The following is a 72,089-nucleotide window of genomic DNA, read 5'->3' on the forward strand; positions in this document are numbered from 1 at the left end:
GTAATCAGGTTCCCTTTATTCTCAGTGGAACTCAATGTATCACTAAATAGTGTCCAGAAAAGACAGAATATGGAGGCAGAGAGACAAACAGTGTGCCATGCAGTACACATTTATCGGCCAATCACAGTGATTGTATGACAAAGGTGGTTGCTAATTGGTTCCTACAGACTGCCTTGGTAACGAGACAGTCTCCTGCAGTGGGTTCTATACCATCAATATAGGTTTTTGGGCACACTTTTTGTGCGATAACATAGAACATGATTGATGTTTTTACTGTTTAATAACTATGATTAATAACTCATTGTTAACTGAAATAAACAATGTGAGAAGTGGCACATGGCAAATAGATAGAAAAATAGTGGCTCTCCAGCTCTCATGGGACTATGATTTCCTTGAGTTCAGCCAGTATCTTTAAGGAAGAGAAGCATGCATATGGTCATCTGAGATTATGAGCTTTGTAGTTCTACAACAGCCAGAGTACTGCTGTCTTTCTCAGGTAAGCATACAGCAGGGCAATGTCCTTTTCTAAACTTTGCTCATACCTCTTCTACTCTTTGTCTTCTCAAAAACTGTTTTATTTGTATTTTTCTCAAACACTATCTTGATTATTTTTGTATCCTATAAATTAAATCCCATAATGATCAAAATCACCTGATTCCAAAATCTCAATACACAAAATAACCTCTCTTTTTAATGTAAACAAATTGAGTAAATGAGACGAATAAAACCAACATTAGACAATATAGATTTAGAAACTTCACATTTATTTAGAAAAATTAAACAGAATAAGAAACATTTTGCAGTTTCCGGATAAGAACATTAGGAAGTTAAGAGACAACATGACAGTGAGAAATATGGCCAAAATAAGGGCTACATCTGGACTCACAAAGAGTCATCCTTCAGCACTCAGGAGAGGAAAACCCCCATTATGGAGGAAACCTCTGGGGAACCATGGCAAAAAGGACTGCCCTTCCCTCTGGGCTTAAGTAGGAAAATGTAAAATGCCCTTAATTGTTCTTCAATTAAAATTACCTTTAAATTTTACAGATAATGAAAAGTACAATACAGCAATTGACATACAGCTACAAGAGAAATAAAGGGGCCTATTCCCGCAGGAACTTACAATCTATGTTTTAACAGAATGGAATTATTTGACAAGTTTATGTTCCCTTACTTACCATCTGCAACCCCACCAAAAGAAACAATAATGGAAGAAATGTTGAGACCCTTTCCAAAAGATTTGTCTACACATGTTGCTGTTATAATCATTTACAACCTTGTGACATAACCACCAACTCACAAGGTCAGCAACCATGGAATGGATCTTTTGCAGAGGCACAAATGGTACATGTCAATCTAATCAGCTACAACCTCCTTGAGCTAGAACCCTCAAATTGCAAGGTAAGCATAAATAGAAAGGATGTTTGGCAGAGGCACTAGTCTTTAAAAAACTGGTACATGAGTCAATCCTCTAATTAATTAGAACATTGTTAGCTAGACTCCTGAATCTCAAGGTTAGCAAACAATGTTGATACCCTTGTCAGAGGCACCATACTTAAACATATGGTACGTTAGTTAATGCTCTAATTAAATAGACCCTACTTAGCTACACCAATAAATCTCAAGGTCTTAAAGCGGCAATAGTTTTACAAAAAAAAAAACAATCAAGAGCTGCTACTCATATCAGATTTATCCTACTGAAGTAAGACCTTCAAATCGCAAGGTTAGCAGCAATGGAATCAATCGTGACACCTTTTGATGAGGCATTTGTCTCTAATAAACTACATACAAGTTCTAATTTATCAATTAGAACCTAATTTGCTACAGCTATCAAATCTCAATGTTGGGAGCAATGGAATAACTTATGATACCCTTTGTGGAGGCACCAATCTCTAACAAACAGTACACAAGTTCATGCTCTAATTAATTAGAACCTCCTTAACTAGACCCCCAAAACTCAAGGATAGCAACGATGAAGTAGATATTGATAGCCTCTGAGAGACAACCTTCTCCACCAAAAATAGTATGCCTGTTGCTGCTCCTATCAGGTACAACAATCTGAGCTTGGACTCTCAAATTAAAAGGTAAGCATAAATGAAAGGACTCATGTCATGCTCCAAAAAATGGTACACAAGTAAGTGTTCTAGTCATTTACCAGCTCTTTAGCTAGAAACCCTTATTCTTAACGTCAGCAACAACTGAATGAAACTTGATGCCCTTTGAAAGGCAACAGTATTCTCAAAAATGGTACATTAGTTGCTGCAACTATGAGACACACATCTTGAGATTGCTTCTTAATGTCAGAAGCAATGGAACGACTCATGATACCCTTTGTGGAGGCATCAGTCTTTAACATAGGGTACACAAGTTAATGCTCTAATTAAAACCCACTAGCTAGTTGTCTAAATCTCAAGGATAGCAACAATGGAGTGGATTTTGATACCCTTTGAGAGGAAAAAGTATTCACAAAAATGTTACAAAGGTTGCTGCTCCTATCAGATACAATGTCCTAAACTAGGACCCTGAAATCGAAATGTCAGCAGCAATGGAACACAAGTTAATGCTCTAATTAATTAAAACCCACTAGCTAGTTGTCTAAATCTCAAGGATAGCAACAATGGAGTGGATTTTGATACCCTTTGAGAGGAAAAAGTATCCACAAAAATGTTACAAAGGTTGCTGCTCCTATCAGATACAATGTCCTAAACTAGGACCCTGAAATCTAAATGTCAGCAGCAATGGAATGACTGATGATACCCTTCATGGAGGCATCAGTTTCCAAAAACTGGTTCAGATGTTGCTGCTCTAATCATTCAAAACCTATTTAGCTAGAATGCCTAAATCTCAAGGCCAGCAGCAATTGAGTTGATCGGCATACCCTTTGCAGAGGCACTCGTCTCTTATAAATGGCACACGATATGCTGCTTTACTCAGACTAAACCTCCTGAGCTAGAATCCCAAACTGGAAGATCCGTGATAATAGAAACAATGTTGATAAAGACTTTTGCCTCTGCCAAGGTTAACAAGTGGTACATGACTTAATGATCTAATCAACTATACCCTCCTTAGCTAGCCCCCGAAATATAAAGGATAGCAACAATGGATTGGATAAATGGTACCTAATTTACTGATCTACTCATTTAGAACATATTTAGCTAGACTTCCTATCTCTCAAGGTCAGAAACAATAGAGTAGATCATGATACCTTTTGGTAAGGCACAAGTCTCTAATAAATGACACAAGAGTTGATTTACTACTCAGTCTGAACCTCCTGAGCTAAAATCCCCAAATTTGCAGATCAGTAACAATAGATACAATATTAATACCTTTGGCAGAGGCACCAGTCTTCAAAAAATGGTACATCAGTATGGGGGAGGATGGATGGTGACGTAGAACGCTGCACGCACCACGCTATGCGTGCTGTGTAATACGCCGGCAGCTGGTGCCGGCTTTCGGAGACACATGGCGACGCTCGGTTTTTACCGGGAGATGGTGTAGCTGCCTGCCGAGACGAGACGAAACCTCAACGGTTCTGAGCTTTTGGAATAACCCCAGGACCCAGCGGTTATTTATAACTGCGGATTCAGCCTGACTTAACCTGACTTAACCCGGGGGATCAACCTGGTATATGATACCTACCTGCATACTCTATGTATATCTCCTGCGTGCTGTTATCCGTTTGGAGTAAGAAGCAGGAGATATGGCGTCCTGATGGTTGAATAAGAAATCACAGACGCAGTGATACACGGACATATTATTCGCCCACGATTACAACTACGACTTCATCTAGTTTTTCACCGTCCGGTTTTCAACACAAGATAAGTGACGCTTTATTTTTCTGTATACATATATCTTTCTGTATACTGCTATTAACGGAGATTCAAAGAAACTTCTGGAGGTATCAACATATTGTCGTGTTATATTGCTGCACTACGCCATTAACTGGGGACTTATATACTTACAAACATTCAGAGGCCTAAACCCATGAGGTCTCTGGGAATTTCACTGAATACCACTGAATATATTCCTTTGAAATAGTTTGAATTTTTTTTTTTGTTTGTTTTTTTTTTTTTTTTTTGCTGCACTACGCACTACGCCATTAACTGGGGACTTATATACTTATAAACATTCAGAGGCTTAAATCCATCAGGTCTCTGGGAACTTCATTGAATACCATTGAATATATTCCTTTGAAATAGATTGATTTTTTTCTTTTTTTCTCTCCTTTTTTTTTTGGACTCAAATGAATTAATAAGAACTCATGTGAATACCATTGAATATATTCCTTTTTTTTTTTTTGCTGCACTACGCACTACGCCATTAACTGGGGACTTATATACTTACAAACATTCAGAGGCTTAAACCCATCAGGTCTCTGGGAAGTTCATTGAGTACCATTGAATATATTCCTTTGAAATAGTTTTAATTTTTTTTTTTTTTTCTTTTTTTTTTTTTTGGACTCAAATGAATTATTAAGATCTCATGTGAATTACCTAAGTAAAAGAGGAGAACTTTAGGAGAACTTTAGGAGATTAAGGAAACATATGAGGAGGGGGCTAACAAACTAAGGAGAAAAAAAGGAGGAAAAAGTGAGAGAGGAAGGAGGAAAAAACAGCAGAAGGAAAAGAAGGGAAAGGAAGAAAAGAAGAGATGAGGGAGGGAAGGAAAAGGAAGGAAAAGAGAAGGCAAGAAAAAAGGAAAATAAAGTAAACAGGAAAGGAGGAAGAAGGAAGGAAGAAAAAGAGAAGGGGAGAAAAGAAAAAAGAAATTAAAATAAAAAAAAAAAATAAAAAAAAAAATAAGGAGAGTAGAGAGAGGAGAGAGAAACATCACATAAGAAACTAACGGGCACAAACGGCTCCAGTGCATTAGCACTTAAAATATTAAGATGCCGCCAAAAATGGACAAAGACAGAGAAAGGGATAGAGAAAAGGACAGAAGAATGAGCCATGAAAAATCTAAAGTCCTAACTACATACTACTCTCCCAAACCGATTCTCACTACACCTACACCTAAACATCTCTCAAAAGATTCCTCGGATATATCAGTGGATTCCTCTCTGGATACTCACCCCGAATTGGTACAAATTGAACTAACTAATCCAATTAAGATTAATGATATAAGCGATTTATATTCTAAACTCACTATAGAAATGAAAACTAATACAATCTCTCTGAAGCAAGATATTGCATTAATTTCAGAAAAACTTATCTCACAATCAAATCTAATCCAGGCATTGCAGGATGAACTTGAGAACCTCAGAATGGAGAACAGTGATCTCAGGTCTAATTATCAAGCTATAGAAACGAAATTAACACTCTTGGAAGACAGATCAAGACGGAAAAACTTGCGGATAAGGGGGATACCTGAAGAAATTAGTAATCTGGAGACTTATCTAAATGATCTTATATCAACCTTTATTAAAGAAGATAATTTAGGTCATTTATTGCTGGACAACTTTCATAGACTTCCTAAACCAAAAGACCTAAACACTAGTACTCCAAGGGATGTTATAGTTTGTTTCAACAACCTTTATATTAAGAATCTTTTTTTAACACAATTTAATAAAAATTTTGCACAAAGTCGGCAATATAAAGACCTGAAATTTCTTCCTGATTTTTCAATGGCAACACGAAAGTTCAGAAGACAATTTTATGAAGGCACTCCGAGACCTGAGCATCAAGTATAAATGGGGATCACCCTTTAAGCTGATCATACAGAACGAGGGAGAAACACTAGTAATTAATAAACCTCCAGAACTTGAGGACATTTTATCTACATTCTCTCATAGGAAAAATATTCTGGAGAGATGATGATAGCAGGGCAGCTATCCTATTATGAATTGAACTTTTTTATTTATTATTTACTTTAGTTATTTATTTATGTAATTATTATTATTATTATTTATTTTTTTATTTTTTTTTTTTTAGGACACTTGTCACTTTAAAATTATGTGTATCTGTACACTATAAGAAGATTTGCACATTTTTTATGGATATATTACTAATGTATTTGGAAACCATATAAGCTATACTGATTTTGAATAACTAATATCACGAACTGAGTTTTACAGGTAGATACATCTACCTAAATGTTAATAATATTTATTATTTTAATTTTCTTTATTTTCTATTTATTTGGAGAGTTAGCATTCTAGCACTATAATTTTGCGAATATTTATTATCTGTAGTCTTAATATATTACATTACAAATAATAATTTTGGGTAAAGGAATATTACTACACACTAGAAATATACACTGTAATAATTTATTTATTATTATTGATTAATTAATTCTATTAATAGTGAACTTATCACATAATAATGAAGTGGCAGTACATTAAATGCCTTTGGCACCTTATACCCGCTAAATCGTAATTAATTGCTACTTACAATAACATATTTTGCTTGACGTAGTAATCTATTTATTATTTAACTTTATTAAAAATGAAATCAATATATAATAATGAAACGGTAGCACATTAAATACCTCTAGTATTCTAGTTTTGCTCATTTGCACTTAATTATCACTTATAATAATTAAAAATAAGTTTGGGAAATATGTAAGTTTAATGCACTACTTGGCTAAATTTTTTTATATATTTTGTATCTTTATATTGCTTAAATAATATATTATTTATTTAATTTATATTTAAATGTGTAATAAATTATTTATTAGTATTACTGATTAACTAACCCTATTAATAATGAATTTATTATATAATAATGAAACTGTTTCATACTAAACCTCCTTAGCACTTAACACTTATCTACTTGCACTTAATTGTTTAAATGATATATTATATTATTTATCTACTTAATTTATATATAATTTTGTAATGATTTACTCATTATTATTACTGATTAAATTTATTAATAATGAATATATTATATAACAATGAATTGGCTACACACTAAATTTCTTTAGTATTCATATTTGCTTATTTACACTTAATTACTATTTACAATAAGGTATTATTTGATGAAATAACTTATTTATTATTATTACTATTGACGAATTAATTCTATTAATAATGATAGCACTTTATAATAATAAAATCGCGGCGCACTAAAGGCCTTGAGCACTTTACTTTTGCTCATCTGCACTTAATTATCTATTGATCAGTTTTATTAACAATGAAAGTATTATATAATAATCAAACGGCGGCACATTAAATGCCCCGACTTATTAGTGTTTAAATAATAAATTATATTATTTATTTACCTAATTTATATTTAACTTTGTAATACTTACCTGTTATTATTATGGATTGGTTAGTTTTATTTTATTAATAATGCATTTATTATATAACAATGAAATAGTTGCACATTGAATCCTTTTAGCACTTTACACCTGCTTATTTGCACTTAATTATTATCTTTAATGTATTTATTTGATGAAATAATTTACTTATTATTATTACTACTGATTAATTAATTTTATTAATAAGAAAGTATTATATAATAATAAATCGCGGCACATTAAAACGTTTTGAGCATTTTATCTTCGCTCATTTGCACCTATCACTTATAACATTTAAAATATAAGTTTGAGGAAATAATAATGAACTTACTATTTAGCAATGAAGTGGTAGCATATTAAACCTCTTTAGCATTTTATATTTGTTTACTTGAAGCGGGTCTATTGGTGCCTAGACATTATTTCATTTTTTTTTTTTTCTGTATATTAAAGGTCTCCTTATGTTGGCACCTACGCATGAACTCGCCCAATCTAATGATGGGGCAAAAGACGCATGAAAGATTTTCATGTGTAAATTGTATAAATGCTTTGTTTTTTGTTGTCTGTGTATGTTTTGACAGTAAACCAAAGTTGAGGAGGGAGGAAGAGGGCTTAATATTATTTAATATTTATGACACTTAAACTTGTTTCTATTAATTGCCAAGGTTTAAATTCCCCACATAAAAGAGGTTTCTTATACGATATGTTAATTAGAGAACACATAGACATATGTTTTGTGCAAGAAACACATTGGAAAAAAGGAGCTTCCCTTCATTGGACTTATAAGAAATATCCTGTTACTACTCACTCCAGTTTAACTGGGAAAAAAAAGAGGAGTTGCAATCTTGATAAATAAAAATTAAGTTTGAACAGATACATATGGAATTAGACCATGAAGCTAGATACATTATTCTCCTTTGTAAGTTGAATGATGTGACTTACACTTTAGTTAATATATATGCACCAAATATATCTACGGTTAGATTTTTGGATAAAACTTTTGAGAAAGTCCATGCTATTTCAAAAGGTTTCTTGGTAATTGGAGGAGATATGAATTGCATATTAGACGTTAAATTGGATAAGAGTTTTATGCACGGTACTTATCCAAACTTAAAGTTGAAATCCTTAGCTAACTAATTTTCTTTGTGTCTTGCTCGGAATAATTTGTTTGATATATGGAGAACGTATAATCCATCTGTGAAGGAGTTTACGCATTATTCTGTTAGGCATCACTCGTATTCCAGAATTGATATGTTTTTTTCAGACAACAAATCTTTAGAAATTTATGAGTCGCCTACTATAGGAAATTTGACCTGGTCTGACCATGCACCTATCTTTATAAAAATCAAAAACAATGAAGAGTTTAAAATAAAATCTAATTGGAGGCTTAATGAATCCCTTCTGCTTTCACGTGACTTCAAGGAACAGCTTAGGAATCTGGCTAAAAACTTTATTGAGACCAACGATAATGGCACAGTCTCGCTTGCTACTCTTTGGTGCGCTTTTAAATGCACCATGCGGGGCTACCTCATAAAACAGGGAGCACATATAAAGAAAATGAAAGGCGCGACTCTAACAGATTTATATATTAAGCTGGCACAGTTAGAAGCTAGTAATAAAATAAGACCTTCAAATCTCTTATACACAGACATAAAAGAAACTCAATGTAAGATTAAAGAGAGACTGACGGAGAACATTAATAAAAATCTCTTATTCCTTAAACAGGATTGGTATTACAGCAGTAACAGGGCCAGTAAGAATTTAACAAAAAAAATTAAAAATAAGTTAGCTAAAAGTAGAATTAATAAGATGGTATATAACGGTAAAACCTATTTATCTCCAAAATTAATTGGAGAAGCTTTCAAAGATTATTATAGTACATTATATAATTTACCCATAGTCAATAAGGATAAAATACAGATAAGTGCATTTCTTAACGCCTTAAATTTACCCAAATTATCTAAAGAAAAATTGGAAAACTTAAATCTACCTATTCAACTTTCTGAAATAAATATTATAATAAGAAATCTACCTAAATCCAAGGCTCCTGGCCCAGATGGATTTTCAGCTCCTTTTTATCAACTATTGGATCCTATAATATCTCCATTATTACTGAAAGTATTTAGAGAAATTCCATTAGGGAAAGAGTTCCCGTCGGAAATGTTACAGACCGCAATAATTCCTATCCCAAAGATTGGGAAAGATTTGAGTAAAGTTTCAAATTATCGCCCTATTTCTCTTATTAATCTTGACATTAAAATATTTTCAAAAATTCTAGCTAACAGATTAGCTGCTGTTATGCAGGACTTGATCCATTCAGACCAAACGGGCTTTATATTGGGTAGGAGTGGTGAAGATAACACCCGTAGGATATTAAATCTTATACATGAAATACACTTCAATAATACGCCGGCAGTCTTCTTAGCCTTAAATGCGGAGAAGGCTTTTGACCGGGTGAGTTGGCCTTTTCTGGAAGAAACTTTAAAAATGTTTGGCCTGAATGGACAATTTCTGGATAATATTATGGCACTGTATAAAAATCTGCAAGCAAAGATCTCAGCCTTCTTAGCCTTAGATGCAGAGAAGGCTTTTGACCGGGTGAGTTGGCCTTTTCTGGAAGAAACTTTAAAAATGTTTGGCCTGAATGGACAATTTCTGGATAATATTATGGCACTGTATAAAAATCTGCAAGCAAAGATCTCAGGTTCAAATTTAAATTCGACTATTTTTCCTATCAATAATGGGACAAGACAAGGATGCCCTTTAGCTCCACTATTGTATGCCCTCTCTATTGAACCCCTTGCGACGATAATACGCCGGTCGGAAAAAATCTCTGGAATAACAATAGGCCCATATGAACACAAAATCTCTTTATATGCAGATGATATTCTCCTCACTTTATCTTTACCTGAAATATCACTTTCAGAGACATTGGAAAGTATTAAGGAATATGCAGTATATTCTAACTATAAATTGAATTTAGACAAATCTCAGATCATTGATTTTAATATGGACTGCTCTAGATTTGAAGAAATTAAAAGTAACTTTGCCTTTTTATGGGAACAAAACCATATCGACTATCTAGGCATTAAGATATATCAGAATCTTAGAGATACTGTAATTAATAATTATACTATTCTTCTGGAAACTCTTAGAAATCAACTTACACAATGGAAAGGCTTAGAAATATCATGGTTAGGTAGACTAAATACATTAAAGTCGTATGTCCTTCCAAAATTAATTTACTTATTTAGAGATATTCCTTTAGCAGTTCCAGTAAAAATTCTAAATCAATTTGAAAAATTATTTTACTCATTTGCATGGTTGGGTAAAAAACCGAGGATTTCACGAATAATACTTACCAAAAGTCTCTCACAGACCAGTCTTAACTTCCCCAACTTACGTATTCTCCATCAAATTTGTCTTTTTGGTCATTTTTTGGCATGGGATACAAAACGAGAACTGAATCTTCCATGGTATGGATACGAGAGATGGAAGTGTCATAATTTAGATCCATATCTTTTGTACTGGTTTAATATAAAGGGAATAAACGACTTAGAGATTGTTAACCCAATCGTTTCGGATATCTTGACCAACATGATTAACTTTAAGAAAAAATTTGGTATAACTGAGTCTTCTTCGATATTTACTCCTTTAATAGCCTTGCAAAATTTAATAAAAGATATCGATTTAAGACCCTGGTTTTTACAAGGAGCGGTTACATTAGAGGACATCTGGTCTTCTACGGGCCTAGCTTCCTTTAAAGAAATACAAATTAAATATTCTTTCTTGAGCAAAGAAATTTTCCCATATTTAAGGATTAGAAACTTTATTAAATATAATCCGGTCAAACCTCTGGCAAATCTGGATAGGTTTTTGAATAGACATTATAAAAGAAATACAACTATGCGAATAATCAAATTGCTTGAACAAGAATCTATTCCAGATAAACCTAATACTATTTTAAAATGGGAAACGGATCTGGGAATTTCTTATCCACCTGATATTTGGGCCGCAGCTTGGATTAATACAAGAAAGGCGATACATTGTATAAATTTGCATGAACCATTCTTTAAACTCCTTCACAGATGGTATTACGTTCCGACATCTTTACATAAAATGTATGGATCCACTTCCAACAAATGTTGGAGATGTAAATTAGAATTAGGATCCATGCTACATATCTGGTGGGAATGTGACAAACTTTCCAATATGAAACGTAAGGTTGTTGAATTATTTAGGAACCTATTTGGGATCGACTTTATATTGCACCCTCAAACTTTTTTATTTCATATTGACATATCCTTGCAAAATAAATCAAATCGATATTTGGCCATTAACATTCTGGCCGCTATCAAAATCTGTATGGCAAGAAATTGGAAAATGGAACAAGGACCGTCATGGTCTCAAGTAATTACTCAGGTAAATTATCAATATAATATGGAAAAACAATTCTATAGGATACATAGTAATATCAATAACTATGAGGTTATCTGGCTTCCATGACAAAGATTGATTTCGGAGACCGACTTATTATAACTGAGACTCCTCTTTCCTCTCTTTTCTTCCTTCTCTTTTTTACCTTGGCAAATTATTATTATTTTTATTATTAGTAAATCAACGATATTCTCTCTTCCTCCCTCCCGCAGCTTTGTTTATAATATTAGACTATGATAATCTTAACTTACTGTCACTTGTATGTATGCTAGATATTTTATTCTGTAAAATTTTTACTCTTGAGACATAGTAATGGAAGATTCTGTTTTGTTATATGTTTGTACTGGTCAAATTTTATATGTAATAAAACCTAAAAAAAAAAAAAAATGGTACATGAGTCAATCTTCTAATTAATTAGAACATTGTTAGCCGGACTCCTGAATCTCAAGGTTAGCAAACAATGTTGATACCCTTGTCAGAGGCACCATACTTAAACATATGGTACGTTAGTTACTGCTCTAATTAATTAGACCCTACTTAGCTACACCAATAAATCTCAAGGTCTTTGAGAGGCAATAGTCTTACAAAAAAAAAACGATCAAGAGTTGCTACTCATATCAGATTTATCCTCCTGAAGTAAGACCTTCAAATCGCAAGGTTAGCAGCAATGGAATCAATCGTGACACCTTTTGATGAGGCATTTGTCTCTAATAAACTACATACAAGTTCTAATTTATTTATTTATTTATTAGAACCTAATTTGCTACAGCTATCAAATCTCAATGTTGGGAGCAATGGAATAACTTATGATACCCTGTGTGGAGGCACCAATCTCTAACAAACAGTACACAAGTTCATGCTCTAATTAATTAGAACCTCCTTAACTAGACCCCCAAAACTCAAGGATAGCAACGATGGAGTAGATATTGATAGCCTCTGAGAGGCTGAGAGGGAACCTTCTCCACCAAAAATAGTATGCCAGTTGCTGCTCCTATCAGGTACAACAACCTGAGCTTGGACTCTCAAATTAAAAGGTAAGCATAAATGGAAGGACTCATGTCATGCTCCAAAAAATGGTACACAAGTAAGTGTTCTAGTCATTTACCAGCTCTTTAGCTAGAAACCCTTAATCTTAACGTCAGCAACAACTGAATGAAACTTGATGCCCTTTGAAAGGCAACAGTATTCTCAAAAATGGTACATTAGTTGCTGCTCCTATGAGACACACATCTTGAGATTGCTTTTTAATGTCAGAAGCAATGGAACGACTCATGATACCCTTTGTGGAGGCATCAGTCTTTAACATAGGGTTAATGCTCTAATTAAAACCCACTAGCTAGTTGTCTAAATCTCAAGTATAGCAACAATGGAGTGGATTTTGATACCCTTTGAGAGGAAAAAGTATCCACAAAAATGTTACAAAGGTTGCTGCTCCTATCAGATACAATGTCCTAAACTAGGAGCCTGAAATTTAAATGTCAGCAGCGATGGAATTACTGATGATACCCTTTGTGGAGGCACCAATCTCTAACAAACAGTACACAAGTTCATCCTCTAACTAATTAGAACCTCCTTAACTAGACCCCCAAAACCCAAGGATAGCAACGATGAAGTAGATTTTGATAGCCTCTGAGAGGCAACCTTCTCCACCAAAAATAGTATGCCAGTTGCTGCTCCTATCAGATACAACATTCTGAGCTTGGACTCTCAAATTAAAACGTAAGCATAAATGGAAGGACTCATGCCATGCTCCAAAAAATGGTACACAAGTAAGTGTTCTAGTCAGTTACCAGCTCTTTAGCTAGAAACCCTTAATCTTAACATCAGCAACAACTGAATGAAACTTGATGCCCTTTGAAAGGCAACAGTATTCTCAAAAATGGTACAGTAGTTGCTGCTCCTATGAGACACACATCTTGAGATTGCTTCTTAATGTCAGAAGCAATGGAATGACTCATGATACCCTTTGTGGAGGCATCAGTCTTTAACATAGGGTACACAAGTTAATGTTCCAATTAAAACCCACTAGCTAGTTGTCTAAATCTCAAGGATAGCAACAATGGAGTGGATTTTGATACCCTTTGAGAGGAAAAAGTATCCACAAAAATGTTACAAAGGTTGCTGCTCCTATCAGATACAATGTCCTAAACTAGGACCCTGAAATCTAAATGTCAGCAGCAATGGAATGACTGATGATACCCTTTGTGGAGGAACCAATCTCTAACAAACAGTATACAAGTTCATCCTCTAACTAATTAGAACCTCCTTAACTAGACTCCCAAAACTTAAGGATACCAACGATGAAGTAGATATTGATAGCCTCTGAGAGGCAACCTTCTCCACCAATAATAGTATGCCAGTTGCTGCTCCTATCAGGTACAACATTCTGAGCTTGGACTCTCAAATTAAAACGTAAGCATAAATGGAAGGACTCATGTCATGCTCCAAAAAATGGTACACAAGTAAGTGTTCTAGTCATTTACCAGCTCTTTAGCTAGAAACTCTTAATCTTAACGTCAGCAACAACTGAATGAAACTTGATGCCCTTTGAAAGGCAACAGTATTCTCAAAAATGGTACATTAGTTGCTGCTCCTATGAGACACACATCTTGAGATTGCTTCTTAATGTCAGAAGCAATGGAACGACTCATGATACCCTTTGTGGAGGCATCAGTCTTTAACAGAGGGTACACAAGTTAATTCTCTAATTAAAACCCACTAGCTAGTTGTCTAAATCTCAAGGATAGCAACAATGGAGTGGATTTTGATACCCTTTGAGAGGAAAAAGTATCCACAAAAAGGTTACAAAGGTTGCTGCTCCTATCAGATACAATGTCCTAAACTAGGACCCTGAAATCTAAATGTCAGCAGCAATGGAATGACTGATGATACCCTTCATGGAGGCATCAGTTTCCAAAAACTGGTTCAGATGTTACTGCTCTAATCATTCAAAACCTATTTAGCTAGAATGCCTAAATCTCAAGGCCAGCAGCAATTGAGTTGATCGGGATACCCTTTGCAGAGGCACTCGTCTCTAATAAATGGCACACGATATGCTGCTTTACTCAGACTAAACCTCCTGAGCTAGAATCCCCACATTGGAAGATCAGTAATAATAGAAACAATGTTGATAAAGACTTTTGCCTCTGCCAAGGTTAACAAGTGGTACATGACTTAATGATCTAACCAACTATACCCTCCTTAGCTAGCCCCCGAAATATAAAGGATAGCAACAATGGATTGGATAAATGGTACCTTATTTGCTGATCTACTCATTTAGAACATATTTAGCTAGATTTCCTATCTCTCAAGGTCAGAAACAATAGAGTAGATCATGATACCTTTTGGTAAGGCACAAGTCTCTAATAAATGACACAAGAGTTGATTTACTACTCAGTCTGAACCTCCTGAGCTAAAATCCCCAAATTTGCAGATCAGTAACAATAGATACAATATTAATACCTTTGGCAGAGGCACCAGTCTTCAAAAAATGGTCCATGAGTCAATCTTCTAATTAATTAGAACATTGTTAGCTAGACTCCTGAATCTCAAGGTTAGCAAACAATGTTGATACCCTTGTCAGAGGCACCATACGTAAACATATGGTACGTTAGTTACTGCTCTAATTAATTAGACCCTACTTAGCTACACCAATAAATCTCAAGGTCTTTGAGAGGCAATAGCCTTACAAAAAAAAAAAAAAAATCAAGAGTTGCTACTCATATCAGATTTATCCTCCTGAAGTAAGACCTTCAAATCACAAGGTTAGCAGCAATGGAATCAGTCGTGACACCTTTTGATGAGGCATTTGTCTCTAATAAACTACATACAAGTTCTAATTTATCAATTAGAACCTAATTTGATACAGCTATCAAATCTCAATGTTGGGAGCAATGGAATAACTTATGATACCCTTTGTTGAGGCACCAATCTCTAACAAACAGTACACAAGTTCATGCTCTAATTAATTAGAACCTCCTTAACTAGACCCCCAAAATTCAAGGATAGCAACGATGGAGTAGATATTGATAGCCTCTGAGAGGCAACCTTCTCCACCAAAAATAGTATGCCAGTTGCTGCTCCTATCAGGTACAACAATCTGAGCTTGGACTCTCAAATTAAAAGGTAAGCATAAATGTAAGGACTCATGTCATGCTCCAAAAAATGGTACACAAGTAAGTGTTCTAGTCATTTACCAGCTCTTTAGCTAGAAACCCTTAATCTTAACATCAGCAACAACTGAATGAAACTCGATGCCCTTTGAAAGGCAACAGTATTCTCAAAAATGGTACATTAGTTGCTGCTCCTATGAGACACACATCTTGAGATTGCTTCTTAATGTCAGAAGCAATGGAACGACTCATGATACCCTTTGTGGAGGCATCAGTCTTTAACATAGGGTACACAAGTTAATGCTCTAATTAATTAAAACCCACTAGCTAGTTGTCTAAATCTCAAGGATAGCAACAATGGAGTGGATTTTGATACCCTTTGAGAGGAAAAAGTATCCACAAAAATGTTACAAAGGTTGCTGCTCCTATCAGATACAATGTCCTAAACTAGGACCCTGAAATCTAAATGTCAGCAGCAATGGGATGACTGATGATACCCTTTGTGGAGGCACCAATCTCTAACAAACAGTACACAAGTTCATGCTCTAATTAATTAGAACCTCCTTAACTAGACCCCCAAAACTCAAGGATAGCAAAGATGGAGTAGATATTGATAGCCTCTGAGAGGTACACAAGTTCATCCTCTAACTAATTAGAACCTCCTTAACTAGACCCCCAAAACTCAAGGATAACAACGAAGAAGTAGATATTGAAAGCCTCTGAGAGGCAACCTTCTCCACCAAAAATAGTATGCCTGTTGCTGCTCCTATCAGGTACAACATTTTGAGCTTGTACTCTCAAATTAAAACGTAAGCATAAATGGAAGGACTCATGTCATGCTCCAAAAAATGGTGCACAAGTAAGTGTTCTAGTCATTTACCATCTCTTTAGCTAGAAACCCTTAATCTTAATGTCAGCAACAACTGAATGAAACTTGATGCCCTTTGAAAGGCAACAGTATTCTCAAAAATGGTACAGTAGTTGCTGCTCCTATGAGACACACATCTTGAGATTGCTTCTTAATGTCAGAAGCAATGGAATGACTCAAGATACCCTTTGTGGAGGCATCAGTCTTTAACAGAGGGTACACAAGTTAATTCTCTAATTAAAACCCACTAGCTAGTTGTCTAAATCTCAAGGATAGCAACAATTGAGTGGATTTTGATACCCTTTGAGAGGAAAAAGTTTCCACAAAAATGTTACAAAGGTTGCTGCTCCTATCAGATACAATGTCCTAAACCAGGACCCTGAAATCTAAATGTCAGCAGCAATGGAATGACTGATGATACCCTTCATGGAGGCATCAGTTTCCAAAAACTGGTTCAGATGTTGCTGCTCTAATCATTCAAACCCTATTTAGCTAGAATGCCTAAATCTCAAGGCCAGCAGCAATTGAGTTGATCGGGATACCCTTTGCAGAGGCATTCGTCTCTAATAAATGGCACACGATATGCTGCTTTACTCAGACTAAACTTCCTGAGCTAGAATCCCCAAATTGGAAGATCAGTAATACTAGAAACAATGTTGATAAAGACTTTTGCCTCTGCCAAGGTTAACAAGTGGTACATGACTTAATGATCTAATCAACTATACCCTCCTTAGCTAGCCCCCGAAATATAAAGGATAGCAACAATGGATTGGATAAATGGTACCTAATTTGCTGATCTACTCATTTAGAACATATTTAGCTAGACTTCCTATCTCTCAAGGTCAGAAACAATAGAGTAGATCATGATACCTTTTGGTAAGGCACAAGTCTCTAATAAATGACACAAGAGTTGATTTACTACTCAGTCTGAACCTCCTGAGCTAAAATCCCCAAATTTGCAGATCAGTAACAATAGATACAATATTAATACCTTTGGCAGAGGCACCAGTCTTCAAAAAATGGTACGTGAGTCAATCCTCTAATTAATTAGAACATTGTTAGCTAGACACCTGAATCTCAAGGTTAGCAAACAATGTTGATACCCTTGTCAGAGGCACCATACTTAAACATATGGTACGTTAGTTAATGCTCTAATTAATTAGACCCTACTTAGCTACACCAATAAATCTCAAGGTCTTTGAGAGGCAACAGTCTTACAAAAAAAACAATCAAGAGTTGGTACTCATATCAGATTTATCCTCCTGAAGTAAGACCTTCAAATCGCAAGGTTAGCAGCAATGGAATCAATCATGACACCTTTTGATGAGGCATTTGTCTCTAATAAACTACATACAAGTTCTAATTTATCAATTAGAACCTAATTTGCTACAGCTATCAAATCTCAATGTTGGAAGCAATGGAAAAACGTATGATACCCTTTGTGGAGGCACCAATCTCTAACAAACAGTACACAAGTTAATGCTCTAATTAATTAGAACCTCCTTAACTAGACCCCCAAACCTCAAGCATAGCAACAATGTAGTGGAATGTTACATGAGTCGCTGGGCTAATCCATCAGAAGCTCTTTAGAAACCCCAAATTATGAAGAACAGAATGGATGTTTATACCCAGCATATGGCACAGGAGTAGTAGTATTATACAACTAAAACCTCTCTAACTACAACCCCCAAATCTAAAGGTCAGATTTTAAGTAGTAAACCTTCAAGATCTCACCCATATCCAATGATTTCTGTGCTGTGAAGACGAGTATCAGCTCCAAGGGTGTAGGTGTGAAGATCTGTCAGAGACTGTAGCAGCAGTTACTTGTGGTGACTTCTGTGACATCACAGCGTGATCTCTCTTTGACATTCTTGCTCCAGTCGCAAAGTATAGCATGTTGAACATATTATTAATCTGATAATTACAAAAACAAATAGTTATTTAGATATTTGTTAACAAGCACATTATTTCTATTGTCTATTAGGGTGGAGAAGGTTTTTGATCAATTTTGTAGCTGCATTAGTCTCCAAGAAATGGTACACTAATTGCTGCTCTAATCAATTAGGACCTCCTTTGCTAGAACACCCAAAGCTCATGGTCAGCAGAAATTAAAATGATCTTGGAACCCTTTGCAGAGTCACCAGTCTCCAGCAAATGGTACACGAGATGTGGTTCTAATCATGAGGACCCTCCTTAGCTAGAACCCCCAATTTTCAAGGTCAGCAACAATGGAATAGATCTAGATACAATTCCCAGTCTATAGCAAATGTTACATGAGTCGCTTGGCTAATCCATCAAAAGCTCTTCAGAAGTCCAAAATTATGAAGAAGAGAATGGATCTTCATACCCTTTGTTGAGACACGAGGCTTCAGCAAATGGCACAGGAGTAGTAGTACTATACAACTAAAACCTCTCTAACTACAACCCCCAAATCTAAAAGTCAGATTTTAAGTAATAAACCTCCAAGATCTCACCCATATCCAAGGATTTCTGTGCTGGGATGACGAGTATCAGCTCCAAGGGTGTAGGTGTGAAGATCTGTCAGAGACTGAGATGTGACTGAGCACAAACAGAATGTTGCAGCAGTTACTAGGGGTGACTTCTGTGACATCACAACGTGATCTCTCTTTGACTTTCTTGCTCCAGTCGCAAAGTATAGCATGTTGAACATTTTATTGATCTTATAATTACAAAAACAAAAAGTTATTTAGATATTTTTTAACAATCACATTATTTCTATTGTCTATTAGGGTGCAGTCCCTAAATACTGTATTTTTCTTTCTATCTTACATATTTCTGATATCTATCAAACTAAATCCTTTTATACATTCAATAAAAATGTACATTTTGTGAACTGTATCCACTATTCCCTCTTGTGGATTTAGAGCGCAACAAAATAAAGCCTATCAAAACTTCTTAGAATTTGGTACTGTTCCTTTATCACCCCTACATAAAAGGTGGAGGGCTGTTTGGGGGTCTCTGGTGGTCAAGGATGGTCAATCATTCAGGAGAGGTGCTAAAAGCTCATGGTTCACCCTAACCCAGGGCAAGCGGACCTAGTCACGTCTCGAAGTCACTAAAACAACTGTCTGCTTTTTACTTAGAGCAAATAAAATAATTGTATATAATGTTTTACTTGAGAGAACTCACAGACGTTTTCTTTCAAGCTGCCAATCAGTTGCAAAAAACGAATCCCATTGAAATCAATAGGAGCTCTTTCTGCGCATGGAGGGGTTTATGAAAGCTGGAGCTGGATAGGGAGATGCGTTTGGCCGAACACACCTCTTGCACTGAAAATAGCTGCTGGGCAGGGAAAGGGCAGATACATATGGGGTGATTCTGCTAATTAACCTCCATGCATCTAAAAGGGGACACTATGACAAGTTAAGGGCACCCCACAGCTTTCATACGCATTAATGTGTATGCGATGGCTGGAGTGTTTAAACATGCATGCAACAGGCATAAGCTTGAATATGAAAGAATTTCAAGGACCAAATCAGATACTTTACTGAGTGGGCAGTAGATAAATGGAACAGCCTCCCATCAGAAGTGGCATATATTAATACATTGAGGGGATTTAAGCATGCATGGGTCAGGCATAAAGGTCATGATTCTAAGAGAAGACCAACGACTGATTAAGTATTAAATTCTGAGTCTCTACATCAGGAATAATGTACAGGCTAGATGGGCTGAAAAGCGTTGATTTTCAAAAACCGACAAATCCGTTAAGAATAATCCTAGCAGTCCCAGTCAGGTGCTAACGACGGCACCATGCCGTCACTAGCACTGTCTTACCTTCATGGAGGTCTGTGGACCTCCATCACCACCTACCCCGGCGATCTGACCCTCACACTGAAGGACATCTGCCCGGTGACGTCTCGCGCAATGACGCAATGACGTCACCGCGCAACTTTATTAACAACTGACAATTGTCAGTTAAAGAGGTATGGGGGCATGCTGCTTAGATGCCTGTATCTCAGGTATCTAAGCAGCTACATACCCCTAACATATACCGTTGGAAAGGTAATCGACTCACCTTTCCAACGGTATATAGATTGTAAAAAAAGAATAAAAAAATTTAAGTTAAAAAAAATAAAAATTCAAAAAAAATATTTGGGGGGTCTCTAAAGGCAGATAAAAAAAGATCAAAATTGCCTAGAGACCCCCAAAATAAATTATTTAAACATAAAGTAGTTTAACTTTCCAAAAAAAAAAAAGTTTAAGTATTCTAGCTAAATGATCACTGTGATAGCCAATGTTACCACAACAATCATATAGCTTTAAAAAGTCACATTCCCTTTTTAAAAATGGCCGATACTAATTTTTAATCCTATGATCCCTTTGATCATGGGGTTAAATTTAGCCAACGGTAGAGGGAGGCAATTTTTGAAATCTTGATGAACTGCAAATATTATTAAAATCAGCCATTTAGCCTGTGCGGTACGTGAGTAACCATATCATCCCTGGAGCGCCTTGCATTTTTACTGCAAAACTTATTTTTGCTGTAATAGTGATTTCTTTTCTCCCTTTACCATCATTTCTTTGGGATTGTAAGGGGAAAGAATGGTGTGTGTGCTTCTGTGAGTAAATGTATGGAAAAAATGGCGTGTGCTTCTGTGAGTGAATGGAGATGTGAAAGGCGTGTGAATGGTCAGTAATTAGGGTTGAAGCCTTGACATGGCATTACGGCTCACGTTAGAAGTTAAATTATGGCACAAAAAGTACATATTTGCAAAAACTACACCCCTTGGCGCATCAAATGAGGGGCTGCATGTGTTTCTAGTACAAACCTGGAGTGCGCTAGACACAAATGAACATGTCATTATGGTTAGAAAAAACATATTTTCAAGCCAAAGCAACATGTTCCATCATTATTTGTGCACTCAACTTTTGTCCTAGAAATACATGTAGCCCCTCATTTGAAGCTCCAAGGGGTGTAGTTTCTTAAAATGGATGAATTGTCTGAATGAGGGAGAGCATGAGTTAATATGTGGATGATTTGTCTGAATGAGGGAGAGCATGAGTTAATGTGATTGTGTGTATCATAGATGTATAATTGTGGAAGGGCAAAGATGGCACTAGCAGGATGTTTGAGCCTTGGGGACCAAGATGGCACAGACAGGGTGTATATGGGACAAAGATGGCAAATCGTATGTGTGTTATCTGGGTGCTGGCCAGGTTCTATGTGGGCAGTGTGGTTGGGGTGTGCAACCTGTGATCTATCCCTGTAATTTAGGGGGTTTTAAATATACCTTTAATGCCGTGTTTTTATGTGAATTCCAATTGATCTATACCTGCAAAGCTGGGTTTCTGTGTTATTCTGTAGATCCATATCTGCTATGCTATGTTTCCATACATTATTTATGTATACCTGCAAATACAGGGTTTGTATGTCTTGTTCAGTTGATTAATACCTGCAATGCTGTTTCCATGTATTGATTTGATCTATACCTGCAATGCTACATTTCATATATTATTATTGTATACCTGCAAATACAGGATTTGTATGTCTGATTCTGTTTATTTGATATCTACCTTCAGTGCTGAGATCACAAGTGTATTTCAATTGATCTATACATGCAAAGCTGGGTTTGTGTGTTAATGTGTTAATCTATACCTGCTATCGGCAGCAGGGTCTAATATTTATATATATATATTTATATATATATCGGCAGCAGGGACTAATATTAGGCCCTGAAATCATTTAGTGGAAAAGTTAAGGTATTGTGTTGTTTAAAGGATTTCAAGGATTAGTCGTACTAAATTGTGGCTTCAGGCTTCCCATGTTGAATGATCAAGTATTGTATTGTCCAATAACAAAAGTATCATTCCATAGCACATTACTTTTGGCAATATAAATATATATATATATATATATATATGTGTGTGTGTGTTTTTTCAGTGGTATGATTTAATGGTGGAAATTATTAATGCCCCCCCAGTTTGACTGTGGTATCTTGTGTGCCCCCCTTATATATTGTTTCTAGAGTCGCCACACATGTAAACAGCCTGCGCCTGCCCCCTCCTCATCGCAGCCCTTATGAAACCAACAACATGGGCTGTTTCACAACAAGGGAGGGCAGCCCAGAGACAGCCAATGGGAGGCCACCCCTGCCGGTCACGTGAGCACACACTTTATGTAATGTTGCCGCACATGTTATGTCAGGGGCTCTTTGTGCTTCTTCTTCTTCCCACTTTGTCTCCGCCGGAGTCCGGATCCGCTGCGTGCCAAGCGGGGTGGAGAGTTACCCTCCTGTGACCCATGAATGTCTTTAACTGCCCCTCCTGTCAGCAGGCCCTCTGGAACCCTGTAACTGTAAGATGCGGCCACTCTTTCTGCAAAAGGTGCTTGCGGGGGCCAGCAGTGGACAGGTGCCATGTTTGCAAGCAGAAGCTGAAGCCCAGGGGTGCCCAGGAGCTGAAATGTAACACCCTTTTATGCAACTTGCTGGAGAAGTGCCTGCAGAGCGAAACCAGACTGAACAGGGTGAGAAGCGACCTGCGCGATCTGCTCTCACTCCAGGACCATGAAGAGGCAGCAAAAGTGGCCTCCAGAGGAGTTGCGATGGGTGAGTTTCTGTAGGAGGTGCCATGGGGGGCATTTAAATGTCTATATGTGATCCTCATGATGATATAAGAGTAGATCATATATCACATTATATATGATCATTGCTATTATATACCGGGATTAACTCATCCATAGCCAGCGCATATTGAGTTTCTGTAAAATTGTGGACAGTGATCATTATCAATGCGTTTCTGTATTTTAATGGCCTGTTGTATGATTATTATTATTATTTATTGTTGTATATAGCGCCATCATACATTAAGGACATTACGCTGGTGGCAGCGTGTTAGGTGCCTGCCGCCGTCACACTATTACGTGTCTATGTAGGATGCCATCCTGAGAATGGAACGTAAAAACCTTTTTTGTTACTTAAAGTATTTGTACTGGTGGTTGATCTGTGCCCTCCTACCATTAGATTGGGCTTAGAGGGTCTTTCAGGTGTTGAAATGTCTGCCCAGAGCCCAGCAATGCATTAAAGTGCAGAACCTTCTTAGATGGAGAGGGGGAATGACGGAGGTAGAGGCGCATGTCCAAGACTGGACTCATCTCTGATAGCCTCAGGTCAGTTGAACCATCAGACGTGACATCAGTGCCAGTTAGGCATACCTTGGAGAGCTTCTTTAGACAGCTGACTGCAACTATTTAGGTATTAACCCTTTAATAGCACGTCAAGAAGATTCTTTGGAGTGATTTGCCAAATTGTAAGACTTGTCATTTTTTTAAAAGATGCGCTTAACTGAGTCACCTGCATTCAAGCAGGGATATCATCCATAACATACTGGTATCAAAAGCACCAAGTAGGGGTCTTATGTATGATCACAGCAGTGTAGAATAAGACAGAGTCAGTTCCAGACCGTGTAATCTGGAGATTTTACTCCTTCATCCGGAGACGCTGATATTTGGGCAACAAACCACGGACTCCGGGTCAAACCTTAAGAGTTCCCAGCTAGGCTCTTACAAGAACTATGGGGCTCATTCATTCTTTGGTGCAAAATTGGACGTTTGGGTGAGAGAGGGAACGTTCCTTGTCTCTCACCCTGCTCTGCGGATGCTGACATATTTAGATTTACGAATGTTTGCCATGTTAGGTTTTTTTTATGTTCTGTCCAATAGCAGATTATCTGAAATCTTAGCTACCTGTGGAGTAGGAGGAACGTAAACCAGTTCTGGGTGGATCGGGGAGCACCTGTGAACGCTGTGTGTCTGCTTATGACAGCTTGACAAAGGCCCTGTTTTGCTTTTGTTTGTTTTCGCTTAATAAAGTGTCCTAGAGACTGGAAGCTGTTTGGAGTGCTGGGATTCCTTTTCTTTGTTTGAATGCTTATGACACGGTTTGAGTAATAAGCAGCATTTAACGATAAGTAATTAGCGAGATCTTTAACCTGAGTGCTGTTGGTAGCTACTGAATACTTCAAAGCAGTCTGGTGACACTTTCCCGAACATCCAAGTGGGAGTCACTGGGTTCTGTCTATGAGACACATATAGTGCTACATGTAGTATGGGCGATCAGACCTACTTCCACATTTCTGGGTGACAGATGGTGCCCTTCTGTGGCACCTGGACCAAGAGCCGGAGCTAGGCCCTTTTGCACCCGAGGCAACAATGGAAAATTGCACCCCCTAGCTATTTTTTTTTACAGAGGTTGTTTTATTTACACTGCCCTTACACACACCTGTACATAAACACCCCAATACACATACACGTTGCCTTTACACACACCTGTTCATTATCACGCATATACGCATACACTGCCCTTATACACAACTGCCCATAAACACACATATACGCATTCACTGCCCTTACACACGACTGCCCATAAACACACACATACACTGCCCTTACACGCGACTGCCCTTACACACACACCTGCCCATTAATATGCATAGACACATACACCAGCTTACAAACATACAAATACCTACACTGCCCTTACACACACACCAGCTTACAAACACACACCTGCCCTTTAACACGTGTGTACACATACACTGCCCTCACACTCCCCTACATTTACACACACACATATACACACACACCAGCTTACAAACACAGAAATACCTACACTGCCCATACACACACACACACACTGCCTATTCACACAGACACACACATGCTGCCCATACACACACATGCTGCCCATACACACACATGCTGCCCATACACACACACGCTACCCATACACACACACACTGCCCACACACACACACTGCCCACACACACTGCCCATACACACTGCTCATACACACACACACTGCTCATATACACACACACATATTGCCCATACACATACACACACTGCCCATACACACACACCAGCTTACAAACACACACACATACACAGCACTTACACACACACCAGCTTACAAACACACACATATACACAGCCCTCACACACACACCAGCTTACAAACACACACACATATACACAGCCCTTTCTCCCATCTATTACTTTTCTCATCTTCCATCATCTTCTATCTTCCATCCTGTAGTGGGAGCTCGAGGTCTGTCACTCCAGGCCTCTGCTTGACATCATATCCCGGAGCTCTGCATCATTTGCCATCGCATAGTGGTTAGGGAGAACTGAAGACGAGGTCTGAATAGGGAGCGTGAGGTCTGTCAAATGTTGGGCCGGTTTGAGGGGTATTGTGATATCCCCAACCAGCCCTGCTCATCGGACACCTCCACCCCAGACCAGTGCTGATGGTGCCTGGGTGCGCACTGCCCACGGGGGCGCCTGATGGCTGGATGGGGAGAGCACAATCGTGCAGTCCCCTGAAGACCGGCACAGGGGAGGGGGCCTTTCCGGTCGCCCTCTCCCATATAGAAATGCTACTGTCCGTGATCTCCCCAAGCAGACCTGTAGCTTCTGATTGGGCGGCTGTGCGCCCCCTCGCAGGTGCGCCCAAGGCGAGTGCCTCACTCGCCTCACCCTTGCTACAGCCCTGCCTGGACCAGAAGAATGCCAGCTGTCACTCCAGAAAATATGGTGTCCTCCAATGAAAGTAGGTCCCAATGTAATGTAAGAAAATACCCGCAATGTATAAGTAGGTTGGACCCCCACCCACTAGGGGCCACAAAAAGACCCTTCATGCCTGGACATACACAGAAGAACTCTACATTGGCATTGAGAACCGTAGCCATAATGGACTACATACATTCGGAATTAAACAATTCTATTGCCATAGCAACAATTAATAATAATTTATTATCATTCAAGAATTATTTCAAAACTGTATGTATATTTAGTTACAAAAGTATATTGAGTAGAGTACGTTGAATATCGACACATGTAACATTCAATGTAATTATGTTGTAGGCGCAACATATTAAACACTGGCTAAATTTTCCTCCATTTAGCTGCTTGAAGATCTCGGTTTTCTGGGGGCCTTCATCTCCTGAAGAGCTGTTAGACGAGGTCTCTGATTACTTGAAGTCGTCCAGTCCAGACGCCGCTACCCTCATAGCTCCTCTAAAAGCTGCATCCATTGATTCATGTGACACAATAGCGAATGTGAAGGTAACGTTAAGTTTTGGTATGATTGGGATATAGCCATTGAAATACTGCAGGTTTACCTTACCAGGAGACATACAAAAATCACAAACAGTAGGAACCAAATTCATAACTTACCTCTGGCTCAGGGGGCATAAGATTGAAATGTTGAGATACATCTGATGTCATCAATACAATGTGAGCCAGGAGAAAGAGTCAGAGCAAGCTATAGGTAAAGGGCCATATTTTAAATTTAGTTTCAGAGGGTATGCAGAGCTAGTGGAGGGACTGGCACAGTGGGACAGCTAATGATGGGATAGGGACTAATACTCACCGTACCCTTGTCTTTAGACAACGTCACATATTATATGACTGCACTTATTGTACCTCCCCTTTTATTATACTGTAAAGCGTAACATAGATGCACAAACTCGTAGTAAAAAATAAATATGCGTACATATACATTGTACTGTGAAAAAGTATTTCCACTCTTTCCCATTTTTTCTGGCTTTTGCACATTTGTCACATTGAAATGTTTCAGATCATCAAACTAATTTTAATATTAAATAAAGACAACTCCAGTAAAACACAAAATGCAGTTTTCAAATGAAGATTTTATGTATGGGAGGAAAATAAGCTATCCTACTCAACCTGGCACTATGTGAAAAAGTAATTGCCCCCTTACTTATTGAATCAATTAATTAACCAAATTTAAATGATAATTGGGTTTAATTTCACTAGACACCCCCAGACATGATTACTCCCAGCCCTGCGGAATCTAAATATCAATTAAATAGAACGTTTTTGCAAAGTGATGTAGGCTTAAAGATCTCAGAAAGCAGCACATGATGCCACGATCTGAAGAAACTCAAGAGCAAAGAAGAAACAAAGTCATTGACATCTATCAGTCTGGAAATCATCCAAAGCAATTTCTAAGGCTCTGGGACTCCAGCAAAGCACTGTGAGAGCCATGATCTACAAATGGAGAAAACGAACAAAAAGAACACAAACTCTTGTCTGACATTTGCCAAACTACATCTTGATGATCCTCAAGACTTTTGGGATAATATTCTGTGGACTGATGAGTCTAAAGTGGATTTTTTTTGAAAGACATGCTTCCTGGTAAATCTGAAGTAAATCTTAACACAGCATTCCATAACATCATACCAACAGTCTAACACGGTGGTGGTGGTAGTGTGGTGGCCTGGGACTGCTTTGCTGTTTCAGGACCTGGGCGACTTCCCATAATTGATGACGCCATGAATTTTGCTCTCTACCAGAAAATCCTGAAGGAGAATGTCCAGTCATCAGTTTGTGACCTAAAGCACAAGCGCAGTTGGTTATGCAGCAGGACCATGATCCGAAGCACATAAGCAAGTCCACCTCTTAATGGCTCAAAATAAACAAAATGAAGGTTCGGTGCTACCAAGTCAAAGTCCTGACTTAAATCCGTAGGTAATGCTCAAAAACCTTCCAATGTGGCTGAATTAAGACAACTCTACCAAGAAGAGTCACCAATATTAATAATAATATTGCTATTTATTGCAAATGTTTGATTGCACTTTTTGCGCAAAGGATGGCAACCAGTAATGGCATTATTTTTTCACATGAGTAAAAAAGGTTTTGATGAACTCTTTACCTTCAATAAATAAAATAATTATTTAAAAGCTGCATTTTGTGTTTACTCAAATTGTTTTATATTTACATGTAAATATGACAAAAAAGAGTAAATGGTCTGAAAAATATCCCTCGTCTTATATTCGTTATAATCAAACCTCAAATAGAGATCTGACTACAAGACTAAGATCCAGATTCCCCGCAGCGCTGCAGAGGACCTGAATCCTTCTCTCTGGCAGCCAGTGGCTTCTATGACAGAGCACCGGCATCACATGACCTTCCAGTGCTCCACCAAAGAAGCCCTGGACCTTTTTATTAACAGAGCAATTCTCTCTTCTGCATGTGCTCTGGCAGCTCTTATAACATGCTTTTCCTCTTTCTGCCTAATCTTATAGATCTGTCTGTCTTCCTAACTTTGCTTTTCTTTGTATTTACTAAATGCTTCTTGTTTTTTACTATTCTGGCCACTTTTGCGGAGTATCACAGTGTTTTCTTTAATTTTTGCTCTCACTGACCAGCCTAATAAAACTTTCTGTTACCTTCAATAATTGAACTTTTAAATAATCTCATCCCTCCTGTACTCCATTAAATGGCACCAAGTAACTTTTTTACACATTCTCTCATTTTCGAAAATTCAGCAAGAGTGTGGGGCATTAGGGTGACCAAATTGGCCTTGTTTTACAGGACACATATAATTTTTACATATTGCTGACCAAACCTGCAGTATGGGGCATCATTTTATCTGTGCTGGCAGCATCAATACACAAGGGGCAGCTGGGACCATTACATAAATCAATACTTAAAAGGGGGGGTCAATGACAAAGAAGTGTGGGGGAAAAACATTGTTTTTATTGTTGTAGCTTAGCCCATCCAGATGTGTGACAGAGCCTGTCCTGGTGTGTGTGTGTTTGGGTGTCGATATGGAAGAGCCTGTCCTGGTGTGTGTGTGTTTGGGTGTCAATGTCCTGGTGTGTGTGTTTGGGTGTTGGTGTGGCAGAGCCTGTCCTGATGTGTCCCCGTGTGGCAGAGCCTACCCTGGTGTGTGTGTGCATCTGGGTGTAGATGTGGAAGAGCCTGTCCTGGTGTGTGTGCTTGGGTGCTGGTGTGGCAGAGCCTGTTCTGGTGTGTTTATCTGTGTGGCAGAACATGTCCTGGTGTGTGTATCGGTGTGGCAGAGCATGTCCTGGTGTGTTTGGGTGTTGGTGTGGCAGAGCCTGTCCTGGTGTGTGTGTTTTTGGGTGTCAATGTGGCAGAGCCCATGCTGATGTTTTGGTTGTTGATGTGGCAGAGCCTGTCCTGGTGTGTGTGTTTGGTCATCTGTTTCCTGGCACTGTAGAAATAAATTTAACTATTTAATTTTTACCATTTCAGAGATAAAGCACCCTCCTTTGTAGATCACTTCAGAGGACAAACCTTTCCAGGCCCAAAAATCCGTGAGAGGCCCAAAAATCAGAGGAGAAGTAAAGTTATTGTGTTATTTACTCTATTTCAATCTGCATATTTTATTAAAATTGATTAGTGACTTCAGGCATCCTGTGTATGATGACTTTTTTTAGTGTACTGATGTACTCCCGATCCCATCACATTAGATTCTATCATATATTATCTGCCTAGCACTGATGTCATCTTATCCAGTACACATGGATGCTGAGGAGTTAAGATTCTAAGAGTCTATTGTATTTATTTCTATAAAAAGGTCCACTAAAATCCTCAGCACCAGGCCCACGATGATCTTAATCCAGCCCTGCCAATAACTAATACATAAAGATTTTTGTATATTGTATATTTTTCATTTTTTAGAGTCAATTACCAGCCCCTGGCAAGGATGTCTCAATGGGAAATAGGATTAAAGCGATTAAAGGGAAATGCTCTGAAAAATACCCCTCGTTTTATAATCCAACCTCAAATAAGAGTAAGATCCAGATCCCCGCAGCGCTACAGGGGACCTGGATCCTTGTCTCTGTCAGCTGGTGGACATCTGCGCAATGTGTCGGGGTTTCTATGACGGAGCGGCAACGTGACATAATGTTTGGGTCAACATAGAAGTAAAGTCATGCAGTAAGAAAAAAAATGATATAGCTGTATTATTCCAAGAGAAAATGGAGCCTTTAGTCAGTTGATACACTTTATTAAGCTGAAATAGAAATACATATAAAGCAACAAAAGCTTTTAAGACCTCACTTGTCACTTATTTTGTGTGATTTATATTTACCGTATTTGCTCGATTATAAGACGAGGTTTTTTCCAGAGCAAATGCTCTGAAAAATACCCCTCGTCTTATAATCGGGGTCGTCTTCTAATCAGACCCCAAAAAAATGCTGGCGCCATGCTGCTTACCGGTCGCGAGCAGCGTCTCTTCTGTTAGAAGCAGGGCAGGAAGCTTGCAGCGTCCTCACAGAACTCTATCTCCCCCCTCCCTCCTCTGAGGGCGGGGCCAGAGAAGTTGCTACAGCCGGTCCCCTGCAGAAGTCTGCGAGTGGGAGATCTGCAGTTCAGGTGAGGGGGTGGGGGAGGGTTTTTGAGTATGTGTGAAGTGTGTGTGATTAAGGGAATGAATGAGTATTTAAATGTTTGTGAATGAGTGTGAGTGTGTGTGTGATAGCATGGATGTGTAAGGGGGGTGGGGGTTGTAGCATGGCATATGGAGGCTGTAATCCCACTGCTATCATCCCCAGGTTCCAGCATGTACTGGCTGCCTTGGCTTGATAGGAGTGTGATTGCTGTTAGCAGTTTGATATATATATATATATCAAACTGCTAACAGCAATCACACTCCTATCAAGCCAAGGCAGCCAGTACATGCTGGGTTAAAAGGCATATCATGGGGCTGAGTGGCATATAGGGGGTTAAAATGCATTTCTGGACCTCCAGAAATGCATTTTAACCCCCTATATGCCACTCAGCCCCATGATATGCCTATATACCTCCAGAAATGCTTTATACCCCCCTATATGCCACTCAGCCCCATGATATGCCTTTTAACCCCCTATATGCCAGAGTGGCATACAGGGGTATAAGGCATATCATGGGGCAGAGTGGCAAATAGGGGGGTATAAAGCATTTCTGGGGGCAGAGTGGCATAACTGGGGGGGGCAGGTTGGCAAATAAAAGGAAATTTAAAAAATATATTTTTCTCAATCATAGCTTTTATTAAACATGAAAATAATTTACATTAATTAATATTTACTGGTAAAACTTTTTCCCTATAGGGTAGTCTTATATTCAGGCTTTTTGTTTTTTTCCTAAATTAATATTTTGATTTTGGGGGGTCGTCTTATAATCGGGGTCGTCTTATAATCGAGCAAATACGGTATATGAATTTCTGATGTTAAGTATTTCTTTTTCTTTCTAAATATCTTACAGGGAGGAAAGAAGAAAAAAGACAAGCATTAGAAGAACAAAAGTGATACAATGTTGCTGGAACATGCATTTAACAATCCTCCATTATACTTATTAATGCGCTTCTGCATGTGTGTTTGTAAATCGTCTGCAATGTATATACTGATCTTTACTTAAAGGTCATGGGTTTTCAGAATAAAACCTTAAACAAACTTGTTGAAGTAATCCAATATCTTATGAAATATACTGAGTACCTGTATATATACACTCTATACAATCGTCTACAGCCTAGGGCTGAATATGGAGCAGCACCATAGGCTGGTACAAATGATCTATCAAAAAAAGACTGAGGGATCCATCAGGAAATAACATGGGGGCTCAATATAGAAAACAGAGGGGGGGATAGTATAGAAACATTTCCATACATAAAGGCATTTCACAATGTATCAGAGGGAAAATCAAGGAGCTGAAACCACATCAAGGAGAAGTTCGTGAAATCAAGGAGCTGAAACCACAACTCTCCTGACGAGTCTTCTGTTGGTGAATAGCTACAAACAGCAGACTCGGGTGGTCTTTCGGGCGCTGCGGGCGGTCAGACACTGTACCTGCGGGTCCCAGTAATCCCGCGCACTCCTGCAAGGCTGCCTTCACCCTTCATTGAACCAGTTCCCCACCTTTGTGTATAGAATATTTTTTGGGGTTGCCAACTTGCTCTCAGGTCCAGGAAAACTTTTATATTTAAAATCTGCATATTTTTAGGTATAATCATCACGCAGAAGGAAACATAACAAACCTGATGTACAATTGTTGAGTAAAGATACCACAACAATTAAATAGTTAAAAAAAAAAATCCCTGGCTGAATAATTTATTGGTCTTCCAGCGCCATCTAGTGTAAAGAAAAATCACTACACAAAGAAACAAATTATTTTTGGAAATTGTTGAAATATTTTTTATATTATTTTGAAAACTGCCAAATTTTGTTCCAGGAGGAATATAGAGACTTTATTGCATATCCGAGGACTTTTCAGGCAAAGTTTTTGGGGTAATTCTATCTCTTAGATCGGCAGCAGATGTTTATTCCAGGGACTTTGTTGACATTAAAGACGTAAAGCTCAGGTACAGGTAATTTATTGCAGCTAACAAATTGCAACTGGATAACCCGGGCTTGTTAGGGAGTCGTTGTTGGTCCTTGTGATCACCAAATAAATAGCACTGTGGGTTGTAGTTTTGAAAGCAACTTCCGATACAGCGATGGGCGAGAGGGGCAGTAAAAGCTACTGTTCTTCCACATGTCATTTTATTTTCCAGCAGACCCTACCACTTCTCTGTGGCTTACCTTTGGAGGCAGTTGTTTTTGTTCAGTCCCACAGGCCACGGTTCCAAATAAATATTTCTGAGTAAAGGGACACTTCAGTAATAGTTGTCAATGTACATATGATACCCATAATTAAGACGGTTTGAGATGAGGTTCCAGGCAATTTTTACCACTTATCCCCACAGAGCCGGCATAGTCTGGCTAATTTAAGTGCAAGTCACCCCACCCCATAAATCCAAAAAGAAAAGGAATGCCCGTCTCTTTAACAAAGCTTGTACAGCTTGACCCGTTACCTTGCCCTCTTGGAACTTTTATGTTGTTTGAATATCAGCCTTCCTTTGTATTGCTGACTGTACACTTTTGGGCATAGGCTGTTTTAACGTTTTTGCTGTGTTACTTTTTATAATTTCCTTCTTTGTCATTTTGTGCATCCACACACATTGTATACACATTACACCACAAACATTACATATCATATATTATATATTTTTGAAAACACCCCAGGGTATTTCAAATACTGATATTTTCCTTCTTTCCATGCACAGATTTTATCACCAGCCTTTCTCAACATTTGCACACATTTAGGTATGAATTTACAGCTCCTGGTATATGTTACTGTCAAAAAACAGCCAAATTTGTGTTCAGTAACACTGAGTACAGTGATACCCCCATGCATAGGGGTTTGTTGGGTTGCCTGGGAGGTAAAAGGCCATCTTGACAAGGTTTGCATTTTCTTTTTTAATTTCAACATCAGTCTGGGCTGCCAGGCCCATTAGACTTGGTTTATTGTGAATCTAGTGTTTAGCCAATAAGTGTGTAGTAGATACATGGAGCGGTTACCCTTTCAGGCAGAAATGGTACGAGGGTGGAGTGGCGAGAGTTAACAGAGTTTAAATAAGATGTGGAGTGAACCCAATCAACCGTACATGAGGTTTACTCCAGTTCATTAGTATCTTTGTGTTATTATGGGAGTCCTTTTGCCTAAACCATTCCATGTTGGGAAATGTGACACCTCTCCTAGCCAGAAAGGCACCGTTTTGACCCTGCAAAGAACCCTCCAACAAACAAAGGCGTTACAAACTCAGCCCCTTTTCTACTAAAGGTTATATTTAAGAGATTAAATCTAGATCCAGGGATCTGGGGTCCTCATATTTATATTTGAGGTGCCCAAATTTTTCCTAGCAGAATGACATCAGACAAGGTTGGGTTACCTCCAATCTATTAATAGATAAACTGAAGTCTGCAGTGTTAGATCACAGGCTGACCAAGGAAGGTCATTATGGAAAGAGGGATTTCTGACAAGTCTGGATCTGAAAAAATATAACCTTTATATGCTGTAACTGGATAGAAAAACCCTTTGCTAGGTGTCCCAATGGACACCTAGGTGTCCCAAAGTGGCCCAATCTCGTAGCCCCTCATATTCTTCTGCGGACTGCAGCCCTGACATCTGACCTGCAGTCAACAGGTATAAAGTATCCTGTACTTCGATATTAAGGTGTCCTTATTTTGGTGGCCAAGATCTAATTTTGCAATAAATTGCCATTATTCTTGCCAAAAGCTCCTCCGGGAATAGAATAAAGTACTTCTGTTAGTAGGATTTCTATTAACTGTTCTCCCTTTTATTTTTATCTGCTTGGTGTGACTAAATTGTTAATATAATTGTTTGTATATACTGTGAATATTTTTTATTTCATAATAAATCATTTATTAAGTTCCTGCCTTTGTCTGGTATAAGAACCACATTTGCCTTGAAGAGAGTTATTTAATAATCCGTAGTCTTCTTAGATGCTTGGCTAATCTGCATGTTTGGATATATAAACTATTTGGGGACAGTAGATTAAAAAGTAAATTGAGCGTTTTAACCAAGTTTGGTGGCAGCATTACCTATCTTTATATCAGAGTGGGAGGTGTGTAAGCGGGGCATTTAATTATTATTTTCCAGTCTAGTGAAGACAGATAGTGATTTAGACCCTCTCACCGCAAAAATAAGTCAAGTGCCTGCTTGGAGTAGTGCGCATTCCAGACATGTGCCATGTCCTATTTTTAGGAGATCTTTCAATCTACCCCATCAATCTACCCCATCAAATCATCAAATAAAATTTTTTTAAACTACACACTCCATGGGCATTTACAACACCATTTTTTTTAACTCTTTCCATGTGATAATGTTTGTGAAGATATAGTGCTAATTTTAGAACTTGCTCATATCTGCATGTATATTTGGACTTTAAAAAAAAAAAAAAGATTTGTGAAACTGGATGGTTCTCCTGATGCTGACATCCGTGGCAAATTATTTTTACATGTTACACATTTTTTAAACTATTTTATTATTATTATTATGATTTTACGGATCATTTGTGATTAGTGAGCTAAGGGCAATGTCCTTTTCTAAACTTTGCTCATACCTCTTCTACTCTTTGTCTTCTCAAAAACTGTTTTATTTGTTTTTTTCTCAAACACTATCTTGATTATTTTTGTATCCTATAAATTAAATCCCATAATGATCAAAATCACCTGATTCCAAAATATCAATACACAAAATAACCTCTCTTTTTAATGTAAACAAATTGAGTAAATGAGACGAATAAAACCAACATTAGACAATATAGATTTAGAAACTTCACATTTATTTAGAAAAAATAAACAGAATAAGAAACATTTTGCAGTTTCCAGACAAGAACATTAGGAAGTTAAGAGACAACACGACAGTGAGAAATATGGCCAAAATAAGGGCTACATCTGGACTCACAAAGAGTCATCCTTCAGCACTCAGGAGAGGAAAAACCCCCATTATGGAGGAAACCTCTGGGGAACCATGGCAAAAAGGACTGCCCTTCCCTCTGGGCTTAAGTAGGAAAATGTAAAATGCCCTTAATTGTTTTTCAATTAAAATTACCTTTAACAGTGTGTTTCTTTCAAATTATTATTATTATTATACTTTAGATTCGGCAGCGCTGAAAATTTTACAGATAATGACAAGTACAATACAGCAATTGACATACAGCTACAAGAGAAATAAAGGGGCCTGTTCCCGCAGGAACTTACAATCTATGTTTTAACAGAATGGAATTATTTGACAAGTTTATGTTCCCTTACTTACCATCTGCAACCCCACCAAAAGAAACAATAATGGAAGAAATGTTGAGACCGTTTCCAAAAGATTTGTCTACACATGTTGCTGTTATAATCATTTACAACCTTGTGACATAACCAACAACTCACAAGGTCAGCAACCATGGAATGGATCTTTTGCAGAGGCACAAATGGTACATGTCAATCTAATCAGCTACAACCTCCTTGAGCTAGAACCCTCAAATTGCAAGGTAAGCATAAATAGAAAGGATGTTTGGCAGAGGCACTAGTCTTTAAAAAACTGGTACATGAGTCAATCCTCTAATTAATTAGAACATTGTTAGCTAGACTCCTGAATCTCAAGGTTAGCAAACAATGTTGATACCCTTGTCAGAGGCACCATACTTAAACATATGGTACGTTAGTTAATGCTCTAATTAAATAGACCCTACTTAGCTACACCAATAAATCTCAAGGTCTTAAAGCGGCAATAGTTTTACAAAAAAAAAAAACAATCAAGAGTTGCTAATCATATCAGATTCATCCTCCTGAAGTAGGACCTTCAAATCGCAAGGTTAGCAGCAATGGAATCAATCGTGACACCTTTTGATGAGACATTTGTCTCTAATAAACTACATACAAGTTCTAATTTATCAATTAGAACCTAATTTGCTACAGCTATCAAATCTCAATGTTCGAAGCAATGGAATAACTTATGATACCCTTTGTGGAGGCACCAATCTCTAACAAACAGTACACAAGTTCATGCTCTAATTAATTAGAACCTCCTTAACTAGACCCCCAAAACTCAAGGATAGCAACGATGGAGTAGATATTGATAGCCTCTGAGAGGCAACCTTCGCCACCAAAAATAGTAAGCCAGTTGCTGCTCCTATCAGGTACAACAATCTGAGCTTGGACTCTCAAATTAAAAGGTAAGCATAAATGGAAGGACTCATGTCATGCTCCAAAAAATGGTACACAAGTAAGTGTTCTAGTCATTTATCAGCTCTTTAGCTAGAAACCCTTAATCTTAACGTCAGCAACAACTGAATGAAACTTGATGCCCTTTGAAAGGCAACAGTATTCTCAAAAATGGTACATTAGTTGCTGCTCCTATGAGACACACATCTTGAGATTGCTTCTTAATGTCAGAAGCAATGGAACGACTCATGATACCCTTTGTGGAGGCATCAGTCTTTAACATAGGGTTAATGCTCTAATTAAAACCCACTAGCTAGTTGTCTAAATCTCAAAGATAGCAAAAATGGAGTGGATTTTGATACCCTTTGAGAGGAAAAAGTATCCACAAAAATGTTACAAAGGTTGCTGCCCCTATCAGACACAAGGTCCGAAACTAGGACCCTGAAATCTAAATGTCAGCAGCGATGGAATGACTGATGATACCCTTTGTGGAGGCACCAATCTCTAACAAACAGTACACAAGTTCATCCTCTAACTAATTAGAACCTCCTTAACTAGACCCCCAAAACTCAAGGATAGCAACGATGAAGTAGATATTGATAGCCTCTGAGAGGCAACCTTCTCCACCAAAAATAGTATGCCAGTTGCTGCTCCTATCAGGTATAACAAGCTGAGCTTGGACTCTCAAATTAAAACGTAAGCATAAATGGAAGGACTCATGTCATGCTGCAAAAAATGGTACACAAGTAAGTGTTCTAGTCATTTACCAGCTCTTTAGCTAGAAACCCTTAATTTTAACATCAGCAACAAATGAATAAAACTTGATGCCCTTTGAAAGGCAACAGTATTCTCAAAAATGGTACAGTAGTTGCTACTCCTATGAGACACACATCTTGAGATTGCTTCGTAATGTCAGAAGCAATGGAATGACTCATGATACCCTTTGTGGAGGCATCAGTCTTTAACATAGGGTACACAAGTTAATGCTCTAATTAAAACCCACTAGCTAGTTGTCTAAATCTAAAGGATAGCAACAATGGAGTGGATTTTGATACCCTTTGAGAGGAAAAAGTATCCACAAAAATGTTACAAAGGTTGCTGCTCCTATCAGATACAATGTCCTAAACTAGGACCCTGAAATCTAAATGTCAGCAGCAATGGAATGACTGATGATACCCTTCATGGAGGCATCAGTTTCCAAAAACTGGTTCAGATGTTGCTGCTCTAATCATTCAAAACCTATTTAGCTAGAATGCCTAAATCTCAAGGCCAGTAGCAATTGAGTTGATCGGGATACCCTTTGCAGAGGCACTCGTCTCTAATAAATGGCACACGATATGCTGCTTTACTCAGACTAAACCTCCTGAGCTAGAATCCCCAAATTGGAAGATCAGTAATAATAGAAACAATGTTGATAAAGACTTTTGCCTCTGCCAAGGTTAACAAGTGGTACATGACTTAATGATCTAACCAACTATACCCTCCTTAGCTAGCCCCCGAAATATAAAGGATAGCAACAATGGATTGGATAAATGGTACCTAATTTGCTGATCTACTCATTTTGAACATATTTAGCTAGACTTCCTATCTCTCAAGGTCAGAAACAATAGAGTAGATCATGATACCTTTTGGTAAGGCACACGTCTCTAATAAATGACACAAGAGTTGATTTACTACTCAGTCTGAACCTCCTGAGCTAAAATCCCCAAATTTGCAGATCAGTAACAATAGATACAATATTAATACCTTTGGCAGAGGCACCAGTCTTCAAAAAATGGTACATGAGTCAATCTTCTAATTAATTAGAACATTGTTAGTTAGACTCCTGAATCTCAAGGTTAGCAAACAATGTTGATACCCTTGTCAGAGGCACCATACTTAAACATATGGTACGTTAGTTACTGCTCTAATTAATTAGACCCTACTTAGCTACACCAATAAATCTCAAGGTCTTTGAGAGGCAATAGTCTTACAAAAAAAAAAAAAATCAAGAGTTGCTACTCATATCAGATTTATCCTCCTGAAGTAAGACCTTCAAATCGCAAGGTTAGCAGCAATGGAATCAGTCGTGACACCTTTTGATGAGGCATTTGTCTCTAATAAACTACATACAAGTTCTAATTTATCAATTAGAACCTAATTTGCTACAGCTATCAAATCTCAATGTTGGGAGCAATGGAATAACTTATGATACCCTTTGTGGAGGCACCAATCTCTAACAAACAGTACACAAGTTCATGCTCTAATTAATTAGAACCTCCTTAACTAGACCCCCAAAACTCAAGGATAGCAACGATGGAGTAGATATTGATAGCCTCTGAGAGGCAACCTTCTCCACCAGAAATAGTATGCCAGTTGCTGCTCCTATCAGGTACAACAATCTGAGCTTGGACTCTCAAATTAAAAGGTAAGCATAAATGTAAGGACTCATGTCATGCTCCAAAAAATGGTACACAAGTAAGTGTTCTAGTCATTTACCAGCTCTTTAGCTAGAAACCCTTAATCTTAACATCAGCAACAACTGAATGAAACTCGATGCCCTTTGAAAGGCAACAGTATTCTCAAAAATGGTACATTAGTTGCTGCTCCTATGAGACACACATCTTGAGATTGCTTCTTAATGTCAGAAGCAATGGAACGACTCATGATACCCTTTGTGGAGGCATCAGTCTTTAACATAGGGTACACAAGTTAATGCTCTAATTAATTAAAACCCACTAGCTAGTTGTCTAAATCTCAAGGATAGCAACAATGGGGTGGATTTTGATACCCTTTGAGAGGAAAAAGTATCCACAAAAATGTTACAAAGGTTGCTGCTCCTATCAGATACAATGTCCTAAACTAGGACCCTGAAATCTAAATGTCAGCAGCAATGGGATGACTGATGATACCCTTTGTGGAGGCACCAATCTCTAACAAACAGTACACAAGTTCATGCTCTAATTAATTAGAACCTCCTTAACTAGACCCCCAAACCTCAAGGATAGCAAAGATGGAGTAGATATTGATAGCCTCTGAGAGGTACACAAGTTCATCCTCTAACTAATTAGAACCTCCTTAACTAGACCCCCAAAACTCAAGGATAGCAACGATGAAGTAGATATTGAAAGCCTCTGAGAGGCAACCTTCTCCACCAAAAATAGTATGCCTGTTGCTGCTCCTATCAGGTACAACATTTTGAGCTTGTACTCTCAAATTAAAAGGTAAGCATAAATGTAAGGACTCATGTCATGCTCCAAAAAATGGTACACAAGTAAGTGTTCTAGTCATTTACCAGCTCTTTAGCTAGAAACCCTTAATCTTAACATCAGCAACAACTGAATGAAACTCGATGCCCTTTGAAAGGCAACAGTATTCTCAAAAATGGTACATTAGTTGCTGCTCCTATGAGACACACATCTTGAGATTGCTTCTTAATGTCAGAAGCAATGGAACGACTCATGATACCCTTTGTGGAGGCATCAGTCTTTAACATAGGGTACACAAGTTAATGCTCTAATTAATTAAAACCCACTAGCTAGTTGTCTAAATCTCAAGGATAGCAACAATGGAGTGGATTTTGATACCCTTTGAGAGGAAAAAGTATCCACAAAAATGTTACAAAGGTTGCTGCTCCCATCAGATACAATGTCCTAAACTAGGAGCCTGAAATCTAAATGTCAGCAGCAATGGAATGACTGATGATACCCTTCATGGAGGCATCAGTTTCCAAAAACTGGTTCAGATGTTGCTGCTCTAATCATTCAAAACCTATGTAGCTAGAATGCCTAAATCTCAAGGCCAGCAGCAATTGAGTTGATCGGGATACCCTTTGCAGAGGCACTCGTCTCTAATAAATGGCACACGATATGCTGCTTTACTCAGACTAAACCTCCTGAGCTAGAATCCCCACATTGGAAGATCAGTAATAATAGAAACAATGTTGATAAAGACTTTTGCCTCTGCCAAGGTTAACAAGTGGTACATGACTTAATGATCTAACCAACTATACCCTCCTTAGCTAGCCCCCGAAATATAAAGGATAGCAACAATGGATTGGATAAATGGTACCTTATTTGCTGATCTACTCATTTAGAACATATTTAGCTAGATTTCCTATCTCTCAAGGTCAGAAACAATAGAGTAGATCATGATACCTTTTGGTAAGGCACAAGTCTCTAATAAATGACACAAGAGTTGATTTACTACTCAGTCTGAACCTCCTGAGCTAAAATCCCCAAATTTGCAGATCAGTAACAATAGATACAATATTAATACCTTTGGCAGAGGCACCAGTCTTCAAAAAATGGTACATCAGTATGGGGGAGGATGGATGGGGACGTAGAACGCTGCACGCACCACGCTATGCGTGCTGTGTAATACGCCGGCGGCTGATGCCGGCTTTTGGAGACATGGCGACGCTCGGTTTCTACCGGGAGATGGTGTAGCTGCTGCCGAGACGAGACGAAACCTCAACGGTTCTGAGCTTTTGGAATAACCCGAGGACAGCGGTTATTTATAACTGCGGATTCAGCCTGACTTAACCTGACTTAACCCGGGGGATCAACCTGGTATATGATACCTACCTGCATACTCTATGTATATCTCCTGCGTGCTGTTATCCGTTTGGAGTAAGAAGCAGGAGATATGGCGTCCTGATGGTTGAATAAGAAATCACAGACGCAGTGATACACGGACATATTATTCGCCCACAATTACAACTACGACTTCATCTAGTTTTTCACCGTCCGGTTTTCAACACAAGATAAGTGACGCTTTATTTTTCTGTATACATATATCTTTCTGTATACTGCTATTAACGGAGATTCAAAGAAACTTCTGGAGGTATCAACATATTGTCGTGTTATATTGCTGCACTACGCCATTAACTGGGGACTTATATACTTACAAACATTCAGAGGCCTAAACCCATGAGGTCTCTGGGAATTTCACTGAATACCACTGAATATATTCCTTTGAAATAGATTGATTTTTTTCTTTTTTTCTCTCCTTTTTTTTTTTGGACTCAAATGAATTAATAAGAACTCATGTGAATACCATTGAATATATTCCTCTTTTTTTTTATTTATTTTTTTGCTGCACTACGCACTACGCCATTAACTGGGGACTTATATACTTATAAACATTCAGAGGCTTAAACCCATCAGGTCTCTGGGAACTTCATTGAATACCATTGAATATATTCCTTTTTTTGGACTCAAATGAATTATTAAGAACTCATGTGAATTACCTAAGTAAAAGAGGAGAACTTTAGGAGATTAAGGAAACATATGAGGAGGGGGCTAACAAACTAAGGAGAAAAAAAGGAGGAAAAAGAGAGAGAGGAAGGAGGAAAAAACAGCAGAAGGAAAAGAAGGGAAAGGAAGAAAAGAAGAGAGGAGGGAGGGAAGGAAAAGGACGGAAAAGAGAAGGCAAGAAAAAAGGAAAATAAAGTAAACAGGAAAGGAGGAAGAAGGAAGGAAGAAAAAGAGAAGGGGAGAAAAGAAAAAAGAAATTAAAAGAAAAAAAAAGAAAAAAGAAAAAAAAATAAGAAGAGTAGAGAGAGGAGAGAGAAACATCACATAAGAAACTAACGGGCACAAACGGCTCCAGTGCATTGCCACTTAAAATATTAAGATGCCGCCAAAAAAGGACAAAGACAGAGAAAGGGATAGAGAAAAGTACAGAAGAATGAGCCATGAAAAATCTAAAGTCCTAACTACATACTACTCTCCCAAACCGATTCTCACTACACCTACACCTAAACATCTCTCAAAAGATTCCTCGGATATATCAGTGGATTCCTCTCTGGATACTCACCCCGAATTGGTACAAATTGAACTAACTAATCCAATTAAGATTAATGATATAAGCGATTTATATTCTAAACTCACTATAGAAATGAAAACTAATACAATCTCTCTGAAGCAAGATATTGCACTAATTTCAGAAAAATTTATCTCACAATCAAATCTAATCCAGGCATTGCAGGATGAACTTGAGAACCTCAGAATGGAGAACAGTGATCTCAGGTCTAATTATCAAGCTATAGAAACGAAATTAACACTCTTGGAAGACAGATCAAGATGGAAAATCTTGCGGATAAGGGGGATACCTGAAGAAATTAGTAATCTGGAGATTTATCTAAATGATCTTATATCAACCTTTATTAAAGAAGATAATTTAGGTCATTTTTTGCTGGACAACTTTCATAGACTTCCTAAACCAAAAGACCTAAACACTAGTACTCCAAGGGATGTTATAGTTCGTTTCAACAACCTTTATATTAAGAATCTTTTTTTAACACAATTTAATAAAAATTTTGCACAAAGTCGGCAATATAAAGACCTGAAACTTCTTCCTGATTTTTCAATGGCAACACGAAAGTTCAGAAGACAATTTTATGAAGGCACTAAGAAACTCCGAGACCTGAGCATCAAGTATAAATGGGGATCACCCTTTAAGCTGATCATACAGAACGAGGGAGAAACACTAGTAATTAATAAACCTCCAGAACTTGAGGACTTTTTATCTACATTCTCTCATAGGAAAAATATTCTGGAGAGATGATGATAGCAGGGCAGCTATCCTATTATGAATTGAACTTTTTTATTTATTATTTACTTTAGTTATTTATTTATGTAATTATTATTGTTATTATTTATTTATTTATTTATTTTTTTCTTTTTAGGACACTTGTCACTTTAAAATTATGTGTATCTGTACACTATAAGAAGATTTGCACATTTTTTATGGATGTATTACTAATGTATTTGGAAACCATATAAGCTATACTGATTTTGAATAACTAATATCACGAACTGAGTTTTACAGGTAGATACATCTACCTAAATGTTAATAATATTTATTATTTTAATTTTCTTTATTTTCTATTTATTTGGAGAGTTAGCATTCTAGCACTATAATTTTGCGAATATTTATTATCTGTAGTCTTAATATATTACATTACAAATATTAATTTTGGGTAAAGGAATATCACTACACACTAGAAATATACACTGTAATAATTTATTTATTATTATTGATTAATTAATTCTATTAATAGTGAACTTATCACATAATAATGAAGTGACAGTACATTAAATGCCTTTGGCACCTTATACCCGCTAAATCGTAATTAATTGCTACTTACAATAACATATTTTGCTTGACGTAGTAATCTATTTATTATTTAACTTTATTAAAAATGAAATCAATATATAATAATGAAACGGTAGCACATTAAATACCTCTAGTATTCTAGTTTTGCTCATTTGCACTTAATTATCACTTATAATAATTAAAAATAAGTTTGGGAAATATGTAAGTTTAATGCACTACTTGGCTAAATTTTTTTATATATTTTGTATCTTTATATTGCTTAAATAATATATTATTTATTTATTTAATTTATATTTAAATGTGTAATAAATTATTTATTAGTATTACTGATTAACTAATCCTATTAATAATGAATTTATTATATAATAATGAAACTGTTTCATACTAAACCTCCTTAGCACTTAACACTTATCTACTTGCACTTAATTGTTTAAATGATATATTATATTATTTATCTACTTAATTTATATATAATTTTGTAATGATTTACTCATTATTATTACTGATTAATTTTATTAATAATGAATATATTATATAACAATGAATTGGCTACACGCTAAATTTCTTTAGTATTCATATTTGCTTATTTACACTTAATTACTATTTACAATAAGGTATTATTTGATGAAATAACTTATTTATTATTATTACTATTGACTAATTAATTCTATTAATAATCATAGCACTTTATAATAATAAAATCGCGGCGCACTAAAGGCCTTGAGCACTTTACTTTTGCTTATCTGCACTTAATTATCTATTGATCAGTTTTATTAACAATGAAAGTATTATATAATAATCAAACGGCGGCACATTAAATGCCCCGACTTATTAGTGTTTAAATAATAAATTATATTATTTATTTACCTAATTTATATTTAACTTTGTAATACTTACCTGTTATTATTATGGATTGGTTAGTTTTATTTTATTAATAATGCATTTATTATATAACAATAAAATAGTTGCACATTGAATCCTTTTAGCACTTTACACCTGCTTATTTGCACTTAATTATTATCTTTAATGTATTTATTTGATGAAATAATTTACTTATTATTATTACTACTGATTAATTAATTTTATTAATAAGAAAGTATTATATAATAATAAATCGCGGCACATTAAAACGTTTTGAGCACTTTATCTTCGCTCATTTGCACCTATCACTTATAACATTTAAAATATAAGTTTGAGGAAATAATAATGAACTTACTATTTAGCAATGAAGTGGTAGCATATTAAACCTCTTTAGCATTTTATATTTGTTTACTTGAAGCAGGTCTATTGGTGCCTAGACATTATTTCAATTTTTTTTTTTTCTGTATATTAAAGGTCTCCTTATGTCGGCACCTACGCATGAACTCGCCCAATCTAATGACGGGGCAAAAGACGCATGAAAGATTTTCATGTGTAAATTGTATAAATGCTTTGTTTTTTGTTGTCTGTGTATGTTTTGACAGTAAACCAAAGTTGAGGAGGGAGGAAGAGGGCTTAATATTATTTAATATTTATGACACTTAAACTTGTTTCTATTAATTGCCAAGGTTTAAATTCCCCACATAAAAGAGGTTTCTTATACGATATGTTAATTAGAGAACACATAGACATCTGTTTTGTGCATGAAACACATTGGGAAAAAAGGAGCTTCCCTTCATTGGACTTATAAGAAATATCCTGTTACTACTCACTCCAGTTTAACTGGGAAAAAAAAAAGAGGAGTTGCAATCTTGATAAATAAAAATATTAAGTTTGAACAGATACGTATGGAATTAGACCATGAAGCTAGATACATTATTCTCCTTTGTAAGTTGAATGACGTGACTTACACTTTAGTTAATAAATATGCACCAAATATCTCTACGGTTAGATTTTTGGATAAAACTTTTGAGAAAGTCCATGCTATTTCAAAGGGTTTCTTGGTAATTGGAGGAGATATGAATTGCATATTAGATGTTAAATTGGATAAGAGTTTTATGCACGGTACTTATCCAAACTTAAAGTTGAAATCCTTAGCTAACTCATTTTCTTTGTGTCTTGCTCGGAATAATTTGTTTGATATATGGAGAACGTATAATCCATCTGTGAAGGAGTTTACACATTATTCTGTTAGGCATCACTCGTATTCCAGAATTGATATGTTTTTTCAGACAACAAATCTTTAGAAATTTATGAGTCGCCTACTATAGGAAATTTGACCTGGTCTGACCATGCACCTATCTTTATAAAAATCAAAAACAATGAAGAGTTTAAAATAAAATCTAATTGGAGGCTTAATGAATCCCTTCTGCTTTCACGTGACTTCAAGGAACAGCTTAGGAATCTGGCTAAAAACTTTATTGAGACCGACGATAATGGCACAGTCTCGCTTGCTACTCTATGGTGCGCTTTTAAATGCACCATGCGGGGCTACCTCATAAAACAGGGAGCACATATAAAGAAAATGAAAGGCGCGACTCTAACAGATTTATATATTAAGCTGGCACAGTTAGAAGCTAGTAATAAAATAAGACCTTCAAATCTCTTATACACAGACATAAAAGAAACTCAATGTAAGATTAAAGAGAGACTGACGGAGAACATTAATAAAAATCTCTTATTCCTTAAACAGGATTGGTATTACAGCAGTAACAGGGCCAGTAAGAATTTAACAAAAAAAAATAAAAATAAGTTAGCTAAAAGTAGAATTAATAAGATATATATAAGGTATATAACGGTAAAACCTATTTATCTCCAAAATTAATTGGAGAAGCTTTCAAAGATTATTATAGTACATTATATAATTTACCCATAGTCAATAAGGATAAAATACAGATAAGTGCATTTCTTCACGCCTTAAATTTACCCAAATTATCTAAAGAAAAATTGGAAAACTTAAATCTACCTATTCAACTTTCTGAAATAAATATTATAATAAGAAATCTACCTAAGTCCAAGGCTCCTGGCCCAGATGGATTTTCAGCTCCTTTTTATCAACTATTGGATCCTATAATATCTCCATTATTACTGAAAGTATTTAGAGAAATTCCATTAGGGAAAGAGTTCCCGTCGGAAATGTTACAGACCGCAATAATTCCTATCCCAAAGATTGGGAAAGATTTGAGTAAAGTTTCAAATTATCGCCCTATTTCTCTTATAAATCTTGACATTAACATATTTTCAAAAATTCTAGCTAACAGATTAGCTGCTGTTATGCAGGACTTGATCCATTCAGACCAAACGGGCTTTATATTGGGTAGGAGTGGTGAAGATAACACCCGTAGGATATTAAATCTTATACATGAAATACACTTTAATAATACGCCGGCAGTCTTCTTAGCCTTAGATGCGGAGAAGGCTTTTGACCGGGTGAGTTGGCCTTTTCTGGAAGAAACTTTAAAAATGTTTGGCCTGAATGGACAATTTCTGGATAATATTATGGCACTGTATAAAAATCTGCAAGCAAAGATCTCAGGTTCAAATTCAAATTCGACTATTTTTCCTATCAATAATGGGACAAGACAAGGATGCCCTTTAGCTCCACTATTGTATGCCCTCTCTATTGAACCCCTTGCGACGATAATACGCCGGTCGGAAAAAATCTCTGGAATAACAATAGGCCCATATGAACACAAAATCTCTTTATATGCAGATGATATTCTCCTCACTTTATCTTTACCTGAAATATCACTTTCAGAGACATTGGAAAGTATTAAGGAATATGCAGTATATTCTAACTATAAATTGAATTTAGACAAATCTCAGATCATTGATTTTAATATGGACTGCTCTAGATTTGAAGAAATTAAAAGTAACTTTGCCTTTTTATGGGAACAAAACCATATCGACTATCTAGGCATTAAGATATATCAGAATCTTAGAGATACTGTAATTAATAATTAGACTATTCTTCTGGAAACTCTTAGAAATCAACTTACACAATGGAAAGGCTTAGAAATATCATGGTTAGGTAGACTAAATACATTAAAGTCGTATGTCCTTCCAAAATTAATTTACTTATTTAGAGATATTCCTTTAGCAGTTCCAGTAAAAATTCTAAATCAATTTGAAAAATTATTTTACTCATTTGTATGGTTGGGTAAAAAACCGAGGATTTCACGAATAATACTTACCAAAAGTCTCTCACAGACCGGTCGTAACTTCCCCAACTTACGTATTCTCCATCAAATTTGTCTTTTTGGTCATTTTTTGGCATGGGATACAAAACGAGAACTGAATCTTCCATGGTATGGATACGAGAGATGGAAGTGTCATAATTTAGATCCATATCTTTTGTACTGGTTTAATATAAAGGGAATAAACGACTTAGAGATTGTTAACCCAATCGTTTCGGATATCTTGATTAGCTTTAAGAAAAAATTTGGTATAACTGAGTCTTCTTCGATATTTACTCCTTTAATAGCCTTGCAAAATTTAATAAAAGATATCGATTTAAGACCCTGGTTTTTACAAGGAGCGGTTACATTAGAGGACATCTGGTCTTCTACGGGCCTAGCTTCCTTTAAAGAAATACAAATTAAATATTCTTTCTTGAGCAAAGAAATTTTCCCATATTTAAGGATTAGAAACTTTATTAAATATAATCCGGTCAGACCTCTGGCAAATCTGGATAGGTTTTTGAATAGACATTATAAAAGAAATACAACTATGCGAATAATCAAATTGCTTGAACAAGAATCTATTCCAGATAAACCTAATACTATTTTAAAATGGGAAACGGATCTGGGAATTTCTTATCCACCTGATATTTGGGCCGCAGCTTGGATTAATACAAGAAAGGCGATACATTGTATAAATTTGCATGAACAATTCTTTAAACTCCTTCACAGATGGTATTACGTTCCGACATCTTTACGTAAAATGTATGGATCCACTTCCAACAAATGTTGGAGATGTAAATTAGAATTAGGATCCATGCTACATATCTGGTGGGAATGTGACAAACTTTCCAATATGAAACGTAAGGTTGTTGAATTATTTAGGAACCTATTTGGGATCGACTTTATATTGCACCCTCAAACTTTTTTATTTCATATTGACATATCCTTGCAAAATAAATCAAATCTATATTTGGCCATTAACATTCTGGCCGCTATCAAAATCTGTATGGCAAGAAACTGGAAAATGGAACAAGTACCGTCATGGTCTCAAGTAATTACTCAGGTAAATTATCAATATAATATGGAAAAACAATTTTATAGGATACATAGTAATATCCATAACTATGAGGTTATCTGGCTTCCATGACAAAGATTGATTTCGGAGACCGACGTATTATAACTGAGACTCCTCTTTCCTCTCTTTTCTTCCTTCTCTTTTTTACCTTGGCAAATTATTATTATTTTTATTATTAGTAAATCAACGATATTCTTTCTTCCTCCATCCCGCAGCTTTGATTATAATATTAGACTATGATAATCTTAACTTACTGTCACTTGTATGTATGCTAGATATTTTATTCTGGAAAATTTTTACTCTTGAGACAAAGTAATGGAAGATTCTGTTTTGTTATATGTTTGTACTGGTCAAATTTTATATGTAATAAAACCTAAAAAAAAAAAAAAATGGTACATGAGTCAATCTTCTAATTAATTAGAACATTGTTAGCTAGACTCCTGAATCTCAAGGTTAGCAAACAATGTGGATACCGTTGTCAGAGGCACCATACTTAAACATATGGTACGTTAGTTACTGCTCTAATTAATTAGACCCTACTTAGCTACACCAATAAATCTCAAGGTCTTTGAGAGGCAATAGTCTTACAAAAAAAACAACAATCAAGAGTTGCTACTCATATCAGATTTATCCTCCTGAAGTAAGACCTTCAAATCGCAAGGTTAGCAGCAATGGAATCAATCGTGACACCTTTAGATGAGGCATTTGTCTCTAATAAACTACATACAAGTTCTAATTTATCAATTAGAACCTAATTTGCTACAGCTATCAAATCTCAATGTTGGGAGCAATGGAATAACTTATGATACCCTTTGTGGAGGCACCAATCTCTAACAATCAGTACACAAGTTCATGCTCTAATTAATTAGAACCTCCTTAACTAGACCCCCAAAACTCAAGGATAGCAACGATGGAGTAGATACTGATAGCCTCTGAGAGGCAACCTTCTCCACCAAAAATAGTATGCCTGTTGCTGCTCCTATCAGGTACAACAACCTGAGCTTGGACTCTCAAATTAAAAGGTAAGCATAAATGGAAGGACTCATGTCATGCTCCAAAAAATGGTACACAAGTAAGTGTTCTAGTCATTTACCAGCTCTTTAGCTAGAAACCCTTAATCTTAACGTCAGCCACAACTGAATGAAACTTGATGCCCTTTGAAAGGCAACAGTATTCTCAAAAATGGTACATTAGTTGCTGCTCCTATGAGACACACATCTTGAGATTGCTTCTTAATGTCAGAAGCAATGGAACGACTCATGATACCCTTTGTGGAGGCATCAGTCTTTAACAGAGGGTACACAAGTTAATGCTCTAATTAAAACCCACTAGCTAGTTGTCTAAATCTCAAGGATAGCAACAATGGAGTGGATTTTGATACCCTTTGAGAGGAAAAAGTTTCCACAAAAATGTTACAAAGGTTGCTGCTCCTATAAGATACAATGTCCTAAACTAGGACCCTGAAATCTAAATGTCAGCAGCAATGGAATGACTGATGATACCCTTTGTGGAGACACCAATCTCTAACAAACAGTACACAAGTTCATCCTCTAACTAATTAGAACCTCCTTAACTAGACCCCCAAAACTCAAGGATAGCAACGAAGTAGATATTGATAGCCTCTGAGAGGCGACCTTCTCCACCAAAAATAGTATGCCAGTTGCTGCTCCTATCAGGTACAACAAGCTGAGCTTGGACTCTCAAATTAAAACGTAAGCATAAATGGAAGGACTCATGTCATGCTCCAAACAATGGTACACAAGTAAGTGTTCTAGTCATTTACCAGCTCTTTAGCTTGAAACCCTTAATCTTAACGTCAGCAACAACTGAATTGAACTTGATGCCCTTTGAAAGGCAACAGTTTTCTCAAAAATGGTACATTAGTTGCTGCTCCTATGAGACACACATCTTGAGATTGCTTCTTAATGTCAGAAGCAATGGAACGACTCATGATACCCTTTGTGGAGGCATCAGTCTTTAACAGAGGGTACACAAGTTAATTCTCTAATTAAAACCCACTAGCTAGTTGTCTAAATCTCAAGGATAGCAACAATTGAGTGGATTTTTATACCCTTTGAGAGGAAAAAGTTTCCACAAAAATGTTACAAAGGTTGCTGCTCCTATCAGATACAATGTCCTAAACTAGGACCCTGAAATCTAAATGTCAGCAGCAATGGAATGACTGATGATACCCTTCATGGAGGCATCAGTTTCCAAAAACTGGTTCAGATGTTGCTGCTCTAATCATTCAAAACCTATTTAGCTAGAATGCCTAAATCTCAAGGCCAGCAGCAATTGAGTTGATCGGGATACCCTTTGCAGAGGCACTCGTCTCTAATAAATGGCACACGATATGCTGCTTTACTCAGACTAAACCTCCTGAGCTAGAATCCCCAAATTGGAAGATCAGTAATAATAGAAACAATGTTGATTAAGACTTTTGCCTCTGCCAAGGTTAACAAGTGGTACATGACTTAATGATCTAACCAACTATACCCTCCTTAGCTAGCCCCCGAAATCTACTCATTTAGAACATATTTAGCTAGACTTCCTATCTCTCAAGGTCAGAAACAATAGAGTAGATCATGATACCTTTTGGTAAGGCACAAGTCTCTAATAAATGACACAAGAGTTGATTTACTACTCAGTCTGAACCTCCTGAGCTAAAATCCCCAAATTTGCAGATCAGTAACAATAGATACAATATTAATACCTTTGGCAGAGGCACCAGTCTTCAAAAAATGGTACATCAGTATGGGGGAGGATGGATGGTGACGTAGAACGCTGCACGCACCACGCTATGCGTGCTGTGTAATACGCCGGCGGCTGGTGCCGGCTTTTGGAGACACATGGCGACGCTCGGTTTTTACCGGGAGATGGTGTAGCTGCCTGCCGAGACGAGACGAAACCTCAACGGTTCTGAGCTATTGGAATAACCCCAGGACAGCGGTTATTTATAACTGCGGATTCAGCCTGACTTAACCTGACTTAACCCGGGGGATCAACCTGGTATATGATACCTACCTGCATACTCTATGTATATCTCCTGCGTGCTGTTATCTGTTTGGAGTAAGAAGCAGGAGATATGGCGTCCTGATGGTTGAATAAGAAATCACAGACGCAGTGATACACGGACATATTATTCGCCCACGATTACAACTACGACTTCATCTAGTTTTTTACCGTCCGGTTTTCAACACAAGATAAGTGACGCTTTATTTTTCTGTATACATATATCTTTCTGTATACTGCTATTAACGGAGATTCAAAGAAACTTCTGGAGGTATCAACATATTGTCGTGTTATATTGCTGCACTACGCCATTAACTGGGGACTTATATACTTACAAACATTCAGAGGCCTAAACCCATGAGGTCTCTGGGAATTTCACTGAATACCACTGAATATATTCCTTCGAAATAGTTTGATTTTTTTTTTTTTTTTTTTTTTTGCTGCACTACGCATTACGCCATTAACTGGGGGCTTATATACTTATAAACATTCAGAGGCTTAAACCCATCAGGTCTCTGGGAACTTCATTGAATACCATTGAATATATCCCTTTTTTTTTTTTTTTTTTTTGCTGCACTACGCACTACGCCATTAACTGGGGACTTATATACTTACAAACATTCAGAGGCTTAAACCCATCAGGTCTCTGGGAACTTCATTGAGTACCATTGAATATATTCCTTTGAAATAGTTTGTGAAATAGTTTGAAAAGGAAAGGAGGAAGAAGGAAGGAAGAAAAAGAGAAGGGGAGAAAAGAAAAAAGAAATTAAAAGTAAAAAAAAATAAAAAAAATAAAATAAAATAAGGAGAGTAGAGAGAGGAGAGAGAAACATCACATAAGAAACTAACGGGCACAAACGGCTCCAGTGCATTAGCACTTAAAATATTAAGATGCCGCCAAAAAAGGACAAAGACAGAAAGGGATAGAGAAAAGGACAGAAGAATGAGCCATGAAAAATCTAAAGTCCTAACTACATACTACTCTCCCAAACCGATTCTCACTACACCTACACCTAAACATCTCTCAAAAGATTCCTCGGATATATCAGTGGATTCCTCTCTGGATACTCACCCCGAATTGGTACAAATTGAACTAACTAATCCAATTAAGATTAATGATATAAGCGATTTATATTCTAAACTCACTATAGAAATGAAAACTAATACAATCTCTCTGAAGCAAGATATTGCATCAATTTCAGAAAAACTTATCTCACAATCAAATCTAATCCAGGCATTGCAGGATGAACTTGAGAACCTCAGAATGGAGAACAGTGATCTCAGGTCTAATTATCAAGCTATAGAAACGAAATTAACACTCTTGGAAGACAGATCAAGATGGAAAATCTTGCGGATAAGGGGGATACCTGAAGAAATTAGTAATCTGGAGATTTATCTAAATGATCTTATATCAACCTTTATGAAAGAAGATAATTTAGGTCATTTTTTGCTGGACAACTTTCATAGACTTCCTAAACCAAAAGACCTAAACACTAGTACTCCAAGGGATGTAATAGTTCGTTTCAACAACCTTTATATTAAGAATCTTTTTTTAACACAATTTAATAAAAATTTTGCACAAAGTCGGCAATATAAAGACCTGAAAGTTCTTCCTGATTTTTCAATGGCAACACGAAAGTTCAGAAGACAATTTTATGAAGGCACTAAGAAACTCCGAGACCTGAGCATCAAGTATAAATGGGGATCACCCTTTAAGCTGATCATACAGAACGAGGGAGAAACACTAGTAATTAATAAACCTCCAGAACTTGAGGACTTTTTATCTACATTCTCTCATAGGAAAAATATTCTGGAGAGATGATGATAGCAGGGCAGCTATCCTATTATGAATTGAACTTTTTTATTTATTATTTACTTTAGTTATTTATTTATTTATGTAATTATTATTGTTATTATTTATGTATTTATTTATTTTTTCTTTTTAGGACACTTGTCACTTTAAAATTATGTGTATCTGTACACTATAAGAAGATTTGCACATTTTTTATGGATGTATTACTAATGTATTTGGAAACCATATAAGCTATACTGATTTTGAATATCACGAACTGAGTTTTACAGGTAGATACATCTACCTAAATGTTAATAATATTTATTATTTTAATTTTCTTTATTTTCTATTTATTTGGAGAGTTAGCATTCTAGCACTATAATTTTGCGAATATTTATTATCTGTAGTCTTAATATATTACATTACAAATAATAATTTTGGGTAAAGGAATATTACTACACACTAGAAATATACACTGTAATAATTTATTTATTATTATTGATTAATTAATTCTATTAATAGTGAACTTATCACATAATAATGAAGTGGCAGTACATTAAATGCCTTTGGCACCTTATACCTAAATCGTAATTAATTGCTACTTACAATAACATATTTTGCTTGACGTAGTAATCTATTTATTATTTAACTTTATTAAAAATGAAATCAATATATAATAATGAAACGGTAGCACATTAAATACCTCTAGTATTCTAGTTTTGCTCATTTGCACTTAATTATCACTTACAATAATTAAAAATAAGTTTGGGAAATATGTAAGTTTAATGCACTACTTGGCTAAATTTTTTTATATATTTTGTATCTTTATATTGCTTAAATAATATATTATTTATTTATTTAATTTATATTTAAATGTGTAATAAATTATTTATTAGTATTACTGATTAACTAACCCTATTAATAATGAATTTATTATATAATAATGAAACTGTTTCATACTAAACCTCCTTAGCACTTAACACTTATCTACTTGCACTTAATTGTTTAAATGATATATTATATTATTTATCTACTTAATTTATATATAATTTTGTAATGATTTACTCATTATTATTACTGATTAATTTTATTAATAATGAATATATTATATAACAATGAATTGGCTACACACTAAATTTCTTTAGTATTCATATTTGCTTATTTACACTTAATTACTATTTACAATAAGGTATTATTTGATGAAATAACTTATTTATTATTATTACTATTGACTAATTAATTCTATTAATAATGATAGCACTTTATAATAATAAAATCGCGGCGCACTAAAGGCCTTGAGCACTTTACTTTTGCTCATCTGCACTTAATTATCTATTGATCAGTTTTATTAACAATGAAAGTATTATATAATAATCAAACGGCGACACATTAAATGCCCTGACTTATTAGTGTTTAAATAATAAATTATATTATTTATTTACCTAATTTATATTTAACTTTGTAATACTTACCTGTTATTATTATGGATTGGTTAGTTTTATTTTATTAATAATGCATTTATTATATAACAATGAAATAGTTGCACATTGAATCCTTTTAGCACTTTACACTTGCTTATTTGCACTTAATTATTATCTTTAATGTATTTATTTGATGAAATAATTTACTTATTATTATTACTACTGATTAATTAATTTTATTAATAAGAAAGTATTATATAATAATAAATCGCGGCACATTAAAACGTTTTGAGCACTTTATCTTCGCTCATTTGCACCTATCACTTATAACAATTAAAATATAAGTTTGAGGAAATAATAATGAACTTACTATTTAGCAATGAAGTGGTAGCATATTAAACCTCTTTAGCATTTTATATTTGTTTACTTGAAGCAGGTCTATTGGTGCCTAGACATTATTTCAATTTTTTTTTTTTCTGTATATTAAAGGTCTCCTTATGTCGGCACCTACGCATGAACTCGCCCAATCTAATGACGGGGCAAAAGACGCATGAAAGATTTTCATGTGTAAATTGTATAAATGCTTTGTTTTTTGTTGTCTGTGTATGTTTTGACAGTAAACCAAAGTTGAGGAGGGAGGAAGAGGGCTTAATATTATTTAATATTTATGACACTTAAACTTGTTTCTATTAATTGCCAAGGTTTAAATTCCCCACATAAAAGAGGTTTCTTATACGATATGTTAATTAGAGAACACATAGACATATGTTTTGTGCAAGAAACACATTGGAAAAAAGGAGCTTCCCTTCATTGGACTTATCCTGTTACTACTCACTCCAGTTTAACTGGGAAAAAAAAGAGGAGTTGCAATCTTGATAAATAAAAATTAAGTTTGAACAGATACATATGGAATTAGACCATGAAGCTAGATACATTATTCTCCTTTGTAAGTTGAATGATGTGACTTACACTTTAGTTAATATATATGCACCAAATATCTCTACGGTTAGATTTTTGGATAAAACTTTTGAGAAAGTCCATGCTATTTCAAAAGGTTTCTTGGTAATTGGAGGAGATATGAATTGCATATTAGACGTTAAATTGGATAAGAGTTTTATGCACGGTACTTATCCAAACTTAAAGTTGAAATCCTTAGCTAACTCATTTTCTTTGTGTCTTGCTCGGAATAATTTGTTTGATATATGGAGAACGTATAATCCATCTGTGAAGGAGTTTACACATTATTCTGTTAGGCATCACTCGTATTCCAGAATTGATATGTTTTTTCAGACAACAAATCTTTAGAAATTTATGAGTCGCCTACTATAGGAAATTTGACCTGGTCTGACCATGCACCTATCTTTATAAAAATCAAAAACAATGAAGAGTTTAAAATAAAATCTAATTGGAGGCTTAATGAATCCCTTCTGCTTTCACGTGACTTCAAGGAACAGCTTAGGAATCTGGCTAAAAACTTTATTGAGACCGACGATAATGGCACAGTCTCGCTTGCTACTCTATGGTGCGCTTTTAAATGCACCATGCGGGGCTACCTCATAAAACAGGGAGCACATATAAAGAAAATGAAAGGCGCGACTCTAACAGATTTATATATTAAGCTGGCACAGTTAGAAGCTAGTAATAAAATAAGACCTTCAAATCTCTTATACACAGACATAAAAGAAACTCAATGTAAGATTAAAGAGAGACTGACGGAGAACATTAATAAAAATCTCTTATTCCTTAAACAGGATTGGTATTACAGCAGTAACAGGGCCAGTAAGAATTTAACAAAAAAAAATAAAAATAAGTTAGCTAAAAGTAGAATTAATAAGATAGTATATAACGGTAAAACCTATTTATCTCCAAAATTAATTGGAGAAGCTTTCAAAGATTATTATAGTACATTATATAATTTACCCATAGTCAATAAGGATAAAATACAGATAAGTGCATTTCTTCACGCCTTAAATTTACCCAAATTATCTAAAGAAAAATTGGAAAACTTAAATCTACCTATTCAACTTTCTGAAATAAATATTATAATAAGAAATCTACCTAAGTCCAAGGCTCCTGGCCCAGATGGATTTTCAGCTCCTTTTTATCAACTATTGGATCCTATAATATCTCCATTATTACTGAAAGTATTTAGAGAAATTCCATTAGGGAAAGAGTTCCCGTCGGAAATGTTACAGACCGCAATAATTCCTATCCCAAAGATTGGGAAAGATTTGAGTAAAGTTTCAAATTATCGCCCTATTTCTCTTATAAATCTTGACATTAAAATATTTTCAAAAATTCTAGCTAACAGATTAGCTGCTGTTATGCAGGACTTGATCCATTCAGACCAAACGGGCTTTATATTGGGTAGGAGTGGTGAAGATAACACCCGTAGGATATTAAATCTTATACATGAAATACACTTTAATAATACGCCGGCAGTCTTCTTAGCCTTAGATGCGGAGAAGGCTTTTGACCGGGTGAGTTGGCCTTTTCTGGAAGAAACTTTAAAAATGTTTGGCCTGAATGGACAATTTCTGGATAATATTATGGCACTGTATAAAAATCTGCAAGCAAAGATCTCAGCCTTCTTAGCCTTAGATGCGGAGAAGGCTTTTGACCGGGTGAGTTGGCCTTTTCTGGAAGAAACTTTAAAAATGTTTGGCCTGAATGGACAATTTCTGGATAATATTATGGCACTGTATAAAAATCTGCAAGCAAAGATCTCAGGTTCAAATTTAAATTCGACTATTTTTCCTATCAATAATGGGACAAGACAAGGATGCCCTTTAGCTCCACTATTGTATGCCCTCTCTATTGAACCCCTTGCGACGATAATACGCCGGTCGGAAAAAATCTCTGGAATAACAATAGGCCCATATGAACACAAAACCTCTTTATATGCAGATGATATTCTCCTCACTTTATCTTTACCTGAAATATCACTTTCAGAGACATTGGAAAGTATTAAGGAATATGCAGTATATTCTAACTATAAATTGAATTTAGACAAATCTCAGATCATTGATTTTAATATGGACTGCTCTAGATTTGAAGAAATTAAAAGTAACTTTGCCTTTTTATGGGAACAAAACCATATCGACTATCTAGGCATTAAGATATATCAGAATCTTAGAGATACTGTAATTAATAATTATACTATTCTTCTAGAAACTCTTAGAAATCAACTTACACAATGGAAAGGCTTAGAAATATCATGGTTAGGTAGACTAAATACATTAAAGTCGTATGTCCTTCCAAAATTAATTTACTTATTTAGAGATATTCCTTTAGCAGTTCCAGTAAAAATTCTAAATCAATTTGAAAAATTATTTTACTCATTTGTATGGTTGGGTAAAAAACCGAGGATTTCACGAATAATACTTACCAAAAGTCTCTCACAGACCGGTCTTAACTTCCCCAACTTACGTATTCTCCATCAAATTTGTCTTTTTGGTCATTTTTTGGCATGGGATACAAAACGAGAACTGAATCTTCCATGGTATGGATACGAGAGATGGAAGTGTCATAATTTAGATCCATATCTTTTGTACGGGTTTAATATAAAGGGAATAAACGACTTAGAGATTGTTAACCCAATCGTTTCGGATATCTTGACCAACATGATTAGCTTTAAGAAAAAATTTGGTATAACTGAGTCTTCTTCGATATTTACTCTTTTAATAGCCTTGCAAAATTTAATAAAAGATATCGATTTAAGACCCTGGTTTTTACAAGGAGCGGATACATTAGAGGACATCTGGTCTTCTACGGGCCTAGCTTCCTTTAAAGAAATACAAATTAAATATTCTTTCTTGAGCAAAGAAATAATATTTTTATTATTAGTAAATCAACGATATTCTCTCTTCCTCCCTCCCGCAGCTTTGTTTATAATATTAGACTATGATAATCTTAACTTACTGTCACTTGTATGTATGCTAGATATTTTATTCTGTAAAATTTTTACTCTTGAGACATAGTAATGGAAGATTCTGTTTTGTTATATGTTTGTACTGGTCAAATTTTATATTTTAAAAAATATATATATATATATAAAAAAAGAAAATGGTACATGAGTCAATCTTCTAATTAATTAGAACATTGTTAGCTGGACTCCTGAATCTCAAGGTTAGCAAACAATGTTGATACCCTTGTCAGAGGCACCATACTTAAACATATGGTACGTTAGTTACTGCTCTAATTAATTAGACCCTACTTAGCTACACCAATAAATCTCAAGGTCTTTGAGAGGCAATAGTCTTACAAAAAAAAAAAAAATCAAGAGTTGCTACTCATATCAGATTTATCCTCCTGAAGTAAGACCTTCAAATCGTAAGGTTAGCAGCAATGGAATCAATCATGACACCTTTTGATGAGGCATTTGTCTCTAATAAACTACATACAAGTTCTAATTTATCAATTAGAACCTAATTTGCTACAGCTATCAAATCTCAATGTTGGAAGCAATGGAAAAACGTATGATACCCTTTGTGGAGGCACCAATCTCTAACAAACAGTACACAAGTTAATGCTCTAATTAATTAGAACCTCCTTAACTTGACCCCCAAACCTCAAGGATAGCAACGATGGAGTAGATGTTGATAGCCTCTGATAGGGAACCTTCTCCACCAAAAATAGTATGCCAGTTGCTGCTCCTATCAGGTACAACAACCTGAGCTTGGACTCTCAAATTAAAAGGTAAGCATAAATGGAAGGACTCATGTCATGCTCCAAAAAATGGTACACAAGTAAGTGTTCTAGTCATTTACCAGCTCTTTAGCTAGAAACCCTTAATCTTAACGTCAGCAACAACTGAATGAAACTTGATGCCCTTTGAAAGGCAACAGTATTCTCAAAAATGGTACATTAGTTGCTGCTCCTATGAGACACACATCTTGAGATTGCTTTTTAATGTCAGAAGCAATGGAACGACTCATGATACCCTTTGTGGAGGCATCAGTCTTTAACATAGGGTTAATGCTCTAATTAAAACCCACTAGCTAGTTGTCTAAATCTCAAGGATAGCAACAATGAAGTGGATTTTGATACCCTTTGAGAGGAAAAAGTATCCACAAAAATGTTACAAAGGTTGCTGCTCCTATCAGATACAATGTCCTAAACTAGGACCCTGAAATCTAAATGTCAGCAGCGATGGAATGACTGATGATACCCTTTGTGGAGGCACCAATCTCTAACAAACAGTACACAAGTTCACCCTCTAACTAATTAGAACCTCCTTAACTAGACCCCCAAAACTCAAGGATAGCAACGATGAAGTAGATATTGATAGCCTCTGAGAGGCAACCTTCTCCACCAAAAATAGTATGCCAGTTGCTGCTCCTATCAGGTACAACATTCTGAGCTTGGACTCTCAAATTAAAACGTAAGCATAAATGGAAGGACTCATGTCATGCTCCAAAAAATGGTACACAAGTAAGTATTCTAGTCATTTACCAGCTCTTTAGCTAGAAACCCTTAATCTTAACATCAGCAACAACTGAATGAAACTTGATGCCCATTGAAAGGCAACAGTATTCTCAAAAATGGTACAGTAGTTGCTGCTCCTATGAGACACACATCTTGAGATTGCTTCTTAATGTCAGAAGCAATGGAATGACTCATGATACCCTTTGTGGAGGCATCAGTCTTTAACAGAGGGTACACAAGTTAATGCTCTAATTAAAACCCACTAGCTAGTTGTCTAAATCTCAAGGATAGTAACAATGGAGTGGATTTTGATACCCTTTGAGAGGAAAAAGTATCCACAAAAATGTTACAAAGGTTGCTGCTCCTATCAGATACAATGTCCTAAACTAGGACCCTGAAATCTAAATGTCAGCAGCAATGGAACACAAGTTAATGCTCTAATTAATTAAAACCCACTAGCTAGTTGTCTAAATCTCAAGGATAGCAACAATGGAGTGGATTTTGATACCCTTTGAGAGGAAAAAGTTTCCACAAAAATGTTACAAAGGTTGCTGCTCCTATCAGATACAATGTCCTAAACTAGGACCCTGAAACCTAAATGTCAGCAGCAATGGAATGACTGATGATACCCTTCATGGAGGCATCAGTTTCCAAAAACTGGTTCAGATGTTGCTGCTCTAATCATTCAAAACCTATTTAGCTAGAATGCCTAAATCTCAAGGCCAGCAGCAATTGAGTTGATCGGGATACCCTTTGCAGAGGCACTCGTCTCTAATAAATGGCACACGATATGCTGCTTTACTCAGACTAAACCTCCTGAGCTAGAATCCCCAAACTGGAAGATCAGTAATACTAGAAACAATGTTGATAAAGACTTTTGCCTCTGCCAAGGTTAACAAGTGCTACATGACTTAATGATCTAATCAACTATACCCTCCTTAGCTAGCCCCCGAAATATAAAGGATAGCAACAACGGATTGGATAAATGGAACCTAATTTACTGATCTACTCATTTAGAACATATTTAGCTAGACTTCCTATCTCTCAAGGTCAGAAACAATAGAGTAGATCATGATACCTTTTGGTAAGGCACAAGTCTCTAATAAATGACACAAGAGTTGATTTACTACTCAGTCTGAACCTCCTGAGCTAAAATCCCCAAATTTGCAGATCAGTAACAATAGATACACTATTAATACCTTTGGCAGAGGCACCAGTCTTCAAAAAATGGTACATGAGTCAATCCTCTAATTAATTAGAACATTGTTAGCTAGACTCCTGAATCTCAAGGTTAGCAAACAATGTTGATACCCTTGTCAGAGGCACCATACTTAAACATATGGTACGTTAGTTACTGCTCTAATTAATTAGACCCTACTTAGCTACACCAATAAATCTCAAGGTCTTTGAGAGTCAATAGTCTTACAAAAAAAAAAACAATCAAGAGTTGCTAACAAAAAAAAAAAACAATCAAGAGTTGCTACTCATATCAGATTTATCCTTCTGAAGTAAGACCTTCAAATCGCAAGGTTAGCAGCAATGGAATCAATCGTGACATCTTTTGATGAGGCATTTGTCTCTAATAAACTACATACAAGTTCTAATTTATCAATTAGAACCTAATTTGCTACAGCTATCAAATCTCAATGTTCAAAGCAATGGAATGACTGATGATACCCTTTGTGGAGGCACCAATCTCTAACAAACAGTACACAAGTTCATCCTCTAACTAATTAGAACCTCCTTAACTAGACCCCCAAAACTCAAGGATAGCAACGATGAAGTAGATATTGATAGCCTCTGAGAGGCAACCTTCTCCACCAAAAATAGTATGCCAGTTGCTGCTCCTATCAGGTACAACAAGCTGAGCTTGGACTCTCAAATTAAAACGTAAGCATAAATGAAAGGACTCATGTCATGCTGCAAAAAATGGTACACAAGTAAGTGTTCTAGTCATTTACCAGCTCTTTAGATAGAAACCCTTAATTTTAACATCAGCAACAACTGAATGAAACTTGATGCCCTTTGAAAGGCAACAGTATTCTCAAAAATGGTACATTAGTTGCTGCTCCTTTGAGACACACATCTTGAGATTGCTTCTTAATGTCAGAAGCAATGGAACGACTCATGATACCCTTTGTGGAGGCATCAGTCTTTAACAGAGGGTACACAAGTTAATGCTCTAATTAATTAACACTAGCTAGTTGTCTAAATCTCAAGGATAGCAACAATGGAGTGGATTTTGATACCCTTTGAGAGGAAAAAGTATCCACAAAAATGTTACAAAGGTTGCTGCTCCTATCAGATAAAATGTCCTAAACTAGGACCCTGAAATCTAAATGTCAGCAGCAATGGAATGACTGATGATACCCTTCATGGAGGCATCAGTTTCCAAAAACTGGTTCAGATGTTGCTGCTCTAATCATTCAAAACTTATTTAGCTAGAATGCCTAAATCTCAAGGCCAGCAGCAATTGAGTTGATCGGCATACCCTTTGCAGAGGCACTTGTCTCTAATAAATGGCACACGATATGCTGCTTTACTCAGACTAAACCTCCTGAGCTAGAATCCCCAAATTGGAAGATCAGTAATAATAGAAACAATGTTGATAAAGACTTTTGCCTCTGCCAAGGTTAACAAGTGGTACATGACTTAATGATCTAATCAACTATACCCTCCTTAGCTAGACCCCAAAATATAAAGGATAGCAACAATGGATTGGATAAATGGTACCTAATTTGCTGATCTACTCATTTAGAACATATTTAGCTAGACTTCCTATCTCTCAAGGTCAGAAACAATAGAGTAGATCATGATACCTTTTGGTAAGGCACAAGTCTCTAATAAATGACACAAGAGTTGATTTACTACTCAGTCTGAACCTCCTGAGCTAAAATCCCCAAATTTGCAGATCAGTAACAATAGATACAATATTAAAACCTTTGGCAGAGGCACCAGTCTTCAAAAAATGGCACATGAGTCAATCCTCTAATTAATTAGAACATTGTTAGCTAGACTCCTGAATCTCAAGGTTAGCAAACAATGTTGATACCCTTGTCAGAGGCACCATACTTAAACATATGGTACGTTAGTTAATGCTCTAATCAATTAGACCCTACTTAGCTACACCAATAAATCTCAAGGTCTTTGAGTGGCAATAGTCTTACAAAAAAACAACCAATCAAGAGTTGCTACTCATATCAGATTTATCCTCCTGAAGTAAGACCTTCAAACCGCAAGGTTAGCAGTAATGGAATCAATCGTGACACCTTTTGATGAGGCATTTGTCTCTAATAAACTACATACAAGTTCTAATTTATCAATTAGAACCTAATTTGCTACAGCTATCAAATCTCAATGTTGGACGCAATGGAAAAACGTATGATACCCTTTGTGGAGGCACCAATCTCTAACAAACAGTACACAAGTTAATGCTCTAATTAATTAGAACCTCCTTAACTAGACCCCCAAACCTCAAGCATAGCAACAATGTAGTGGAATGTTACATGAGTCGCTGGGCTAATCCATCAGAAGCTCTTTAGAAACCCCAAATTATGAAGAACAGAATGGATGTTTATACCCAGCATATGGCACAGGAGTAGTAGTATTATACAACTAAAACCTCTCTAACTACAACCCCCAAATCTAAAGGTCAGATTTTAAGTAGTAAACCTTCAAGCTCTCACCCATATCCAATGATTTCTGTGCTGTGAAGACGAGTATCAGCTCCAAGGGTGTAGGTGTGAAGATCTGTCAGAGACTGTAGCAGCAGTTACTAGTGGTGACTTCTGTGACCTCACAACGTGATCTCTCTTTGACATTCTTGCTCCAGTCGCAAAGTATAGCATGTTGAACATATTATTAATCTGATAATTACAAAAACAAATAGTTATTTAGATATTTGTTAACAAGCACATTATTTCTATTGTCTATTAGGGTGGAGAAGGTTTTTGATCAATTTTGTAGTTGCATTAGTCTCCAAGAAATGGTACACTAATTCCTGCTCTAATCAATTAGGACCTCCTTTGCTAGAACACCCAAAGCTCATGGTCAGCAGAAATTAAAATGATCTTGGAACCCTTTGCAGAGTCACCAGTCTCCAGCAAATGGTACACAAGATGTGGTTCTAATCATGAGGACCCTCCTTAGCTAGAACCCCCAATTTTCAAGGTCAGCAACAATGGAATAGATCTAGATACAATTCCCAGTCTATAGCAAATGTTACATGAGTCGCTTGGCTAATCCATCAAAAGCTCTTCAGAAGTCCAAAATTATGAAGAAGAGAATGGATCTTCATACCCTTTGTTGAGACACGAGGCTTCAGCAAATGGCACAGGAGTAGTAGTACTATACAACTAAAACCTCTCTAACTACAACCCCCAAATCTAAAAGTCAGATTTTAAGTAGTAAACCTCCAAGATCTCACCCATATCCAAGGATTTCTGTGCTGGGATGACGAGTATCAGCTCCAAGGGTGTAGGTGTGAAGATCTGTCAGAGACTGAGATGTGACTGAGCACAAACAGAATGTTGCAGCAGTTACTAGGGGTGACTTCTGTGACATCACAACGTGATCTCTCTTTGACTTTCTTGCTCCAGTCGCAAAGTATAACATGTTGAACATTTTATTGATCTTATAATTACAAAAACAAAAAGTTATTTAGATATTTTTTAACAATCACATTATTTCTATTGTCTATTAGGGTGCAGTCCCTAAATACTGTATTTTTCTTTCTATCTTACATATTTCTGATATCTATCAAACTAAATCCTTTTATACATTCAATAAAAATGTACATTTTGTGAACTGTATCCACTATTCCCTCTTGTGGATTTAGAGCGCAACAAAATAAAGCCTATCAAAACTTCTTAGAATTTGGTACTGTTCCTTTATCACCCCTACATAAAAGGTGGAGGGCTGTTTGGGGGTCTCTGGTGGTCAAGGATGGTCAATCATTCAGGAGAGGTGCTAAAAGCTCATGGTTCACCCTAACCCAGGGCAAGCGGACCTAGTCACGTCTCGAAGTCACTAAAACAACTGTCTGCTTTTTACTTAGAGCAAATAAAATAATTGTATATAATGTTTTACTTGAGAGAACTCACAGACGTTTTCTTTCAAGCTGCCAATCAGTTGCAAAAAACGAATCCCATTGAAATCAATAGGAGCTCTTTCTGCGCATGGAGGGGTTTATGAAAGCTGGAGCTGGATAGGGAGATGCGTTTGACCGAACACACCTCTTGCACTGAAAATAGCTGCTGGGCAGGGAAAGGGCAGATACATATGGGGTGATTCTGCTAATTAACCTCCATGCATCTAAAAGGGGACGCTATGACAAGTTAAGGGCACCCCGCAGCTTTCATACGCATTAATGTGTATGCGATGGCTGGAGTGTTTAAACATGCAGGCAACAGGCATAAGCTTGAATATGAAAGAATTTCAAGGACCAAATCAGATACTTTACTGAGTGGGCAGTAGATAAATGGAACAGCCTCCCATCAGAAGTGGCATATATTAATACATTGAGGGGATTTAAGCATGCATGGGTCAGACATAAAGGTCATGATTCTAAGAGAAGACCAACGACTGATTAAGTATTAAATTCTGAGTCTCTACATCAGGAATAATGTACAGGCTAGATGGGCTGAAAAGCGTTGATTTTCAAAAACCGAAAAATCCGTTAAGAATAATCCTAGCAGTCCCAGTCAGGTGCTAACGACGGCACCATGCCGTCACTAGCACTTACCTTCATGGAGGTCTGTAGACCTCCATCACCACCTACCCCGGCGATCTGACCCTCACACTGAAGGGCATCTGCCCGGTGACGTCTCGCGCAATGACGCGATGACGTCACCGCGCAACTTTATTAACAACTGACAATTGTCAGTTAAAGAGGTATGGGGGCATGCTGCTTAGATGCCTCTATCTCAGGCATCTAAGCAGCTACATACCCCCAACATATACCGTTGGAAAGGTATAAAAAATATTAAGTTAAAGAAAATAAAAATGCAAAAAAAATGATTTGGGGGTCTCTAAAGGCAGATAAAAAAAAGATCAAAATTGCCTAGAGACCCCCAAAATAAATTATTTAAACATAAAGTAGTTTAACTTTCAAAAGAAAAAAATCATATAGCTTTAAAAAGTCACATTCCCTTTTTAAAAATGGCCAATACTAATTTTTAATCCTATGATCCCTTTGATCATGGGGTTAAATTTAGCCAACGGTAGAGGGAGGCAATTTTTGAAATCCTGATGAACTGCAAATATTATTAAAATCAGCCATTTAGCCTGTGCGGTACGTGAGTAACCATATCATCCCTGGAGCGCCTTGCATTTTTACTGCAAAACTTATTTTTGCTGTAAAAGTGATTTTTTTTTTCTCCCTTTACCTTCATTTCTTTGGGATTGTAAGGGGAAAGAATGATGTGTGCTTCTGTGAGTAAATGTATGGAAAGAATGGCGTGTGCTTCTGTGAGTGAATGGAGATATGAAAGGCGTGTGAATGGTCAGTAATTAGGGTTGAAGCCTTGACATGGCTTTACTGCTCACGTTAGAAGTTAAATTGTGGCACAAAAAGTACATATTTGCAAAAACTACACCCCTTGGCGCATCAAATGAGGGGCTGCATGTGTTTCTAGTACAAACCTAAAGTGCGCAAGACACAAATGAACATGTCATTATGGTTAGAAAAAACATATTTTGAAGCCAAAGCAACATATTCCATCATTATTTGTGCACTCAACTTTTGTCCTAGAAATACATGTAGCCCCTCATTTGAAGCTCCAAGGGGTGTAGTTTCTTAAAATGGATGAACTGTCTGAATGAGGGAGAGCATGAGTTAATGTGATTGTGTGTATCATAGATGTATAATTGTGGAAGGGCAAAGATGGCACTAGCAGGATGTTTGAGCCTTGGGGACCAAGATGGCACAGACAGGGTGTATATGGGACAAAGATGGCAAATCGTATGTGTGTTATCTGGGTGCTGGCCAGGTTCTATGTGGGCAGTGTGGTTGGGGTGTGCAACCTGTGATCTATCCCTGTAATTTAGGGGGTTTTAAATATACCTTTAATGCCGTGTTTTTATGTGAATTCCAATTGATCTATACCTGCAAAGCTGGGTTTCTGTGTTATTCTGTAGATCCATATCTGCTATGCTATGTTTCCATACATTATTTATGTATACCTGCAAATACAGGATTTGTATGTCTTGTTCAGTTGATTAATACCTGCAATGCTGTTTCCATGTATTGATTTGATCTATACCTGCAATGTTACATTTCATATATTATTATTGTATACCTGCAAATACAGGATTTGTATGTCTGATTCTGTTTATTTGATATATACCTTCAGTGCTGAGATCACAAGTGTATTTCAATTGATCTAAACATGCAAAGCTGAGTTTGTGTGTTAATGTGTTAATCTATACCTGCTATCGGCAGCAGGGTCTAATATTTATATATATATTTATATATATATCGGCAGCAGGGACTAATATTAGGCCCTGAAATCATTTAGTGGAAAAGTTAAGGTATTATGTTGTTTAAAGGATTTCAAGGATTAGTCGTACTAAATGGTGGCTTCAGGCTTCCCATGTTGAATGATCAAGTATTGTATTGTCCAATAACAAAAGTATCATTCCATAGCACATTACTTTTGGCTATATATATATATATATATATATATATATATATATATATATATATATATATATATATATATATATGTGTGTGTGTGTGTGTGTGTGTGTTTTTCAGTGGTATGATTTAATGGTGGAAATTATTAATGCCCCCCCAGTTTGACTGTGGTATCTTGTGTGCCCCCCTTATATATTGTTTCTAGAGTAGCCACTGAAGGGGGTTCAAAGGCATATCATGGGGCAGAGTGGCATATAGGAGGGTATAAGGCATATCAGGGAGGCAGAGGGGCATATAGGTGAGTATAAGGCATTTATGGGGGCAGATGTGCATAACTTGGGGGGAAGGTTAGGAAATAAAAAACAAAAATGTCTCAATCATAGCTTTTATTAAATATGAAAAAATAGTATACATACATTAATAATGAAATAAAAGTTTCTTACAAGAATATCGTGAAGAATCACGTGATCACTGTTTTCCTCCACTGAATAAAATTGAACCTTTTCATCGAAAAAAATTTGCAGTAGCAGTGTATGTGTCTATATTTTTCTTAAAGGGCAGTGTATATGTGTGTAAGGGCAGTGTATGTGTATATGTGTGCATGTAAGGGCAGGTTAAAAAGTGATAAGGGAGGGAGGGAGGGGGTTAAAAAGTGATAAGGGAGGGAGGGAGGGGGTTAAAAAGTGATAAGGGAGGGAGGGAGGGAGGGAGGGAGGGGGTTAAAAAGTGATAAGGGAGGGAGGGAGGGGGTTGAAAAGTGATAAGGGAGGGAAGGAGAGGGGGTTAAAAAGTGATAAGGGATGGAGGGAGATGGGGTAAAAAGTGATAAGGGAGGGAGATGGGGGGTAGAAAGTGATAGGGGAGGGAGAGGGGGGTAGAAAGTGATAGGGGAGGGAGAGGGGGGTAGAAAGTGATAGGGGAGGGAGAGGGGGGTAGAAAGTGATAGGGGAGGTAGAGGGGGGTAGAAAGTGATAGGGGAGGGAGAGGGGGTAGATATAAGTAAAGAGTGCATTAATGTGTGGATGCATTGAGTGAATGAGAGAGAGCATGAGTTAATATGTGAATGTATTGTCTGAATGAGGGAGAGCATGAGTTAATGTGTGGATGAGTTGTCTGAATGAGGGAGAGCATGAGTTAATATGTAAATGTATTGTCTGAATGAGGGAGAGCATGAGTTAATGTGTGGATGAGTTGTCTGAATGAGGGAGAGCATGAGTTAATATGTGAATGTATTGTCTGAATGAGGGAGAGCATGAGTTAATGTGTGGATAAATTGTCTGAATGAGGGAGAGCATGAGTTAATGTGTGGATGCATTGAGTGAATGAGGGAGAGCATGAGTTAATGTGTGGCTGAGTTGTCTGAATTAAAGTGTGAATTAGTGAGTGACTGTAAAAGTGTTTGTGCCTTGAGGAGCAAGATGGCACAGGCAGGGTGTATATGGGACAAAGATGGCACTGGCCAGACTGGGGAGAAAATTGACTTGTGCTAGGCTATTTGGGGACAAAGATTGCAAATCTTATGTGTGTAATCTGGGTGCTGGCCAGGTTCTATGTGGGCAGTGTGGACGCCAGGGCTGGCTTTGGGGTGTGCAACCTGTGATCTATGCCTGTAATTTAGGGGGTTTTAAATATACCTTTAATGCTGTGTTTTTATGTGAATTCCAATTGATCTTTACCTGCAAAGCTGGGTTTTTGTGTTATTCTGTAGATCCATATCTGCTATGCTATGTTTCCATACATTATTTATGTGTACCTGCAAATACAGGGTTCATATGTCTTATTCAGTTGATCTATACCTGCGATGCTACATTTCATATATTACCGTATTTGCTCGATTATAAGACGAGGTTTTTTCCAGAGCAAATGCTCTGAAAAATACCCCTCGTCTTATAATCGGGGTCGTCTTCTCAGACCCCCCAAAAAATGTCTGCTGTGGCCATGCTGCTTACCGGTCGCGAGCAGCGTCTCTTCTGTTAGAAGCAGGAGGACAGGAAGCTTGCAGCGTCCTCACAGAGCTCTATCTCCCCCTCCCTCCTCTGGGGGCGGGGCCAGAGAAGTTGCTCTACAGCCGGTCCCCTGCAGAAGTCTTCGAGTGAGAGATCTGCAGTTCAGGTAAGGGGGTGGGGGAGGGTTTTTGGGTAAGTATGTGTGATTAATGTGTGTTTAATGTGTGAAGTATGTGTGATTAATGGAATGAATGAGTATTTAAATGTGTTTGTGTGTGATAGCATGGATGTGTAAGGGGGGTGGGGGTTGTAGCATGGCATAGGGAGGCTGTAATCCCACTACTATCATCCCCAGGTTCCAGCATGTACTGGCTGCCTTGCCTTGATAGGAGTGTGACTGCTGTTAGCAGTTTGATATATATATATATATATATATATATATATATATATATCAAACTGCTAACAGCAATCACACTCCTATCAAGGCAAGGCAGCCAGTACATGCTGGGTTAAAAGGCATATCATGGGGCTGAGTGGCATATAGGGGGTTAAAATGCATTTCTGGACCTCCAGAAATGCATTTTAACCCCCTATATGCCACTCAGCCCCATGATATGCCTATATACCTCCAGAAATGCATTTTAACCCCCTATATGCCACTCAGCCCCATGATATGCCTTTTAACCCCCTATATGCCAGAGTGGCATATAGGGGTATAAGGCATATCATGGGGCAGAGTGGCAAATAGGGGGGTATAAAGCATTTCTGGGGGCAGAGTGGCATAACTGGGGGGGGGGCAGGTTGGCAAATAAAAGGAAATTTAAAAAATATATTTTTCTCAATCATAGCTTTTATTAAACATGAAAAAATAATTTACATGAATTAATATTTACTGGTAAAACTTTTTTCCTATAGGGTCGTCTTATATTCAGGCTTTTTGTTTTTTTCCTAAATTAATATTTTGATTTTGGGGGGTCGTCTTATAATCGGGGTCGTCTTATAATCGAGCAAATACGGTATTATTGTATACCTGCAAATACAGGACTTGTATGTCTGATTCTGTTTATTTGATATATACCTTCAGTGCACAAGTGAATTTCAATTGATCTGGGTTTGTGTGTTGATCTATACCCGCTATCGGCAGCAGGGACTAATATTTATATATATATATATATATATATATATATATATATATGGGCAGCAGGGGCTAGTAAATGGGTTTTAGATATTTGGACAGGGGCGCAATTTCAGTGCTTGCCATAGGCGCTATTTTCAGTAGATACGTCTCTGTGTGTATGTGGATATGTATGTTTATGGGCAGGTGTGTGTAAAGGCAGTACATGTGTATATGTGTGTTTATGGGCAGGTGTGTGTAAAGGCAGTGTGTAGGGGTCCTGGGACGGAGGCTAATTAAAAGAATGTCTCTGCTGCTGTGGACTACCCTTCCAATGATGCTCAGCCAGTATTATGGTGGACACCTGACTGGCTGAGAATCATAGGAATTTTAGTTCACAGCTAGCATCTGCAGCTTTACTGTTGCTGCACTTCCTATGACGCTCAGCCAGCATCATGGAAGTAGTATGTCTGGCTGAGCCTT

At 36.7% G+C, this 72,089-nt stretch overlaps 1 long non-coding RNA gene across 1 annotated transcript; it reads left to right on the forward strand.

Annotated features, from left to right (window-relative positions):
• Window positions 1-26,651: 26,651 nt before the first annotated feature.
• LOC128472653 (uncharacterized) lies at window positions 26,652-31,895 on the forward strand. The gene is made up of 2 exons (XR_008346192.1): window positions 26,652-26,741; window positions 31,695-31,895. It is a non-coding gene; the product is annotated as an uncharacterized LOC128472653 (long non-coding RNA).
• Window positions 31,896-72,089: the final 40,194 nt, after the last annotated feature.

Source organism: Spea bombifrons, chromosome 2 (assembly GCF_027358695.1).
Source record: "Spea bombifrons isolate aSpeBom1 chromosome 2, aSpeBom1.2.pri, whole genome shotgun sequence".
In the NCBI taxonomy this organism is placed as follows: Eukaryota; Metazoa; Chordata; class Amphibia; order Anura; family Pelobatidae; genus Spea; species Spea bombifrons.